This window comes from Rhamphochromis longiceps, linkage group LG3 (genome assembly GCF_057381845.1).
Source record: "Rhamphochromis longiceps isolate RC_006_pf linkage group LG3, R_longiceps_female_GT1.1, whole genome shotgun sequence".
Taxonomy (NCBI): Eukaryota; Metazoa; Chordata; class Actinopteri; order Cichliformes; family Cichlidae; genus Rhamphochromis; species Rhamphochromis longiceps.
In genome coordinates, this window is record NC_140559.1 from 21299030 (window position 1) to 21366609 (window position 67580).

At 41.4% G+C, this 67580-nt stretch overlaps 4 protein-coding genes and 1 pseudogene across 4 annotated transcripts; 2 read left to right on the forward strand and 3 right to left on the reverse strand.

Moving 5' to 3' along the window:
• Positions 1–2092: 2092 nt before the first annotated feature.
• On the reverse strand, positions 2093–3669 carry LOC146673389 (Fc receptor-like protein 5). The gene is made up of 5 exons (XM_085401931.1): positions 3639–3669; positions 3175–3210; positions 2728–2994; positions 2403–2648; positions 2093–2316 (listed from the first exon to the last, which is right to left on the reverse strand). Exons 1-5 carry the CDS (start codon positions 3667–3669, stop codon positions 2093–2095), a joined length of 804 nt encoding a protein of 267 aa, XP_085258057.1.
• An 18710-nt stretch (positions 3670–22379) lies between these two features.
• Positions 22380–31229, reverse strand: LOC146673390 (V-set domain-containing T-cell activation inhibitor 1-like). The gene is made up of 3 exons (XM_085402020.1): positions 31078–31229; positions 23695–24036; positions 22380–23515 (listed from the first exon to the last, which is right to left on the reverse strand). Exons 1-3 carry the CDS (start codon positions 31145–31147, stop codon positions 23388–23390), a joined length of 540 nt encoding a protein of 179 aa, XP_085258146.1. The 5' UTR covers positions 31148–31229; the 3' UTR covers positions 22380–23387.
• A 2933-nt stretch (positions 31230–34162) lies between these two features.
• On the forward strand, positions 34163–35809 carry LOC146673391 (Fc receptor-like protein 5). The gene is made up of 5 exons (XM_085401907.1): positions 34163–34268; positions 34734–34769; positions 34893–35156; positions 35236–35481; positions 35568–35809. The coding sequence occupies exons 1-5, from the start codon at positions 34238–34240 to the stop codon at positions 35807–35809; spliced, it is 819 nt and encodes a 272-aa protein (XP_085258033.1). The 5' UTR covers positions 34163–34237.
• An 8613-nt stretch (positions 35810–44422) lies between these two features.
• On the forward strand, positions 44423–48430 carry LOC146673392 (uncharacterized). Its single transcript, XM_085402032.1, has 4 exons — positions 44423–44440; positions 46884–46917; positions 47675–48016; positions 48255–48430. Exons 1-4 carry the CDS (start codon positions 44423–44425, stop codon positions 48428–48430), a joined length of 570 nt encoding a protein of 189 aa, XP_085258158.1.
• Positions 48431–60429: 11999 nt separating this feature from the next.
• Positions 60430–61201, reverse strand: LOC146673393 (coxsackievirus and adenovirus receptor homolog; annotated as a pseudogene).
• Positions 61202–67580: the final 6379 nt, after the last annotated feature.

Below are 67580 nucleotides of genomic sequence, written 5' to 3' on the forward strand. Positions count from 1 at the left end.
AGCAGCTGGACGTCAGTTGGACTGGTGGACTGAAGAGCAGACATCACGCACTTTTTTAAGATCTGAACACGAACACACAGTTTAAAATAATCATTCTGTATCTCATACTAGGCCTTTGTGCAGCACCTCAGCTCACCCTCTCTGTGAAACAAACAGTTTTAGCCCCTCCCCCTCTAAGACACCTTTCCTCTGATTGGCTCTCCCTCTCCAACACAAGGTTTGAACAGCATTTGAGAGGAGCTCCTGTGGCTAATATGATAATATCAGCCATCTTCTCTTTCTGACATCATAAAACTGCAAGAGTGTAAAACTTTGAACAAACTGAGTGTTTAGGGCAGTCTGCAGCCAGTGTATGGCTCACAGCAATTACTTGGACATACACTGACCTCGATATTTTATTGGGCGTTAGGTTCTATAAGATGATTAACATACGATTGGGCCTGATTATTAAAGACTGTATGTGAGGAGGATTTTGATTTCAGGCCAAGGTAATGCCATCCAAAGTAAGAATCTGGTTAGATAACATATTTCTACGATTTTTTGGGCAGGACAAAACCCTCTGTTTTTAAATCTGAATTAAAAAAACACATGTCAGGAAATTAGGAAAAGCAAAACAGGTCCATTGTAAACCAGCTTTTTCTTTCCTGAATTACAAAAATAAAGAAAAAAAAAATCAGGTTCTTTTTCTGCTCTGCAGATTATTTCACATTTGTTTTAACCTAATTAGTCAAGTACAAATATTACAAACCTAAATGCTGTATATTGGCCATTAGTAAAACTTACTGTCAGAGTTCACAAGTCTGACATTGGTCAGGATATTTTTTGATTAGCTTAGCTTAGCATGGCAGCTGGAAACAAAGTGAGCAGCTAGCTTGTATTTGTGTAAAGTAAAAAATAAAGAGCAGCTGTACCTGGGCCTCCTTGTTCTGATGGTTGATTTTCCATAACTGACGTCTTCAGTTCTCACTGCTGAGTCAGCTAAATCAGTTTCTGTATAATAAAATACATTTAAATTACTGCAGGTACAACAACTGCAACAGTACTGTATTATCACACACAGCTATAGGAACTATTAATTTACTTTCTGCAGCATTATGAAACAATTAAGTGAAGATGTTTACAAACTGCATCAGCTTTTCAGAGTTTCCTCCTCTAAACACCTGCTGTTGACCACAAAGCATTGGGGGGTATTTCTGAGAAAAAGAAGCTGGACGACCACAAAGCTGCCATCTTGTTTCAGTGCAGCCAGAGATACTTCACCACAGAGCACAAAGCAAACACTTTCTCACAGCATGAATAATATTATTAACAAAGCAGCACACACTGCAGTGAGAGGTCTGATCAGACTGACAGCAGGAAGTAGCTGCTGTGGTTTTACACGCAGAACTTTAAAAATGATTCATGCTTTAAAGGACGGGCTGGAAATGAACAGTTAATATTTATGGTTCTTTCTGTAATGATCTGTCTTTTCAGTCTCTCTGTTTATGTCTCATAGTAAAAGTTATTCCTGCTAATTAGGCTAACAGCTAGTGTCAGCACAGACAGACACATCTGAGCTGCTTTTACTGATCATTGGTTAGTTCTAACATTACTGAATGTTGTCTGCACACATTACAGTCTGATCTATATCTTTTATCTATTTATTTATCCGTAGTCTGGGATGTGTGGTGTTCTTGTCACTATTCAGACAACCTCTGAACTCTGAGCTGCACGGTGCTGGGCTGTGAGCTAAGGTCCCACTGAAACAATGCCAGGACCTGATACCAGTGAGAGTTAAGAAACATTCTGGCAGGAACACAAAGGAGCAAAAATCTTAAAGAAAATATGTGAACTCAAATACTACCGTCAGACTGGCAGTGGTTCTTATCTTGACAGCTTTGTACATGACATGAGTGATGATGTCATCCTGTCCAGCATTCAATTGATCTGCTGAAATTTTCCAAAATTAAGAATAATATAAATTAAATATCTAAACAGAGATTATAAGAAATTATTATTATTATTATTATTATATATATATTATAAGAAAGTTGTTGCTGTGATCATCATGAATGTGAACTTTATTCTACTGAACAAACTCAAACATGAAAGATCAGGAAGTCTGAGTCTCACCTTCAGGTTTCCTGTGAACACATCGTCTCACCAGCAGAACCAGTAACACCAGTAGAACCACAACACAGACTGAGCCAACAAATGACAAGACAGAGAGAACAGGAGGAGAGAGTGATGGAGGAAGAGTGATGGAGGTGGAACCAGGAGGAGGTGTGGATGTAGGTGGAGGTGTGGATTTAGGTGGAGGTGTGGTGGTGCGTTTGTCTAAAATAAAGCAAACACAGTGATTAAGTTGTCGTCACATTGTGAATGTTGAAAGCTGCAGAAACACAGACAGGTGAGTGTGTCACCTGTGACAGTGATCCAGCTGGATGGAGACTCTCCATGACCGCTGATGTCACACTTGTAGAGGCCTTCATCAGACCTGGAAACATGCTGGATGGTCATGTGACCTGTAGGCTGCTTCCTGATGAGGGAGCCATCTTTATAGAAAGCAGCTGGGAGGTTGGAGGGAGTGGTCTTTGTTTTACAGAGCAGAGTGACGTCATCTCCCTCCATCACAGGGAAGACAGGACTCTGCAGGATCACTGATCCACCTCAACACAGAGACAAACTACAGCATTTCATCCATTTACACACAGCTTCATCAACACTAACTCCACACACTCAGCTTACCAGTGACTGTCAGGTTAACCATGTTACTGATGGGACCCTCTCTGGACTCACACCAGTAAACTCCACTGTCAGATGGGTAAGCATAGCTGATGTTACAGGAAGAACCAGCTGGTTTTCCAAACCCATCTGTTCCACACTGAGTCCTCTGTTGTTTGCTTGTGTTTCTCCTCAGAGTCCATCCAGCAGAGCTGTCGTCCTCCTCACAGCTCAGAGACACAAAGTCTCCTTTAAAGAACTGAGAGCTGCTGGGACTCACAGTCAGACGAGCTGTGAGGGTTAAAATGAAAAACTGATGATCTGTTTGATGTTGTCAAGAATTATAATACTGTAAGAAATCCTTCATCTAACTAGATTTATATGTGAGCTCCATTGTGAAACATGAACCCAATCAGGTCATATCAGTGAGCATTTCTCAGGTTTAAACTGTGACAGAAGAAGGTTACTGACCTTGGTTTGTTGTGCAGCTCAGCAGTGAGATCAGAACTGAAGAGAAATGACACTCAGGTTGATTTGAGGTGAACATAAAGAACAACTCCACACAAACAGCTGACAAACACACAAACTCATCTCTCTGATATATCTACTCATTTTCAGAACTGTAAAAGTGTGTTTAAAAAATGAAAGAAGCTGGTGGAAAATCCATTCATTCATTTTGTTAGCCACTTATTCCATCAAGGATTAGCTGAAACATGTCTCAGTTGTCATCGAGTGAGGTGCAGGGTATAAATTCAGATCACTAGTTCAAAACAGAACTAAATCAAAGAAATGAGAATTACTCACACTGAACAGATGGTGTTTTGAACTTGAATTCAGCCTGATTTGTTTTTCATGTCTTCTCCTCCATCATCAGTTATCAGGAGAGCAGACAGTCAAAGTACAAGAATTCAAACAAACACAGAGATTCTACTTACAGAGCAGACACAGCACAGATGTTTCCTTCATCGTCCTTCTCACTCATTTGAGCTTTTTTTCATTTCTGTCACTGACACCAAGTAAAGCCCGCCTTCTTCCTCTGAGCACCAGCTTTCTATTGGTTCAAACACAGAAGTGGTAGAATCACTTTTTTCTTTGTAAAAAGACATGTGATAAATTATAAAAATATATATATGTTGGGGGACTAAACTTACTAAGAGCATGACATGTAAAATTATATATATATATATATATATATATATATGTTGGGGGACTAAACTTACTAAGAGCATGACATGTAAAATAATACATATATATATATATATATATATATATATATATATATGTGTGTGTGTGTGTGTGTGTGTGTGTGTGTGTGTGTGTGTAGTCACCGCACCTAGTGCTCCGATTACCACTATTACCTTCACCCTCCATGTCTTTTCAAGCTCTTTTCTGAGCCCTTTGTACTTCTCAAGCTTCTCATGTTGCTTCTTCCTGATGTTGATATCCTTTGGTATTGCTACATCTGTCACAACAGCCGTTTTCTTCTGCTTGTCCACCACTACTATGTCCAGTTGGTTAGCCATCACCATTTTGTCCATCTGGATCTGGATATATATAGACTACTTTGTATATATTATATCTATATGTAAACATTTCAAATCACTCAATCATTATGACATGATCGATCAACAGAATGATTCACATTTTATATTTAGGCCACCTTCTCACATGTGGCCACTAGAGGGAGGTGTTTGGCTTCAAATCTCTCTCACCTGGCGGCCACTAGGAGCACTGTGAGAATCCTTTTTCTTTGGATTTAAAACCATTCTCCACACAGTCCTGAAGGACAAGCTGAAGAATGCAGGAGTGGACCATCACCTCACTACATGGATATTAGACTACCTCACTGACTGACCACAGTATGTGGCTGTGTGTCGGACAGGGTCCTCTGCAGTACGGGGGCTCCACAGGGAACAGTTCTGGCTCTGTTCTTCTTTACCATCTGCACTGCAGACTTCTCCCACTACTCCACCCAGTGCTTCCTGCAAAAATTTTCTGCAGACTCTGCAACAGTCGGCTTCATCACTGATGGGGATAACAATGAGTACAGAAAACTGACCCAAGACTTTGTGGACTGGTGCCAGCAGAACTACCTCCAGATCAACACTAGAATTAGATTTCTGGTAGATTTCTGCAGGCACAAACATCCTCCACTGCAACCACTAAACATTCAAGGTATGGACATTGAACCCTACAGCTACCATGTCCAGACACGACTCTCTAAACTGTTTTTACTGCAGCCCAGCTCTGTCATATGCCACGAAGGGCCCCAAACGCGCAGCTCACTGGAAACAGGAAGTAGTAGGAGAGGCTGCTGGCCCAGTCAGGTCCCAATTTGTAGCTGGCCTCATTCCCTCTTCCACCAATGGTCAGCCTCCACCTGGAAACTTACATAACAGACATCACAGAGTACAAACAATGCCTCCGCATGGTGTGGTGAGTAACAGCACCACACGGCAACAATGACCTGGGTCATAACACTGTGGACAGCTACAGGTACCTTCAACTGCACTGGACTCATAATTCTGAAGCCCTCTACAGAAAAGGGCAGAGCAGGCTGTACCTGCTGCGGAGATTCAGGTCTTTTGGAGGGAAGGACCCACTCCGGAAGACCTTCTATTACTCTGTGGTGGCCTCAGCCATCTTTTAGGGTGTGGTCTGCTGGGTCGGCAGTATTTCTGCCAGGGACAGGAAGAGACTGAACAGGCTGATCGGAGGGCCAGCTAGCTCTAGGATGCCCTCTGGACTCAGTGGAGGTGGTGAGTGACAGGAGAATGGTGGCCAAGCTATCATCCCTGTTGGATAACATCTCCCACCCAATGCAGGAGACTCTGACAGCACTGGGCAGCTCCTTCAGTGGCAGGCTGCAGCACCCAGGACGTGGGACAGAGAGATTTTGCAGGTCTTTCCTTCCAACTGCTGTCAGACTCTACAACATGGTCTCTGCAGATGACCAGACACGTGCAGACAGACACACGTCCCATACACAGTTCTACCTGTCTCCATGATGTGCAGAATACTAAGTGCATAATTTCCCTAAGTAACAAAGTATATTTGTACAGTATTTTATTGTATTTGTATAGTACTTATTCTATTGTATTTAGTATTCTTTCTATTTTTGTATAGTATGTTATTCTGTTTATCTTGTTGTATTCTATTGTTTTTCTCTTTTTTCTCTTATTTCTAGTATCAGCTGATGTTTGCTGGAGCCTCAGCTGTAAAAGCTGCTGGTCATGATATCGGTTTGGATATGTGGTGAGAGGGAAACATGAAGATGAAACCAGGAGATGTTCTGACTGAATCATCAGCGCTGAACAGGTGATGGAGAAACAGGTTTACCTTTAAGGTGACATGAATGAGTTGAAGGGAAGTTATGAACTGTTTCTGAGAGACAAATAACACCAGGATCCTTTTTTACACTGACAGCTGGTAACTGTGCAGGGGTTGGTCTAGCAAAGTTTTGCCAGGGGGCAGGGGGGCACAAAGAAATACGTTCTTATTCTCATTTAAAATGTCTAGCTTTTATTAAATAATTATCTGAAGCTTACAACCAAAGTTTTTATCTGACGTAAAATGTATAGAAATCATACATATACCAACAAGACAGTGTACATCACTGTCACAACAGCGTCTGTTTTCATTCAAAGGCTTTATGGCTTTTCCTATAATACCTGGGGGGCCGGTCTCTAGTCAAAATGCCTGGGCCGATTTTTTGTCCCAGTCCAGCCCTGTTGTCAGGTCAGGCTGTGCTTTTTGAGCCTTCTGAGTCCGGGTGGCCAGTTGGGTTGCTGGCCTCTCCATGTTTGGTCCAGGTGGATAAGGGCGTTGCCTCCATCCCAGTCACCAATGTGGGGACAGCTGAAGCTGTCCTCCACCCACGGACCCATTTAGAAGTGATAAGCCAAGCTACTGTTGTTAGCCTCCCTGCTGGTGTTAGCAAGGAACACTCTTTTCCCATCACAGTTTCCTCCCATACAACCAGCAGCCCTGCTCAAGACATGGTGGATGCGATTGACCAGTTTGCTCTCACTGAGTCAGAGCAACATGAGGTATGGTTACTTTTGCAGAAGTACCGCTCTGTTTTCTCCTGTCATGAGGGAGATTTGGGCTGCACAAGCCTCATCTCGCACGACATACCTCTGCTTGATGACGTACCCGTCCGGCAGAGGTACAGGCGAATTCCTCCTTCTGATTATGAGGCTGTCAGGGCCCATATCAATCAGCTATTGGAGGCCCAGGTAATTAGGGAGAGTAGCAGTCCTTATGCCTCTCCCATGGCATTGGTCCGCAAGAAGGATGGAAGCCTCCGTGTTTTCGTTGACTACCGTTTGCTGAATAGCAAAACAAGGAAGCACGCCTTCCCCTTACCTCGCATCGAGGAAAGTCTGGATGCCCTTGCTGGTGCACGCTGGTTTTCTACCATCGATCTGGCCAGCGGGTACAACCAGGTGCCAGTTTCTGAGCAGGATAAGCCCAAGACCGCTTTTTGCACGCCGTTTGGCCTGTTCGAGTGGAATCGTATGCCGTTCAGGCTGTGCAATGCTCCTGGTACCTTCCAGCACCTAATGCAGAGGATGTTCGGGGATCAGCGGTGCCAGTCGCTACTGCTGTACCTAGACGACACCATTGTGTTCTCCTCGTCTGTCTCTCAGCACCTGCAACGGCTAGAGATGGTGATGGCAAGGCTGCAGCAAGAGGGGCTCAAGGCTAAGCTAGAAAAGTTTGCCTTTTTCCAGCAGAAGGTTAACTACTTGGGCCATGTAATCTCTTGCGAGGGTGTCTCCACCGATCCTGCCAAGGTCGATGCAGTAGCCAAATGGCAGTGTCCTCGTTCCGTGTCAGAGTTGAGATCCTTTTTGGGTTTCGCCAGCTATTACCGGTGCTTTGTGGAGGGGTTTGCCATGTTGGCGGCTCCCCTGCATCAAGTGGTGGCTAAATTGGCTGGCACCACGGCAAAGAAGGGCTCGGGACAGAGTTTGAGTGCTGTTTGGACACCTCAGTGTGAGGAGAACTTTGAGGACGTGAAAGCAAAGCTTGTGTCTGCCCCTGTGTTGGCGTATGCTGACTTTACGCACCCATTTATCTTGGAGATTGTCGCCAGCCACAGTGGTTTGGGTGCAGTTCTCTCACCAGATGCAGAAGGTGTTGTTAGGCCAGTGGCTTATGCTAGTCGAGGTCTTCGGCCCCATGAGCGCAACATGGACAATTACAGCTCCATGAATCTGGAGTTTCTTGCACTCAAGTGGGCCATGGCCGAGAAGTTCCAGGAGTACCTTCTGGGGCAGAAGTGTGTGGTTTACACTGACAACAATCCACTCAGTTACCTCTCTTCAGCTAAGCTGGGTGCCACTGAGCAGAGGTGGGCATCCCAGCTGGCGGCATTCGATTTTGAGATTAAGTATCGCTCAGGCCGCAGTAATAGGAATGCTGATGGTCTCTCCCGACAGTATGAGACAAGCTCCAGCCTGGCCGAGGGCGTGTTGCCTGGGACTCCTGTCCCGATTTCGCTTCAGCACGCTCCGTGTCCAGCAGTTCTGCCCGTCGTTACTCAGTTTGAGATTGGGGCCTTTCCGTCTCATTCTCCGGGGGATATCCGTGCTTTGCACGAGGCTGACCCCCTCCTGAAAGGTTACTTGGTATACTGCAGGAGGCAGTCCCCGCCCTCTCTGGGGGAAAGGAGTCAGATCCCCAAACCAGTCATGGATCTGCTGCGTCAGTGGGATCGTCCGGTGGAGAAGGATGGCATCCTCTATCACCGTATTTTGCGTCCGGGTGGAGGTGAGGAAGCCCTTCAACTTGTTCTTCCAGAGGATCTGAAGCCCGAGACCTTGAGGCAGGTGCATCAGGACCATGGGCACCAAGGTATTGAGCGTACCACTGAATTGGTCAGGCAGTGTTGCTATTGGCCCGGGATGTCCTCTGACATCAAGCAATGGGTTCAGCGTTGTGAACGCTGTCAGGTCGCAAAGGACTCAGAGTTGGGGTCTCATAGTTATATGGGTCACCTGTTGGCGTCTAGGCCAAATGAAATCCTGGCCATAGACTTCACGGTGTTGGAACCTTCCCGTAGTGGAGTTGAAAACGTCTTGGTTATGACTGACGTTTTTAGCAAATACACGGTTGCAATCCCTACCCGGGACCAGCGGGCCTCTACTGTGGCTCAGGCCACAAGTTTGGTGTTCCTAGCTGCCTCCACTCTGACCAGGGTAGAAACTTTGAGAGTTTGGTGATGCAACAGCTATGCGAGTTGTATCGGGTAGCCAAGTCCCGTACAACTCCTTACCATGGTAATGGGCAGTGCGAACGGTTTAACCGAACCCTCCACAACCTCCTACGGACCCTGCCATCATCTCGGAAACGTGACTGGGCTGCGTGCTTACCACACGTGCTCTTTTGCTATAATAGCACATCCCATCAGGCCACTGGAGAGTCGCCGTTTTTTCCTGATGTTCGGCAGGGATCCTAGGCTGCCTATTGATTTCCTTCTAGGCCGGGTTCAGGACCCAGTGCCTGGAGAGGTTCAGGACTGGGTGGCCGAGCATCAGGCCAGGTTAATGGTGGCTTTTGAGGGAGCTCGGGCGCGGTTGTCGCTGACCGCTGACCGTCGCAAGGAGCGGCATGACCAGAGAGTCCACCCTGTGCCTTTAGAGGTCGGTCAGCTGGTGTATCTTCAAGATCACAGCGCCCAGGGCCGGCACAAGATCCAGGACCTATGGAGCTCTGTGGTCTATCAGGTGTTGAGGGCACCTCAAGGGAACGGGGCTGTTTATACCATTGCCCCCGTGGGAGACTTGGAGAAGGTTCGACATGTCCATCGCGACATGTTGAAGGCACAGGTCAGCCTGGGTGCCTCCTACACCTGGTCCACAGGCTCCACCCCCGCCTGTGCCTGCTGACTCAGAGCGGACCTCTCTGAGTGACGATGAGTTGTGGCTCCTTGTCCCTGAGTTACCCTCACAACCTGCACTCAAATGTTCATCACTTGCCACGTCCTGTTGAATCTGCACCAGTCGCTAATGCTCAGCTTGCCCTATTCAGGCCATGGTGTTAGGTTTCATGAGTTATTGCGCTCACTTTCGGCTGCGCAACTAGGTTAATTGGGAACCCACTTACATATTGATTGCAGGGTGGTGTCAGCCCGTATAAAGCTAAGCCGGTGTTTTTCTGGATCATTCCTCCCGTGCATTCGGCGCAAAGCAGCAGTAAATACTGGCACACTGCGACGGACTGATCAGCAAGCGAGTAGATCATATGACAGCTACAGGTATGCTCTCGCTTAACCTCAGATTCCCTCCCAGTACTAGAATGTGTAGTAATATAGTTTTGCGGCCTATTGTAGCACGGCAGTTTCTGTTTTATTCCGGCGTTGCAGAGAGAGGTACTCGAGTTATCTCCACCAGTGAGAGTATAGCGCCTCCGGAACTGGGGTAAGCCGTTAAAACTACTTTTATTAGCATTCACAATTACTGGAGGCTAAGTGTTGTGGCCATTTTTGTTGAATGTTTATAAAATGCAATTTGTATTCATTTTTGTTTTTTCTTTAAAGGTGTAAGAATATTCTGACCTGGTTTTGTTATGTAAATTTGTAATTAATTTTATTGGAGAAGCTTTTGGAAAGTGATTGGTTTATTAGCTTATGGACCCTCCCATTAATCAAGAGATTAAGAGCACCCTGGATGGGTGTGGTAAAGAGGTTTTCGTTTTTTGTTTGCCAAATGTCAGATGGGAAGACGGGAGGGTTAGAAAATGATTTTTTGACCACTTTTGAAGTTGTTAAAGCAAATTAAATTAGCTTTCGTTTAATTTTAAGTTTAAAGAAGTTATTTGGTTGATGTTTGTTTATAATTTTGCACGAAATAAACCACATATGATTTTTAAACAATGGAGTCAGAAGTGCGTTCTAAAACAAACCTCCCGTTGCCACCCACGGCCTTTTCTTGGACTTTTTTGGTGTTTGGAACGTAAAAGGCCGCGACACTAAGGTTATAGTTATCTGTTGTTTAAGGCTTTGATTGCTGCCTTCACATCTCCGTGGCAAACTGCCTGACCTTAATCGGAAGAGTGAAACGCCTTCCCGCCGCTGTTGTGAGGGCTCCTCCTCGGTGGAGCCTGTTGTCTTGTCTTGTTTTGTCTTCTCGTGAAACTGTTTTTATTATCTGTAACCGGAAGGTCGCCGGTTCGATCCCCGGGCTCTCTGTCCTGGTCGTTGTGTCCTTGGGCAAGACACTTTACCCTACTTGCCTACTGGTGTTGGCCAGAGGGGCTGATGGCGCGATATGGCAGCCTCGCCTCTGCCAGTCTGCCCCAGGGCAGCTGTGGCTACAACCGTAGCTTGCCTCCACCAGTGTGTGAATGTGAGAGTGAATGAATAGTGGCATTGTAAAGCGCTTTGGATGCCTTGAAAAGCGCTATATAAATCAAATCCATTATTATTATTATTATTATTATTATTATTATTATTATTATTATTATTATTATTATATTAAGTAGGCTTACCTTTTTTTGGTTCGCTGGGTTTTATTTTATTTTATTCTGGATTGTTGCTTGTACCCACCCCTCTGTGATCGGGCTGAAACGATCCTGTCGTGCTGGGAACCTTAAACTGCCTCAGTTGCCGATCTCAGCCGGTGGGGAGCCAGACCGGCTTGTGATTGAGGCTTGGACAATTACCACCAGCACGAGTTGTAGTTCTACCTGTGGGGCGTAAGCCTTCCAGTGTTGTGTGTGTGTGTGTGTGTGTGTGTGTGTGTGTGTGTGTGTGTGTGTGTGTGTGTGTGTGTGTGTGTGTGTGTGTGTGTGTGGAATTTCTTTTATTAAAGTTGGTTTTAGTTTTTTATGATCTGTAGCGAGCCTGACGCTCAGTGTCCTTTTATTCTTTTAATGTACTTCTCTGTGTCTTATTGCAGTGAACGGAGGACGTGCCAGTGGCCCTGGGACCTCAGGTGGTGGGTCGTTTTCACACTTTCTTTTGTACAGCACTGGGTGGACTGTAGTGATTTTCTTTTTGTGTGATTTTCTTTTGGGTCCACGGCTGCTGGTAAGTCCAAGTTCCATGATTGTTTTATTTTTACTTTAGGACGCTGTCAACAACAACGCTACATTTGGTTTTCTAATACTTTATTTATTTTTACTATAAATAAAACTGTTTTAATATTGGAGCCAACCTGCCTCAGTGTGCATCCTTGAATCTGTGCGGCCTCTTTATTATTCCTTTTATCTATCTTTTATCTATCTTAAATATATATTTTCTGGGGGTGAAATTCCCCTAGGTGGCGTTGTCATTTAAAAAGAGGCCGCACAGATTCAAGGATGCACACTGAGGCAGGTTGGCTCCAATATTAATACAGTTTTATTTATAGTTGTCAATAGAAAATTGTACTTAGTAGTCAGTATAATCTTTTAATTATATAAGTTTGCATATGGTAGTGATAGGATGTGTGATCCTTAGTAGTCTGCAAAGGTTTTGTGTGCATTCCAGAGTGCTCTGGCATTCACACCCACACTCTGGGAGTATGGGAGAGGTCGTACCTTGTCTTATTGTTTTATGGTAGGATAAACGTAGCTATGTCAAGTTTTAGTCTAAGTGCTTAGATGAACTGTTGTTCTTCCAGACCAGCAGATTTAGGGAAGTCGGTTACCAGCAGCCGTGGACCCAAAAGAAAATCACACAAAAAGAAAATCACTACAGTCCACCCAGTGCTGTACAAAAGAAAGTGTGAAAACGACCCACCACCTGAGGTCCCAGGGCCACTGGCATGTCCTCCGTTCACTAAAATAAAACAGAGAAATAAGTTAAAGAACAAAAGGACACTGAGCGTCAGGCTCGCTACAGATCATAAAAAAACTAAAACCAACTTTAATAACTTTAATAAAATTAATTACACACACACACACAACACTGGAAGGCTTACGCCCCACGAGTCAACTAAAACTAGTGCTGGTAGTAATTGTCCAAGCCTCAATCACAAGCCGGTCTGGCTCTCCACCGGCTGAAATCGGCAACTTAGGCAGTTTAAGGTTCCCAGCACGACACTCGGGCACAGGATCAAGACAAGACAGCAGTGGTCTGTCAGTGAGGTAGTCAGAGATCCAAGCGACCAGGCAGGGGTCCACCTGGATCCTGTATAGTTTTTCCTGAAGCAGAAGGGCCGGATGGTATTCAAGGCACTGGAAAAGTCAAGAAACAGGATCCCGACCGTGCCTTTTCCCCTGTCCAGGTGTGAGTGGGCTCTATGTAGGAGGTACAGGATGGCATCATCCACTCCAATATCCGCCTTGTATGCGAACTGTAGTGGGTCCTGGGCATGTTGTACCTGTGGTCGGAGGAGGTTGAGGAAGAGCCGCTCTAGAGTCTTCATAAGATGTGACGTCAGTGCCACCGGTCGGAAGTCATTCAGCTCATTGGGCCGGCTCCTTTTGGGGACCGGGACAATGCAGGATGTCTTCCATAGGGCGGGCACTCTCCCCAGTCGCAGACTGAGATTGAAGACTCGTTGTAGCGGCTCCCCAAATTCAGCAGCACATGCCTTTAGCATCCTCGGACACACCTTGTCTGGGCCTGCTGCCTTTCTGGGGCTTGTTGCTAGCTAGTTAGCGATGCTACACACCTGTTACTCTAATAGTCTGTATTATTGAAGGATTCAGCACTCCTTAGGTTTTGTTATCCAGTTTTAGACAGCGATGAGATCAGCTGCACACTCCACAGAGGCCCAGAGTTACTGTTAATAAAAAAATGTAATGCTGTCCTTTAAGATTTTAACATAAGACTGTGAGTGTAATGGATCTAAACCCATTTAAATCTTCAGAGCACTCTACACCCTGGTAACATGGAGACTTTAAATAAAGACAGCAGCAGGTTTCATAGTAGTGTAATTTTAATTCGTTTTTTTCATTTAATAATAGATTTAGGGGGATCATATTTTAATTTCCAAAAAAGAGGACACTTATCTCAGTCATGAAAAACTTTCTTAAAGAAACATATTTAACATATTAAAATGATGCCTTCTCTGTGCGGTTAATGAATTGTAAAATACAATATGTCTGTCACGGGGTCCTCTCCTAAACTTCTCCCGAACAAATGCAGGCGTAGTCAGAAAGCATTCAGTGTGGATAATTTATTCTGCCGGCCTCCCAGGTGCACAAAAAATTATTTACAAAGAAAATAGGAAACTAACTTAAGTCAACACAAAACAAACATCTATATACAAAACACAGTCTGCATGTTACCCTCTCTGTAACATCTCACTGAAAAAGAACCCAGGTAGGCCCTGACCGCCTTCTTTTATACCCCATAGCCCCTCCCACTAGGTGTAATAGTCATCTCTTTATTATTTCTTTTACCAAACAATCTTTCCCCCTCAGCTTATTTCCAGCTGTATTCCTACAATACATATATGTATATACAGACATTTATGGCCAATTCCAGGCAGCCTACAGTGTTTCACAATAACAAAAAACAAACCAAAAAATAATGCAGTTCACGTGACCTTTCAAGAGCGCGCGAAACCACTATTTAAACCCCGGAACACCATACGATCGGCTTGCATAACCCCCGTATAATCGGCGATCACAGCGAGTCTCCGCGACCGGCTGGTAAGTGGGAAAATATGTTGGCCACCCTCTGCGCTGCTCAAAATATACCTCTCACCCCTTTTTGTTTATCTGCCCGGTCGACGAAAAGACGCGCAGCCATGGTAATTGTAGAAACTAATGGTGGTGGTGCGTGTATGCGCCCAGATCAGCTGTCTGCGGCCCGGGACGGTGTAACTCCGTCACATCGTCATGTAGGCTTTTACAAGTCAACAAGTGCAAAAAAAAAAAAAAAGCTTCAAAGCCTCTGAAATTAAATAATGGTACAGAAATATTACCTCATCTGCATAAGAAAAATTATGAGGGAAATGTCTTTTGCAGTTTGTCTGAAATGATGCACTTGCGCCTTGGGATCTTTTAAACATCATTAGGCACTTTGCTGTGTGCTGTCAGTCCCGTCTGTGAGCGCAGAACAAGCGCTCACAAAGTAGCAGTGCGGGGATGACGTCACACACAAGGGTCCACTGTCGGACTTTTGGAAAACCCGGACATTTTTATCGATCTCGAAAATCCCCCCAGACGGTCCGGACAGAATGTGAAAACTGGAAGTGTCTGGGGAAAAGAGGACGGTTGGTCACCGTAAATAGATTCCACATTATTATCAACAGCTACATTCACCCTGGAGAGAAACTAGTGAGGGAGATGTGGCGCAGGGAAATTATTTTACTGCTATTGTTAAATAATCATCATTACCATTGCATTAATAATATAATCTGCAGCATTGATATTGTATTCAGAGGTTTAAACAGTGTGTGTCGTTCAGAAAGACTAAGTTGCAGTTGACAGGAAGTTGCAGAGAGTTTGCAGAACTGAAACCGAAAGTTATTCTGAGGAGCAGGTTAGACGAGGCTATTTGAATTACTAGGTTATTCAAATTGTCTGTTATACTTTTATATTCTTTTACTAAGCTCTTAGTAGAGGTTCTTGATTAAAACATTTATTCAACATAGTACATGTAGTTTCAGTTAGGTTATTACACATAAGGATGAGCCTCTGGTCTGGTAAAAGGTCAGAAGTGCAACGGGTGAATTGAGAGAGCATTTGAGGACGACACACACACACACACACACAAACCCACACACTCAGTTAGAGAGAATCATTTATAGGTGGAAGTTTAATCATGTTTTGCTTGGGGTTGCAAAAAGAGCAGTTTGTTGCAGAACTGCTGCTGAGGTGTCAAGATGACAAGCGAGCATCCGGCAGTGACAGGAAGTACCTGCCATGAAGACGAAGACAACGTTCTTTTAAACTGTGTTAAAAGTCATTGTGGTTTTGATTTGACGTATGTATATATTCTGTCTGTGACGTATGAAGGGGCGTCATTAATTCAAACCCTGATGCTATAAAAATCTGTGTATGCTTTGATTAAGTCGAAGATCAAGTGCTGTCTGCGTACAGTGGTCTTCCCACGCGTGTATTCATTAAAATCAATTGTTTGACCAAGATCTTCTGGACCTGGTTGTTTGTACTCTCCTTCCTCAATTATGTGAACCTTAACAGAGACCATCAGGACTAAGCTGGGTTTCCTGGGTCCAGAGGTTTGGAGAAACTTCTTCCCTTTCTTTCATCACAGCTGTCCTGTGCCAGATGTTCTGTTGACCCACTGAAAGAGGCATCATTTAAGACACATCAGGAAGACTGAAGCTCATCGCATTGATCAAGTAGGACTCATGAGCTTCACCAGCAGCTCCCTCACAGGAAAATCTTCAGCAATCCTCCGCAGGCCCGCCCCAGGAGATGGATAAACCCAGCGTTTCATGAACACCGTGATGGAGACATTTTGTTTGTGTAATGTTATAAATACTCGGATACTCCCCAGAGGCTCTGGACTTTTACATAAAGATATTATATTCAGTCCTGTAGAAAGTTTATGTTTAATATCACGTTCTCTGGTTACTCTGGTATGATTAACTCTGAATGGCAAATAACACACTATTAGCTGAAAACTGTGAAAGAATTCCAGATCAGAAGTGTTTAGTTCAACATACAAGTGATGACCTTTGACCTTCATCAGGTTTTATTTAATTGTGTCAGAGAAACTCTCATATGCTCTTCATGCAGCTGAGTACATCAAGTGTTTAAAACCGAAGCTGTGCAGGTCTGAGATCAGCAGCTTTGTGAAACACCAAACTGAGGACCTGTTAATGCTGATATATAGTGACACAGTTACAGGGGTGATTAATCCTTTTGCTTTCACTGACAGCACATGTGGTACTTTAACCTGTGTACTGCTTTCACCAGTTCAATTTCCAGTTAACATGTGAACATGTTGGATGATCTGTCTACTGTCACTGGGTGGTGCTGAGGTCTGAATCTGAGGGCAGCTCCTGTAATCACAAAGAGAACAGAATCATCACAAACTGAAATATAAGGTTTATCCTTAGCTAGGTCCGACCTAGCTAAGGACGGTGGTTAAGGATTAGCTTACAAGCACATTTAACTTACCGAAAAAGTGCGGCAGGGCCTCGGGTCCTTCTGTTGGGTTCAGTTCACTGAAGAACACTTCAGGCTGTCAGGTTAAAACAGTCGGTCATGGTTTCGTAACGTAAACACTGGAGCTCCTCTCTGCATCCCTGCTTTATCTGCCATTCCCGAACAGAGATATGCAAGTTTCTGCGGGACTGCAGCTGCCAGTCAAAGCTGTTATAATGACATCACATCCAAATTGCACAGCATTATGGTAGTAATTAGAATCAAACTTATGAGAAAGGAGGCCCCTTGAACATAAAACAGCATAGTGAGAACTATGTTGGCCAGAGGGGCCGATGGCGCGATATGGCAGCCTCACTTCTGTCAGTCTGCCCCAGGGCAGCTGTGGCTACAACTGTAGCTTGTCTTCACCAGTGTGTGAATGTGAGAATGAATGAATAGTGGAATTGTAAAGCGCTTTGGGTGCCTTGAAAAGTGCTATTTAAATGCAATCCATTATTATTATTATCATTGTAAATACTGACGCTGACAACAGCGCCACCTGAAGAAGGCTTCTCTCTGTCTCATAGCTTGTGTTCTGAGACCTGACTTTTGAGACCTGACACCTGGCGACTTTTTGTCTGAGACCAGGGCCCTATTTCAGGAAGTCGGTTTAGAAAACTCAGAGTTAAAAATGATACACGGGGTTGAGTAACCCCGAACTGTCCAACTCGGAATAGTCGGTTTCAGAAAGGCTGATAACAATTAGTTCAATCAACGCGGAGTTGCTTTAACCCCAAGTTAAGCGCGAGCACGAGGATACATAAAGCCCTGATTAGTGGAGCACAGATTAAGCGAGTCACCATGGAGACGGATAATGTTGGCAGCATCACATATGATCTTCACAGTGCAGAGAACACAAATTAGCATCCATTACTATAATGAAATAATTTGTTAGTTTGAAATGCTACAGGGAACTATGTACCTGTACATTAATGCTGTGGAAAGACTTCCTGTTCACATAGTCTCCTTCATTTACTGAAGGAGCAATGATTGGAATGTGAGTGCCATCTATACAGCCAATCACGCCTGGGAACCGTGAGAATAAATGTAAAATTTAAGTAGTAGTCCAAGTATCACCACATCATAAATTAAGTTTTGGTCATCCTGATACCTGCAATTTTGTGGAATCCCTCTTTGATAAATCTTGTGGGTCTATGACCGGGGAACACCACAGACGAGTACAGGAGACGTTTCAGTGCAGCTGTAACATTCCTGACTGCCCGACAGACGGTAGCCTTGGAAACGTGCTCAGCGTCATCAATATTATACAGAAAGCTCCCGTTTGCAAAAAACCGAAGTGCAATACAAATAATATGTACAGAACTGAGAGAATGTCCGTGATGTGTCACATGAGCAATATTAGGCCTGAGGATGTTATTCAAATAAATTATAGATTGTGCTGAAAAACGGTAACGTTCACACAGGAAATCATCAGGAAATGATAAAATGTCCGAACGCGCTCTAATCACTCTCTCCCGGCGGAGAGCTCTGCGGAGAATTTGGGCTTCAACATCTACTGGCTCTTCAAGGAAGGGGCACGCCATGTCCGACACTTCCTACAGTCAGGTTTCCGACAAAGAGGCGGAGAAAGTCAGGGTTAGTTGAAGTAAACCTGCTAGGGGGCAGGTTAGCTTCACGGAGTGTGTCGTCATAGTAACTCACTCAGAATTAATCTAAACTCACTTTGTGAAACCGAAAACCCAGAGTTTTCGTTAACTCAGGGTATACTTACTCAGAGTTTGCACTAAACCGGCTTCCTGAAACAGGGCCCTGAGGATGTCCTAGTCTGAATAGGCACACATGAAGGTCAGACCTCAGAATGAACCCTATTATGTGCTTTTTGACTTGGTCCCAGTAGTGGAGATTTTTTAGTTTGACCTGATTAAGGTTCAGAAAAATGAATCAACACATTCACCGATTCAACATGTTAGAAAACATCTGAATAAAAGTGTAGACAGACCCGACAACATTTTTATGCTCTCCAGCATCTTTATAAATATTTTTGGTGGTTCCTGCTACAAACACGCTCAGTCGGCTGCAGCTCTGGGCCCTATTTTAGGAAGCCGGTTTAGAAAACTCAGAGTGAAAAACAATACTCAGGGTTGAGTAACCCCGAACTGTCCAACTCGGAATATTCGGTTTCAGAAAGGCTGATAACAATTAGTTCAGTCAACGCGGAGTTGCTTTAACCCCAAGTTAAGCGCGCGCACGAGGATACATAAAGCCCTGATTAGTGGAGCACAGATTAAGCGAGTCACCATGGAGACGGAGGGAAAGAAGGCGCGGTCAATGTATTTTACAGCGCTTGAGGCCGAAATTCTGATGGCAGCATATGCCGATAACATGCAAATTCTGCGGAAAAAAAGTAACACAGCCTCAGCTGCAAAAGAAAGGGAGCATGCATGGCAAAACATAGCCGACAGAGTCAATGCGTGAGTGTTAATATAAACATTGATCTAGGGATTTCCACCCATTTAACACGTTATTTTATTATATTTTATTTTATTTGTTATTTTATACATTTGATTTTGTGACGTGATGTGAGCGCAGGTGCAACCCAACAGGCCCCAAACGTTCCTGGCAGCAAGTAAAAATGAAATATAAAAATATAGTCGAAACAGGTAAGGTGTAATTGTATTATGAGCCATAGTGCTTGGTCTGTTTGTCCGATGTAAATCAATTGCAGTTAGAGGCTACATTAATTTCCCCTCTGTAAGCACTTATTGAAATTATCTGAGCACATTACAAGTACATATTTGCTTACTCTGTATGCTCAAATGTGACCCGTTATAGCCAACAGAAAAAAAGCAGAGGCCTGAAAAACAGGTGGGGGTCCTCCACCACCACCACTCACAGAGGCTGAGCAGTTGGCCCTCAGCCAAAACAGTGGGCGCCCTGTGGCCGAAGGCATCTCTGCGGGGACATCCTCTGAGTCAATAACCCCGCAAGACACAAGTGCCTACATAAGGGGTAAATTCAAAATAATACATGATGTGCATACATCCTTTCTTCACAGTCACCTTTGCAGTGCTACTCATTCATTTGATAAACTCTTTACCATAATGGATTATTTTGTAGTGAAGTTATTTTCCTACTGATTTTGCCTTCCCTCAGTCTTGGCTGTGTTTGAGAGCATAATGACAATGAAGTGTAAGGTGATTGGTATGTTTGTTAATTGCCATTTGGTCCCTTGTAAGTTATAAGTGACCTGTATAAACCTCATATTCTATCAGTTGATGGTGGTGGTGTACTGCATCTGGTGCAGCCTCCTGTTGAGCCAGACCAACATGCAGTTGTGAGTAATACTCCACAGATTATATGAGGTTACAGTAGAACAGCAATGTTGTTAATTTCTTTACTACAGGAAAATAATGAAGAAACATTGACAGCTGTTACAGAGGAGGAAGCAACAGAGACACTTTATGAGGTTTACATCGCACAATGGAAAATATAACAATTGAATAAAATGTGGTACTATAATAAAACCATAGACTTTCTATGTCTCTAACAGAGTGATGATGGAAATGCAGAGGAAGAGGGTCCAGCCACTTCTCCAACAAACCTTTCCTCAGTAAGATGTTCAGCACTGATTTACAACCAACCTAAGTAGGCATGTACTATGAATGGCAATGCTATTTTCTGTGTTTCAATAGCTACCTGTAAAGCAGCTGTACAAGACCTATTTGAAAATAAAAAAATGTGACTTGGAAATGGAACACTTCAAGCAGCAAATCCAAAAGACCAAGATTGAGATTTTACTGCTGGAACATCAGTTAAGGGTGGGTGAAGTGGTCAGAGATGGACGAATTATTTCAGTGTTTGAACAACATAATAATATACTTATTAATACTTTGTGTACAAGAAATACAGGCAACCAATAAAGCCAGTTGAACAAAAAATCCGTTTATTCTTCTTTCAACATGTTGAGGTGATGGGTCAAAGGAAATGATTGTGACATATGGTGTCTCTGACTGCGCTTCCATCTTGTATGTCCGTGGGAGGGTCAGGATGTTCATGGTTTGGATCACTGCTGATGTTTGGTTCAGAAGGACAGTGTTCTCCTCTAATTGTGGCAATGTTGTGAAGAATCACACATGCTACAATAATGTCACATGCCCTTTCTGGGGTGACCCTGAGTCTTTGCAGGCACTGGAACCGGGCCTTAAGCATTCCGATAGTCATTTCAACTCTGGCTCTTGTCCTGCAATGAGCCAGATTATATCGCTGCTGTGGGCCCGGTTCAGGGTCAGAGTAAGGGGTAAGCAAATAGGGTAAACATGGATACCCCCTATCACCAAGCAAGTAGCCAGTGAACTCTCCTAAGACAGAAGGATACACTTCAGTTCAAATGTCCCTGTAGCAATTGGTCTTTATATATTTTAAAGTATTCTCAACTCACCATGTCCAGATTTTGTGCTCAGTGTACATTCACAAAAAATTTGTGAGTCATGGACAGAGCCTGGCCACTTGGCTTCCACATTTGTGATAATGTTGGCAGCATCACATATGATCTTCACAGTGCAGAGAACACAAATTAGCATCCATTACTATAATGAAATAATTTGTTAGTTTGAAATGCTACAGGGAACTATGTACCTGCACATTAATGCTGTGGAAAGACTTCCTGTTCACATAGTCTCCTTCATTTACTGAAGGAGCAATGATTGGAATGTGAGTGCCATCTATACAGCCAATCACGCCTGGGAACCCTGAAAATAAATGTGCAATTTAAGTAGTAGTCTAAGTATCACCACATCATACATTAAGTTCTGTTCATCCTGATACCTGCAATTTTGTGGAATCCCTCTTTGATAAATCTTGTGGGTCTGTGACCGGGGAACACCACAAACGAGTGCAGGAGACGTTTCAGTGCAACTGTAACATTCCTGACTGCCCGACAGACGGTAGCCTTGGAAACGTGCTCAGCGTCACCAATATTATACAGAAAGCTCCCGTTTGCAAAAAACCGAAGTGCAATACAAATAATATGTACAGAACTGAGAGAATGTCCGCGATGTGTCACATGAGCAATATTAGGCCTGAGGATGTTATTCAAAAAAAATTATAGATTGTGCTGAAAAACGGTAACGTTCACACAGGAAATCATCAGGAAATGATAAAATGTCCGAACGCGCTCTAATCACTCTCTCCCGGCGGAGAGCTCTGCGGAGGATTTGGGCTTCACGATCTACTGGCTCTTCAAGGACGGGGCACGCCATGTCTGACACTTCCTACTGTCAGGTTTCCGACAAAGGGGCGGAGACAGTCAGGGTTAGTTGTAGTAAACCTGCTAGGGGGCAGGTTAGCTTCACGGCGTGTGTCGTCATAGTGACTCACTCAGGCTTCAGCTGAACTCGCTTTGTGAAACCGAAAACCCAGAGTTTTCGTTAACTCAGGGTATACTTACTCAGAGTTTGCACTAAACCGGCTTCCTGAAACAGGGCCCAGGTCCTGGCACACTTTAACCTGGTGTGGCATGATTGCGGATGCCCTGCAGGTAGGTTTGCTTCCCCTGCAGTGGCACCGCCGACCACACCCCCCACAAAAAGAAAGAGCATTGATCAAAAATAAAGGAAACAAAGACTCCATCAAGAAAACACTGGTTATTAGTGCATGTAAGACTTTATTAACCATCAACAAATAAACTCACATTAAAGTGAAATGAAATAAAGCAACAATATTCCAGCAGCTTATGAAATGTGTAAAGTGAAGTAACAGACTGAAGAGTCCCCTTCATTGAAGGAAGTTAAATCTGATCAGAGGGAGAAAACAGCTGATGTGCAGTGAAATAATTTCATCCTTTGGTTTTATTTAACTATCAGAACATTATTTTTTTTTCCATTCTGTTATAGATGAACAATCAATCCTGAACACTAACAGTTGGATTAGTGATTGTCTGTAATTCACAGTAATTCATCCACAATCACACACAGTGTTTGTCTTGTCAGGTGGTTCCTTCAGTGTAATTAGTCTGTAACAGCTGATCTCTAGGTGAGTTAACCTCACATAACAAGTTTGATCTTATAAACAGCTAAAGCTATCACTGATTCTAAAACTGTAACAAGGAGGACGCCAAACCTATGTCACAGAAATTGTCTTTTTGCCATGAAATTAAGAACAAAATACTGAAAGTGAGCATACACTAAAGATCTTTGAGCCACTAAAACAAAGAATGAAGAAATGCCTTACCAAATATAGACACAATAAAAACAGATTAATTATTGTCTGTGCTTTAAATTTTACTGAAACATTTGAACTTTTAAAAATATATTTTGCTAATAAACTGGAGACAGTAGTGGATTAGAGTGCAAAATTGTTTGACAGTCTGATTTTGCACTTATAGGAAAATAAATAAACATAAATATAATCACAATTGAAATGGCTTAAACAAAAAACAAAAAAACCATCTAGACTGTTTAAAAATAGATGTCTTAGACTGTTGACATGTTAATGACATGTTAAAAATCCATTGTTAACCACCTCTGAATGCTGGATAATTCAGTGAAGATACATGGGATTTTTTGTAACTAGTGATTAGGTTGCATGTTTGTTTTTTTTTAAAACATATTTTTTTATGGCTAATGCATCCAGTCATTTTAGTCTAATCTGGAGTCTCATAAAAATCATAAGACATTGTTTTTACGTTTTCTGTAGATCACAAAAACGGCAACAGCAGCAACAAGAAGCACAGCAGAAACTGTCAGACCAACGATCAGTCCAAAAGATCCATCTTCTTCTCCTCCTGGCTGACCTGCAGGTGAGAAACAGCTGTCAAACTGCTGTCAGACATTATCTACTGCACTCTGATCACATCACTCAGACCAGCTGCTTTCTACAAAGTCTCATCAACAACATCTTTAGAAACAAACATCAACAACCAGGAAGCAGCTTCACCTCTGATCACACACACACTCAACTCTACTCACTCACCTGGAGGAACAACTTTCAGGCTGATGATGCTGATGTGCCCTGTGTTACTGCGGGTTGCTCCTATCTGGATGACACGACACTCGTATGTTCCAGCATCAGAAGTTGTCACATCCTTCAGAATCAAAGACACGTCTCCATCCTTCATCTGTCTGTCCTGCAGATCCACCCGGTTCTTAAAAGATGGATGCTGGTTGGCTGGATCAAACTGCCCATCCCGAAACACAAAGACATATTCATCTCCCAGGTCAGCTCTACTCCACTCTACAACTAAGATGTTGTTGTTTGGAGTTTGACAGGTCAGAATGACATTCTGTCCAGACTTGGCTGTGATGGTTTTGTGGTCTGAAAGAGGAAACGACATACACAGAGATGTGGAAGTACAACTACACTTAATAAATACACATGCACAAAAAGAGACTTTTATTTACACACACAGACACACACACACACAGTTGCCCATGAGTAACTTTGCTAATAATGATGACGCTAATACAAGCAGTAAACAGGAAAATAAAAATAAAAATAAGAGCGCTGTTTTAACAGCACCCTCTTTCATCTGCGAGCAAATGCACCCTCCTCAGAGTGCGCTCAAATGCTTGTTGATGGAGCTGCAAAAGCTGGTGATAGCCTAGCATACATAGCGAATAGTGGACACATACATGCTCATGCAAGTTTGTCGTGTTTGAGTACTGTGCTCGCACTAAACATCTGCACAAGCACCACACCGCTTTGGTTACATCCTTAGGCGAACATTGATGTCTCGCCATGAAGAAACAAATTATTGTAACTCAAAGAAATCCAGTCTGATCAGTACCAGACTTTACAGGCGTGATGACACCCCTACCCTGAACAGTTTGATATGCTCATTGTCAGGAATACTCAGCGCGTCACCTAGTGGCAACAGGAAATGTCACGTCTTTCACTTTGAAATACTGATTTTCACAGGTTCATCATGTCCACCTCAAAAGCGGTAAATATTAATATCAGTCCCTCGTGATGCTTCAGTGACAAAATTGTGAGTTTAAACTGAACAGTGCACCCTGGTGGCAAGGCGGTTCACCATGAAAGATGAAGTGGCTTTTGAGGGGCTTGAAAAGTATAAAAACCCTTGGAATTTGGGCCACACCTCCAATGTAATGAAGGTTGTTTTCTTATGTAACGATTTTCATGGAATACTGCAAAACGGCTCCACAGCGCCCCCTACAAAATTTCAAAACATCAGCCACTGCTCTGTGTTTCATCTACGAGTCTGAAACCTGGTAAGCTTATGTAAGTTATCACAATGTACAAAAAAGTCTCTTAGAGCAATATTCCAAACCCAACAGGAAGTCAGCAATTTTAAAATTAATGTGTAATTTTGTTAACATTTTCCCCTCTTTTCAGGCCCTGTACTTCAACGAACTCCTCCAAGGGATTTCATCAGATCGAGACAATCTCCAGTGTAGGGAATCTAAAGACCTTTGTGATGTTAAATTGCAAAGCTTTTTACATTCAAGAAAAAGGGATGGTCATGGCAGCACGTGGATCACTCGCCAAAAAGTAGTCATCTGCTGTCACTCATAAACACAATGTCCAATCTCTCCCAAACGACGCAGGCATTAGTCGAGAGCTCGGAAATGTTTGATATGCCATTTGTCAGTAATGGTTAGAGCGCCACCTAGTGGGACGACTTTAATCATCATTGAATGAGATTAAATTTTAGCTGGTGGTTCTACGCATGAATTCCATCAATGTGACATCAGATCTGACATGCTGGGTGTAGGTTAGAGCAGGGCGATATGACCAAAAATATTTATCTCGATATACAGTTGAAAATTTGCGATAACGATATAACTGATGATATAATTAACACTAGACAAAATACTTTACAACTCCACAACTTTATTACTGGAAAAAATACCCATCAATGTATTTTTACTTAAATAAGCAGCTGTTTTTTTATGTACATTAAAGTTATACAAAAATTTGCAGTGCAAATGCAAATTCCTTGCTGACAGTTTAACCGAAAGGCATTTCCAGTGGAAATTGGCCGACATATCCTCAGCATAACCATGTATAATATCCACAAAACTTAGAAAGAGGTTATACACAGTGCTTTGAACGACTAGTCATGTCACACATCAAATCCACCCTACCTCCCACCCTGGACCCACACCAGTTCGCATACAGAGCGAAACGATCCACAGAGGATGCAATCTGCTCTGCCCTCCACCCAGCCCTAACTCATCTGGACAAGAAAGACTCATATGTGAGAATGCTGTTCATAGACTTTAGCTCAGCATTCAACACCATAATACCACAACAACTCATCTGTAAACTGGACAGACTGGGCCTCAGCACCTCCCTCTGCAACTGGCTGCTGGATTTCCTCAGCCAGAGGCCTCAAGCGGTGCGTGTGGGCAACAAGGTCTCAAACAGCATCACCCTGAGCACGGGGGCTCCACAAGGCTGTGTGCTCAGTCCTCTGCTCTTCACCCTGTTGACACATGACTGCACACCAACCTACAGCTCCAACCACCTTGTGAAGTTTGCGGACGACACAACGCTGGTGGGGCTCATCACCAAGGGCGATGAGACCCACTACAGGAAAGAGGTTGAGCTCCTGACCACGTGGTGCAGAGACAACAACCTCCTGCTAAATGTCAGTAAGACCAAGGAGATTATTGTCAACTTCCAGAGAGGCCACACCTGTCACCCCCCATTGACCATCGACGGCGCTGCGGTGGAGAGGGTGAGCAGCACCAAGTTCCTGGGGGTGCACATCAGTGAGGACCTCTCTTGGACCACCAGCACAGCATCACTGGCCAAGAAAGCACAACAGCGCCTCTACTTCCTGCGCAAACTCAAGCGGGCAAGTGCTCCACCACCCATCCCGACTACATTCTACAGAGGCACTATTGAAAGTATCCTCTCCAGCTGCATCACTGTGTGGGGCGGTAGCTGCACTGACTATAACAGGAAAGCTCTACAACGCATTGTGAGAACAGCTGAGAGGATAGTTGGTGTACCACTCCCCTCCCTGCAAGACATTTACACCACTCGCCTCACCCGCAAAGCCATCACAATTGTCAACGATGCAACCCACCCCGCGCACTGTCTGTTCAGCCTCCTGCCCTCTGGAAAGAGATACAGAAGTCTCCACTCCCGCACTACCAGGCTCACCAACAGCTTCATCCACCAGGCTGTGAGACTGCTGAACTCTCTTCCCTCCCGACTCCCAGCCAGCAGAATCACCAGATTGGCAGAAGTATAGGAAGACAGATTGGACTCTACTCCCCCTCACCCACGCACACTCTCCAGCAAGGAAACACTCTCTGAACCGGGAACTGAAAACATTCCTGACTTGCATTGCAATTGCACACACCTGCAGCTATATATATTTTTTTGGTATTTCTTTTGGCACTGTTTATATTATTATATTACTATTTATTACTTTATTGTTAGGGCTGTTTTTTTTTGTTGTGCATCTGCACCTTATTGTTGTCAATGTCTACGCATGGGACAGTGTGAAACGTAATTTCAATTCCTTTGTATGGCAAGTACATTTGAAGAAATTGACAAATAAAAGTATTCTATTCTATTCTACACACAATACAGTAATATTATGTTGAAGCACAGTACGTATCGCTCCGCGAGGCTCCTACCTACGATAGCTGTAATGCTCCAACAATCCATCAAGCGGTGCGGCTTCGTAGCTTAGCAAAGTCATACTAAAACATTTGACAGATTTTTGAGCGCCGTGTACATGAAATCGTTTCGAGGTCAGTAAACACAACCAGAATTCATACATAAGGCACACGGGATTATAAGGGGCACTGTCGATTTTCAGAAAAATCAAAGGATTGATTTTAAGTGTGCCGTATTTTCCAAAAAAAAACACGGTAATAACGACGGCCCGCTAGCATGCGCTGCGAAAAATAGTACTTTGTTGTGTATCTGACGGACGAAAGCTAAACAAGTTCCACACCACTGAAGTTTTAGCATTTTTACAAACCAATTCTGGTTCATCCGTTTCATTCAACATCCGCTTTCGCCCTTCTCATTCTCCGCCATGCTTTTTCAGCCATGTGCTTATGAAAACAAAGGCACTGCGCATGCGCGTTTTACTCATATTCTATCGCGATATTTCATTGTCTTATCATTGCCCGACATTATACCGGTATTACCGTAAACGGTATGATATGGCCCAGCCCTAGTGTAGGTGTTGGCCGTGGCTTGACGCAATGGGGTGCGAGGGTCCTCATAACGTTGCTTGCAGCTTTAATTGGACTTACAATTGTCGGTTGGAAAACTTTTACATATCGCCCAATCCTACCTTATAGTACTGTATTACCCCATCAGAGCACTTCACTCTCGCACATCAGGCTTACTTGTTGTTCCTAGAGTATTTAATCCAATCCAGTTTTATTTATAAAGCACTTTAAAATACCCAGCAGAGGACGAAAGTGCTGTACAGAAAATAAGTTAAAAACAATAGCGTAAAAGAAAACAGGAAAAATAAATAAATAAAACACATAATACAAACAAAGTTAAAATAGCCCTACCATAGGAAAAAATAAGATAAAATAGCATATAATCATTGCACCTGGATTTAATGATTGTTAATCTCTGGCTTTCTTCCAAAGCATGTCTTTTATCATGTCTTCATTGTTTTAAACGATAAATGTTGCTCTGATGGATTTCTGAAAGCCTCAAACACTCTTCTGATCATCAAGATCGAGAAATTATGCAGTCAAAGAAAAGTTTTAATACATTTACACTTTACTCTTAATTTAAGGTTAGCAGCCTTTTTGAGCACCAGTCAACATGAGCTTGTACTTGTATAGTATTTACTGTGATGTGCCCTCATGGAAAACTATGACACTGTTTTTGTTTCAGTAATGCTGCCTTGTGTTTATGTTCCATAGTGCACACAACAACGAGACAAGCCCAAGGTATTTCTTTGAGCTGTGTGGCAGCTTCCTGTGACAGTTTAGTAATTAAACAGTGAGCTACTTTATCAGCCTCTAACACGGTGCAGTACTTTTCAAAATTTGCAATAAAACTATTCCTGCTTAAGGTGGAAATAACAAATTGTGTTTCACCAATTGAAACACAACATCAAGTACAACCAGGATACATGGAGGGGCAATGCTCGTGATATACGACCAAAATGTAAACGACTCCACCAAATATCGCTGTAACACTCCTGGATGCACTCCATATAACAGGAAGAGAATGGAAATTACTGATGTGATTGTGTGGTTGAAAAGCAGTGCTTAAGCAGCTATAGTGCAATATTATAGTAACACAGTTACGTGTTCAGTAATACAGGAAAACACCACCTAGACTAGTTTATACATTTGGTTCATCTCTTTAGAAAATAACAATGGAAAATTCCCTTCATTTACTCATAAATGCTGCTGCCTGCATGAATAAAATTGAATTTACTACTTTTTTTTATTTTATCATAAAATAATTATCACATTTTTTGAGAAATATTATGATATAATTTTGAGGCTGTATCATGAATTTACCTTCATACAATAAGTATTTTCATAGTTACAGCCCGTTTAAGTAAACAGAGGGCTGGGCCTGTCCTTATACACAGTGGTTACAGCTGAGTCTCGTCATGCTTAATGGATATATGGATATTTAGTAGATTTATTTAGTAACTTAATAGTAACTAATAATAATAATAAAAAGGAAGTGTTTTACGTTTAGTTTCTATTGAAAACTAAAACCCCTGTTTCAACAAAGACCTCTTCTTTCATTTGTTAAATTGTTAAAGTTGATTTCTTCTATTATACGACACAGCCTGTTTGTATATATTTGTTAGATCTTTTAATGCATGAATTTTTAAAGGAAAGCTTGAATTAAAATGGTAAATGTAATTCAAGGGCCTGTATTTATATAGCACTTTAATAGTCCCTAAGGACCCCAAAGCGCTTTACACATCAAATCACCCACCCATTCACACACTGGTGATGGCAGCTACATTGTAGCCACAGCCACCCTGGGGCGCACTGACAGAGGCGAAAGTCAAAGTCACACTCCATGTTGTTGATGAGTACTGTCCCAGCAAAACCTTGACATTATCCCTTGGTCAAAACTGTTTGCAGTACAGCAGCAAAAAACCTTAACTTAATGCTGAAATTTAAATACAGAAAAGAGGTTTAATCACACTGTCTGTAGTGACATTAATCCAGTCAGGGAATTAAAAAAAACAACAATAACCCCAAAAGCAAACGTAATTTGGGTTACTTTGAGTATTACAGAGGATTTTTTTTAATATACAATGCAACCGTTGCATGGTGAATTTAATGTGTAAGAGTATTACAAAAATCTCCCCTCTGTGTCCTGGTGATAACATTTTAACTCCTGTGATAAAAGGTTTGAGTGTGTAAACCAGGGGTGCCCAATCCCGGTCCTCGAGAGCTACTATCCTGCAGCTTTTAGATGCATCCCTACTCCAACACAGCTGAATCAAATGGTTTGATCTCTTCAGCATGCCATCATGTTTGGCAAAGGCCTGATAACAAGCCATTCATTTGATTCAGGTGTGTGGGAACAAGGATGCATCTAAAAGCTGCAGGACGGTAGCTCTCGAGGACCGGGATTGGGCACCCCTGGTGTAAACAGTTAGCTGCTGAGTCAGAGGTCAAGGGTTCAGCCATCAGTTATTCACTATTCACATGTTTTATGGCATTAGTTGTTGACTTTGATATAAAACTTCATGAAGTCAAGGACTGCAAAATGCATATCTGACTTCAGCCCAGTGTGTACTCGCTGTGTTGTTTTGTGTAGGTCAGAACAGACAACATTCAATACAAATCCTAAAGGCTGGCAATATAAGAATGAACATTATAAATGAAAACAAAACTATAGCAAACCTAAACTACATCATCTGCCTGACTGTTATCTTGATCAGTTGGTCTGATGGTCACGTTAACTATGAAGATTTATATTAACTCATCTCCTTTCATAAACGGTGGTTCAGAGAAGAAGATAATAAAGTCATGTAAAGTAAAGTAACGAAGCTTTTGTTTTCAGTATTCAGAGAATGCAGCCAGCTCGACTTTGATCACGGCTGCAGATAGTTCACATTCTGGTCTGTCATTACGACGGTGTAGAAGAGACAAAGACGAGCTCATTAACATAAAAAAACACTTATTATATTTTCACTTTATAAGAGAAAGTTTGGCTTTGTTATGCACAGAAACGGCGTCAGCATTAGTCCGTCTGCAGTTCTGCGTTTCCAGGCGTACCGAGAATAGTTTCGATCAGAGAGATTAGCGCTAGTGTTTCAAACATGTTCTGTATGGATAGTATTTAAATAATGTATTGTTAAATAACTCTGGCTCATACCTCCCTATGTGAAAGAGGAATGTTTTTGTTTCTCACCTGCAGACACAAACACGACGACACAGAAAGCACCAAACCAGAAGAAGGGCGTAGATGTTGGAGCAGCCATTTCCGTATATCCGTGTACTCCATGCCCGGAAAACCTGAGCTGTCTTGCGGACGCGCATGTGTGTAACCAAGAACTGAGAAAACTCCCCCCTATAGAACATGGCCTTTACTAAAACTTTGATGATGATGATGACGACGTTTTTACTACAACATGCTGATTTCATCGAGCTGTCAAATATGACACTGAGGTTTCTAAGGCTCAATTTAACAGAAGGCTCTAAGCTGATATGCCTATCTTCTGGAATCATATGGTCAGGAGCAACAATTAAAGTTTATCTTTAATCAGAGTTTAGCTGGAGGAAGTTGTTGTTTAAAAAATGCTTGATTTCTTTCAGGCAATTACTTAAACCGGACAATTTATAAAAATTAGAGACTGAAAAAACAGTATATCTGAATGCCATCAGCATGGAGATGATAGGAGATATTATTGTTGCGCCTAATAATTTGGCCTAGGGGGAATATATAGAGTACAAAGAGAATTGGACCCAGGACAGATCCCCGAGGATCTGCCCCACATGGCAGAACAATTGATGACTTGATTTATACGAACAGAAAATGTCCTTTAGGTAAATAGGACATGAACCATTTTCAAACAACACCCGTAATCCCGAAATATCCTTAAGCTTGTTTATTATGATACTGTGATCTCCAGTATCAAAAGCAGTGGTGAGATCCAACAGAACTAGAACTGTGTACTCTCTGGAGTGTGCTGCCATCAAAATGTCACTAAATACTTTAAGTAAAGCCCTTTTAGTAGAGTGCCAATTGTGAAATCCAGACTGGAAAACATCCATGACATCATTTTCTCCAGGAAATAGTTCAGTTGTTCTGCTACTGTTTCTTTCCAAGATCTTTGATATAAAAAGCAATTTGGAAATTGGCCTGTAACTGTTTGAAAAGGATGGATCCAGATTAGGTTTCTTTAATATTGGCTCAAACACAGCTTGTTTAAAGAAACTGGGAACTGAGCCAGTAAGAAGAGAAATATTTATCATTTCCAAAATACAGGGACCAATAGTCAAACACACTAATGAAAAATGGGGCAGGAAGGACATCAAGATGTCCTGTAATGTAATAGGAGTAAAGGCGGACCAAGTATCAGAGGTAAGCAAATTGTAAGCTTGATACTGAGAAGATGGAGAGATATTTGACCTGCTGGCAGTGAGCTTATTTGTGAAATAATTCAAAAACTCGTTACAATCAGACATTGAGTGAACTGGTGCATGAGGAACAGCGGGAGAAACACTCTTAATTGTGCTAAACAACAGTTTAGGATTTTTCTTTTATGAAGCTATAAGGTGTGAAAAATACTCTGTTCTGACATTTTTCCACATGTCATTTAGTAAGAAAATAGATTCTTTAAGATGTAACCTGTGAACCTCAAGCTTGGAAGCCTTCCACAAACGTCCTAGCTCCGAAAATTGCGAATAAAAAGGCTGCTAAAAGTTAAAAGACTCCATGATAGTGAAGAATTCAGTAGCTATGTTACAGGATGCATCATCAATATGAATCTCCCAGCATTACATCTTCTCCAATGTATTAATGGATGTCAGAAGGTCGTTAAATTCAATTAGACAGACCCCAGGAAGTCCAGAAGTTTGGTTAATTAAAATTCAATAAAGGGTTCGCAATTTAATCACCTTAATTTCACCTTAATCATCTGCAGCTCAAGCGAAGAAAAGGAGTCAGAGTTCACCAGCCTGCATTTGAATCAGAATCCTCCGTCACTGCACGAAAGACGTGGAGTTCCGATGTCGGCGCTTCCAGCCGAGTAGATTTCCTTCAAGTGAATCCATGCTTTGCTGCCACGTCTAAGTTTAACACATAAAGTTTAAAGATTCCTTCACGAAGTGATCGTTTAAAATAAACGATTTGAACGAGCGTTAAGCAGGGAAAACCAAATTGATGACGCTCGGTTGGCGCACTCAACAGCTGAGTGCTGTGGCACTTGAATTAAACACCTGTGCACACCTGCGTGCCTGCCGCGATGGGCGGTGACTCCAAGGCTAGGCGAAGCTAACATCCATGGTTGTCTATCGCTACTGCCAGCCAGGGGCGGACAGGTGACTTACGAAAGGTGCGCATGCTGCCATCAAGCCTTGAATAGGGCTGCAGACTGAGGAGTAGCGTCCCCAGGTGACACTAAATGGACTAGTCACAGGAATCTCTCCACAGCAAGAAGCTAACTTTCGGTACTTCCCCGTCTCACCTTGACACCAGCCCTGGTTCCCCGCCTTCATTTCTTCGGGTTGAATCCCACCGTTATGTACAGTAGCGTGCACTCAGGTGAGGAAAATATAAAAGGAGGAGGAAAAGTTTTCCTGTAACTGTCCCATCTGTAGCTCTCCATTGAATCTTTAATGTGCAACAGCGTGCCCTGATCGTAAATTCTAGCAGCAGAAACAAAGTTTAGACACAAAACAGTAAAAATAATATATGGTATAGTTTTACACTGGCGACAATAGCCGCCAGTGTAAAACTATACCAGCGAGCTGCACAAGCGGCGGAGCCAAACACGGTTCCCATCTTGTCCGACATCTGTAGCTGCTAGAAGTTATTTATCAGATCTCTGGCAGTGTCTCTGTTCACCCTCACACAGATGTCTGTCCTGAATCCAATCTACAGCCCTGTTCGTGTGTCCTCTTTTTCAAACTCTTGAGATTATTCTGTGAGACGCAGTAAAACTTGTTACAGCATGTAAAGATGTGCCATCCTCTGATGTGCCTGTGTAACCTAAACATGCTGAAACTAACAGGCATGTTATTGATAAACACATCTTAAATGCTGGAGTAATTGTGCGAAGTCAAACATTCCCCTCTTATGGCATTTGAATCAATGTTCCACTCTGTCCTCAGTGTGTCTCTGCACAGCTGAAAGACTTTTTTTTTTTTTTAAAGACATACCGTATATGAGAGACCTCTACAGTTATGTGAATTTATAATGTACCACTTGTGTCTTTCCACAAAGAAAAAAGTGAGTCCCCCAAAACTGTGTTTGAACCAATAGAAAGCTGGTGCTCAGAGGAAGAGGGCGGGCTTTGCTTGGTGTCAGTGACAGAAATGAAAAGAAGCTCAAATGAGTGAGAAGGACGATGAAGGAAACATCTGTGCTGTGTCTGCTCTGTAAGTAGAATCTCTGTGTTTGTTTGAATTCTTGTACTTTGACTGTCTGCTCTCCTGATAACTGATGATGGAGGAGAAGACATGAAAAACAAATCAGGCTGAATTCAAGTTCAAACACCACGAGGACCAACTGCAGGTCTGAACTGACTCTTTATCTTTGCTCAGGAGTCGAGGAAACACAGCAGGCAGTGAAAAGATCAAATCATTCACTCATTATATCAACACAGCTGCACAGTGGACACATGACTTTACTGGGTTATTTAAGAGTAGTTGATATGTGCACATGATCATTTAAGGGCCGCATTTTGGATAAAAACTTGTTTGAAAACTTACTGTTCTGCCAACTGTTTTTTTTTTTTTTTCACCTGAAAATAAGCAGATATATCACAGAGACGACTTTGTGTGTTTGTGTGGAGTTGTTCTTTATGTTCACCTCAAATCAACCTGAGTTTCATTTCTCTTTAGTTCTGATCTCACTGCTGAGCTGCACAACAAACCAAGGTCAGTAACCTTCTTCTGTCACAGTTTAAACCTGAGAAATGTTCACTGATATGACCTGATTGGGTTCATGTTTCACACTGTAAAGTCTAACAGATCATCAGTTTTTCATTGTAACCCTCACAGCTCGTCTGACTGTGAGTCCCAGCAGCTCTCAGTTCTTTGAAGGAGACTTTGTGTCTCTGAGCTGTGAGGAGGACGACAGCTCTGCTGGATGGACTCTGAGGAGAAACACAAGCAAACGGCAGAGGACTCAGTGTGGAGATGGGTGGGGAAAACCAGCTGGTTCTTCCTGTAACATCAGTTACATTTACACATCTGACAGTGGAGTTTACTGGTGTGAGTCCAGAGAGGGTCCCATCAGTAACATGGTTAACCTGACAGTCACTGGTAAGCTGAGTGTGTGGAGTTAGTGTTGATGAAGCTGTGTGTAAATGGATGAAATGCTGTAGTTTGTCTCTGTGTTGAGGTGGATCAGTGATCCTGCAGAGTCCTGTCCTCCCTGTGATGGAGGGAGATGACGTCACTCTGCTCTGTAAAACAAAGACCACTCCCTCCAACCTCCCAGCTGCTTTCTATAAAGATGGCTCCCTCATCAGGAAGCAGCCTACAGGTCACATGACCATCCAGCATGTTTCCAGGTCTGATGAAGGCCTCTACAAGTGTGACATCAGCGGTCATGGAGAGTCTCCATCCAGCTGGATCACTGTCACAGGTGACACACTCACCTGTCTGTGTTTCTGCAGCTTTCAACATTCACAATGTGACGACAACTTAATGACTGTGTTTGCTTTATTTTAGAGAAACACACCACCACACCTCCACCTACATCCACACCTCCACCTACATCCACACCTCCACCTACATCCACACCTCCTCCTGGTTCCACCTCCATCACTCTTCCTCCATCACTCTCTCCTCCTGTTCTCTCTGTCTTGTCATTTGTTGGCTCAGTCTGTGTTGTGGTTCTACTGGTGTTACTGGTTCTGCTGGTGAGACGATGTGTTCACAGGAAACCTGAAGGTGAGACTCAGACTTCCTGATCTTTCATGTCTGAGTTTGTTCAGTAGAATAAAGTTCACATTCATGATGATCACAGCAACAACTTTCTTATAATATATATATATATATAATAATAATAATAATAATAATAATAATAATAATAATAATAATAATAATAATAATAATAATTTCTTATAATCTCTGTTTAGATATTTAATTTATATTATTCTTAATTTTGGAAAATTTCAGCAGATCAATTGAATGCTGGACAGGATGACATCATCACTCATGTCATGTACAAAGCTGTCAAGATAAGAACCACTGCCAGTCTGACGGTAGTATTTGAGTTCACATATTTTCTTTAAGATTTTTGCTCCTTTGTGTTCCTGCCAGAATGTTTCTTAACTCTCACTGGTATCAGGTCCTGGCATTGTTTCAGTGGGACCTTAGCTCACAGCCCAGCACCGTGCAGCTCAGAGTTCAGAGGTTGTCTGAATAGTGACAAGAACACCACACATCCCAGACTACGGATAAATAAATAGATAAAAGATATAGATCAGACTGTAATGTGTGCAGACAACATTCAGTAATGTTAGAACTAACCAATGATCAGTAAAAGCAGCTCAGATGTGTCTGTCTGTGCTGACACTAGCTGTTAGCCTAATTAGCAGGAATAACTTTTACTATGAGACATAAACAGAGAGACTGAAAAGACAGATCATTACAGAAAGAACCATAAATATTAACTGTTCATTTCCAGCCCGTCCTTTAAAGCATGAATCATTTTTAAAGTTCTGCGTGTAAAACCACAGCAGCTACTTCCTGCTGTCAGTCTGATCAGACCTCTCACTGCAGTGTGTGCTGCTTTGTTAATAATATTATTCATGCTGTGAGAAAGTGTTTGCTTTGTGCTCTGTGGTGAAGTATCTCTGGCTGCACTGAAACAAGATGGCAGCTTTGTGGTCGTCCAGCTTCTTTTTCTCAGAAATACCCCCCAATGCTTTGTGGTCAACAGCAGGTGTTTAGAGGAGGAAACTCTGAAAAGCTGATGCAGTTTGTAAACATCATCACTTAATTGTTTCATAATGCTGCAGAAAGTAAATTAATAGTTCCTATAGCTGTGTGTGATAATACAGTACTGTTGCAGTTGTTGTACCTGCAGTAATTTAAATGTATTTTATTATACAGAAACTGATTTAGCTGACTCAGCAGTGAGAACTGAAGACGTCAGTTATGGAAAATCAACCATCAGAACAAGGAGGCCCAGGTACAGCTGCTCTTTATTTTTTACTTTACACAAATACAAGCTAGCTGCTCACTTTGTTTCCAGCTGCCATGCTAAGCTAAGCTAATCAAAAAATATCCTGACCAATGTCAGACTTGTGAACTCTGACAGTAAGTTTTACTAATGGCCAATATACAGCATTTAGGTTTGTAATATTTGTACTTGACTAATTAGGTTAAAACAAATGTGAAATAATCTGCAGAGCAGAAAAAGAACCTGATTTTTTTTTTCTTTATTTTTGTAATTCAGGAAAGAAAAAGCTGGTTTACAATGGACCTGTTTTGCTTTTCCTAATTTCCTGACATGTGTTTTTTTAATTCAGATTTAAAAACAGAGGGTTTTGTCCTGCCCAAAAAATCGTAGAAATATGTTATCTAACCAGATTCTTACTCTGGATGGCATTACCTTGGCCTGAAATCAAAATCCTCCTCACATACAGTCTTTAATAATCAGGCCCAATCGTATGTTAATCATCTTATAGAACCTAACGCCCAATAAAATATCGAGGTCAGTGTATGTCCAAGTAATTGCTGTGAGCCATACACTGGCTGCAGACTGCCCTAAACACTCAGTTTGTTCAAAGTTTTACACTCTTGCAGTTTTATGATGTCAGAAAGAGAAGATGGCTGATATTATCATATTAGCCACAGGAGCTCCTCTCAAATGCTGTTCAAACCTTGTGTTGGAGAGGGAGAGCCAATCAGAGGAAAGGTGTCTTAGAGGGGGAGGGGCTAAAACTGTTTGTTTCACAGAGAGGGTGAGCTGAGGTGCTGCACAAAGGCCTAGTATGACATACAGAATGATTATTTTAAACTGTGTGTTCGTGTTCAGATCTTAAAAAAGTGCGTGATGTCTGCTCTTCAGTCCACCAGTCCAACTGACGTCCAGCTGCTGGTCTCTAACTGGTCCCCCAAACACTTTAGACCAGAGGACGTCAACACTGATCTTTATGTTTCTTTTTCTTTCTCACTAAATCAGAAAAAAATAACATCCTGCTTTAATTTGACTTTTTTAAAAGTGACAATGACTTTTCTTGCAAATTCAGCTCTGGTGAAATAAATATGTAATTTATTTATGTCCTCAATAACTTTACTGTTATTTGTATGTTCTGTGTTTGTTGAATAAACCCTTGTTGTCATGTGCGTTTCACATGTGGTTCTGTGGGTTTCACTAAAGTATCAGGTAGAAAATCTGAGTTGTTATTGTTTAGTTGTGGCTAACCGATACATTCCTCTCCTCAGTGCTGAAAGCAAAGAAAATAATGAAAATAATGAAACTGCAACTTCAGACTAAAAACAGCAGAAAAATCTTTCAGTGATTAAACTGCACACAAAAGCTTCACTACAAGATGTTTGTATTTGAGACTGAAGACGGTTGTTTTTTGTTTTTTAAGCCAAAAATGTAGAAAATTATGAAACTTACATTTTACAATTATGGTTCATGATATTATGTAAGTATAGAAGTGAATAAACCTGGTGCTGTCAGTAATAAATATTGTTTGACTGACTGATTTTTAATGTATTGTTCCTTTCACTGGGAAACATTCAGTGTCAAAATATATAGTTTAAGATAAAAACGGAGATTATTTATTGTATTTAGTGTCTGATAAACTAAAGACTCATGAACATGTGACTTAGACTGCACTTCTTTCCTGATCACGTCTCCTGGACCAGCTCAGATATCCTCCTCTGACTGAAGCTTGAAATGAACGATTGGACTTTAATGTCTTCTGCCATCTACTGGTGAAGTTGGGTGTTACAGCACAGCAGATGCTTTTATACGACAACAGTTTAATTCTGCAAAGCTGCTCAGACTTCTTTACCTTCCTCTTGTGTTAGGGTCAGCACCGACACATTTTAAATTTTAAATGCATAAAAAAAATCACATTTGTTTATTGTATCAAGGCTTTTTGACTTTGTCAGGAACTTATATTTCTACAAAATAAAACAAAAACAAAATCTTTTCACTAAATTATAAAATGCTCTAGTTGAAATTATGACATTTGTGTTGTTAGGGTCAGTTTGGATCCAGTTATAATATTATGTGTACAAAGCAATAATTAGAGCCAAAACTGAAATCATAAGTGCACTGTCAGCTGACACGCTGACAGCCAGCTCCTCTCCTAATCATATGAGCTTTCTTATTTTGCGTGGTTAGGGTTAGTATACCTGCATGAAAACAAAACTAACAAAGGCGGGCATGTCAAGGCATGTGATGTGAATTCACTCATTTGAGTAACCATTTGACTTCCAGAGTGCACATTTACATTTTGCAGCATACAAAAATGAGAAGAAGATTTACAGTGAGCCAAGTTCTAGATCCTATTTTTGCTGAAAATGAAGGAGAGGACACAGAGCAGCATAGCGATTCCGATGGGCAGGTTTCTAAGGAGGAAGACACAGACCCATCTGATCAGAGGAGGAGGTCGCTGGTGCTGAAGCTGCTCCTGCTGAAAGATTCAAGTCCAAAACTGGTAAGATCTCATGATGTACATGGCAGGGCAGCTGCTGCAAATGTCATCAAAATGACCCCTGGAATACAAGGTTTACTCTGACCAGAGTCAGTGACATGAAGACATGTTTTGAGCTATTTATGCCATTGTCACTAAAAAGGATCATCATTACTATGATGAACCTTAAAGGAAAAAAAAGTCCATGTAGAAAGATAGTTATGAGGAATACCTGGATGCTTTCATTGGTGTTCTTCTTCTTGCTGAGTGTACAGATGCTGCAATGAGGCCACTGATAGTCTATGGGACCCATCGTTAAGCAGGAATATTTTCCAGAGAACAATGTCACTTCACACATTTCAAATGATATCAAGAGTCCTCGGATTTAACGACAGAGAGGCCAGAGCGAGATCTAACAAGCTTGCTCCAATCAGGGATGTCTAGGAGAGATGGGTGCAGCTCCTTCCGCTGATGTTCATCCCAGGACCAGAGGTGACAGTGGATGAACGTCTCGTTGCTTTTCGAGGAAAATGTCCCTTCCGGCAATACACACCCAGTAAGCCAGGGAAATACACCATAAAAATCTGGGATGCCTGTGATGCAAAAACCAACTATGCCTGGAATCTACAGATTTACACAGGCAAAGCTACGAGTGGCATCCCTGAGAAGAACCAATGAAAATGTGTGGTCCTCGATATGACCACTGGACTGTAGGGTCACAGTATTAGTTGTGACACTTACCGGATATGACCTCGGACTTTTCAAGAGGAAACTTCACAAAGACACAGCTGTATCATCAGGAAGTGACAAAAAGCCCACAATTACCGATGACTATAACCAAAACAAAGGAGGAGTGGACTTTTTCCAGATTATATTAAAGATCTACCGCTGAAAACAAAAAAATAAATTATAAAAATACTTTTTTTTGCCTTTTCTTGATGTAATGACATCACCATAGATATCATTTTAGTTATTAATCTTAAAATGAAAAAAATCAATCAAACAAATTTATTTAAGAGATGTGTCCTATACCCCTCAGTATTAGTTGGGTAACACAAAAACCTTTTATTTATTAATATGATTCTCTTGAGGTTAATTTTACCATTTTTTTAAATTGAAATCGAGGGGTAAAGTGACAAAAAAGACCCAGAGGCCCACACCAAAAGTATTAAAACCAAAATTTTCATAGATAAGAAGCCTAACAAGGTAACCATGAGATGAGAAACAAATTGGATGATAGCTTATTGTTTTTAGTGTATTTTATAGCTGATTTAATAGCTGGCACGTTAACATAAGAGATGATAACAGAAAGCTAACACAAGAGGAAGGTTTAGCAGCGATTACAGCACACATTACCCTGCATCATTTTCTCCATCACAGCACCCGGGAACCATCCTCTTCTTTCAAACACGTAACAGTAATTCATGTGTTTTGGTTTCTGTTACTTGCACAGCTACTTTGTTAGGTTATTGTCATTCCAAGAATACTTCAGTTGTGTTTTATGAGATTTGGGTTTATTCTACCTCTATTGTGTTTTATTTAACTTACAGTGTGTTTTGTGTGCTTTTGCAGTGGTTTTTTTCCTTCTATTTGCTGTTTTAGTTGGCATCTCGGGTTCACTGTAGATTTACCCTCTGCAGTTTGTTTGCTGTACACAGTCTTAGAACAGAAACAAAAACAGAAAAAATAATAGTAGAGATTAGCTCTACAAATGCACAAAGAAGACGATAGATGATGACACTGACCTTTACCTGGTTCCAGCACTTGGTCTGCTCTGGCGCAGCCAGTTCCTGGCTGAGCCTTTGGGCTCTTTTCTAGGTGGGGGGTGTGATTGTCCCTGCGGTGGTCCTCATTGGGCTCTCGGTGGGGCCTGGATCTCCTCCATGCCAGCTTTAAGTCCTGGGGGCAGGGCTATGGCTCCCTACACCCACTATTAAATGGTAAATGGCCTGTAATTTGTATAGCGCTTTACTAGTTCCTAAGGACCCCAAAGCGCTTTACATATCCAGTCATCCACCCATTCACACACACATCCACACACTGGTGATGGCAAGCTACAGTGTAGCCACAGCCACCCTGGGGCGCACTGACAGAGACGAGGCTGCCGGACACTGGCGCCACCGGGCCCTCTGACCACCACCAGTAGGCAACGGGTGAAGTGTCTTGCCCAAGGACACAACGACCGAGACCGTCCAAACCGGGGCTCTAACCAGCAACCTTCCGATTACAAGGCAAACTCCCAACTCTTGAGCCACGATCACCCGATCGCCTTCATGTAACTAACTTAAATAGTTACATGAAGAAACCTTGTGAACACAAGCACACTCACCCACACTAGTGTATAAAGAGGTGCTCACAAATGCACACTATTTTGGTTGGCCACTGCCTCTAAACATATGATGCATTATTGATACTGTATGCTGCTCAGTAACATTTTATGTTTATTATTTACTGTTACTTTTGCATATGTTGGTTGTTGCTGTGGTTTCTCTATTGTGTTGTTTTCAGCAGGTGTTGAAGCAGACTTGCAGTGTCTTTTCTCTCTATTCCTCTTCTCCTCTATTTCCCCTCTCCTTGTGTTAACTTCTTTCTTAACTTCTCTTTCCTTTTTTCCTCTTTCTTGTCCCCAGCCCTGTCTGCTCTGATTGTAATAAGTGAAAATAAATAAATCCTAATAAAAATCTAATAAGCTGTGAGAATCAAGTGGACCAGTATAGTGAGCGCTGTAATGATCCACTTGGGAGAGTAAATCTGTTGGTCATTTTTCTGGTCCTACAGACAATAATTGTGATTGCTACACTGCTGGATAAGACAGGTGGGAAAGAAAGGGGGGGAAAAAAAAGAAAATTACATGTCATTAAATGTGATACTGAAAATAATTTGAAGGACCTAAAGCTACCATGTAACCAGCAACTTGCTGGTGCTCAGTTGCTGCACATTAACTTTTCTGGTGTTGTTCTCAAAATAGTTTTGGCTGCTGGCTCTTCATATTAAATATATTCACCTATTCAGTGTATATTACAGCCCTAACCATAGGTCTACTATGAAATGAGAGTAATGGGTTATGGAGCTGTGTTGTGCTTAATGTTATTTTTATATGTGTTTCTTCACTTATTCTTTTAGTTTCCTGCCTGGGGAATACGTTTTATATGTGAGTCTCTTTTGAATGTATTTCTAAATAACTCGTGAATAAACCCAGTTGTAACGTTACACGAGTGCATTCTGACTCGAATTAGAATGTGTTAGTTTTGTGAATGGAGAGAAATATAAATGTTGTTACACTTGATTTTAATCTGTTGCTAAGTCTCTTCTGCTTTGCTGGAAATGCAGCTACTGTAACACAGCACACACACCACGAATAACTCTTCAGTTAATTATTTTTGCTTTGATCTTTTTACAAACTGAGGTCATTTCCACTTCTCTGTTATTAGGCTGTGGGAAAAGAATCTTCAGTGTTTAAATGGATCTACCTGCTCCTCCATGAACAATCAGTCAGCTATGAAACTTCAAGGGGCAGAAAGTAAAAAGAGCAAAAATGTCTTTGCATATTAAATTAAAAACTTAAATGGACATTTACACAGATGGATCAACAGACATGATAGATGTATGGTCATGTTAAAACATCATTTGCATTACTGAATAACAGAATCAAAAGAGTTGCAGATCATTTGGCAGTTCACACAGAGAAATTGCAGTGATATTAATGACCGTCCCACAAACAGGGAACTCAGAGGATAGAAAAGGTTCAGTGCTCACTAGTTTACATAACTTAATTTAACTTAATAGGTTAAACATTTGACCAGTTGAACAGATTTACTCAATGAACTCTTACGCAGTATTCTTTCCTGGTAAATAAGGAGAAGGTATTTAATATTATTTGGGTAGCTCTACATGTTGGTATCAGGAGAAAGGACATGGTGCTAAACAACCATTTAAACAGGACAGGGTGGAGGCGGACATGGCAAGGTGGACCCTGGCTAATAGGCCAACAGACAGCTTAAAGCTTTGTTTGACAGAGCAGATAGAGCGTAAGACACCCCTGAAGACTCTAACTCCCAGAAAGCTTAAAACATAGGTGTCAAACTCTGGCCCGCGGGCCAAATTTGGCCCGCAGCCTCATTACATTTGGCCCGCGAAGCCATACCAAATTACTATTAGAGCTGGCCTACTGGTATTATACAGCTAATATATATATATTGTTTAGTATTAAGCTTTGCTTGTTCCATATTCAGTTTTTCAGCAAAACTTATTTGAGTCCATAAGAAAAGATTCATTCTTATATCTGAAAGAAGATTTTTTTTTTCAATAAATATTAGTGTTAGCCTGCGACTTTGTTCCATTTTGAATTTTGGCCCACTGTGTATTTGAGTTTGACACCCCTGGCTTAAAAGTTAACCAAACACGTCTAGACTTACCCAACCCAATGAAGCCTACTCAGTCTCAATATCCCAATGAACACACATATATTTTATTTTTACTCAGTAGACTTTATTTGATCAACAGGTGTTTTGCTCATAATTATTCATAGTTTGGTATGATAAACAGACTTGTTCGAAATTGCGTAATGCCTGGGTGCGTCACTGTTTTAGAGAACAGACCTGCCAGATGTGACGATGGCATAAATTTGCCAGTAGATGTCAGCGTGGAGATGTTTGTTGTCGTTTTGAAACTTGCATTGTTTTGATACAATTCCAGTACAATTGCCTCAAACGTGTTTCAAAAAACCTCAATATTTTTTTCAATCATAAAAATGTAGCAGCAGGGTGTTTTCAAGTCGTGCATGGATTCTTTATGAGACGGCAACTGTTGTCTGTTTGTATTCTGTAAGGAACGCGGAAGTGCCAACATCGGTAACATCGGACTTCAGGTGAAGACTTCTACATTCTACCTCACAACCAGAAAATACCAGAAGACGCCAGAATGTTCTGGAAAACAAAGGTTTTATAAACCACGCCTGTGCAATAATTTCTGCATTTTTATGTAACTTTTACCTGACCATAAAGTTGTAAGCGAAACGATTAAACGTAGCCGTTCTTTTAGTTTCGCCTATCGCTTTAAATTGAATCAAATTATTTACTGTTATTAGCGAAACCGATCATTTTAGTTTAGTTTCGCCAGATTTTTAATTTAATTTTTAGTTTTAACCAAGCGAAAATGGCTGGAATATTTCTACTATCAGTGCTGCTTTTTATCATGCAGATGACATCGTCCTCTGCGGGTAAGTTTGTTTAAAGTTTAAAGTAGGGTTCGACCGTAGGTAAACCCACGGTCATTTATACGCACACACGTATAAATGACCGTGGGTTTAAGTCGGTGGGTTTCTACTTTCGTTATCCGTAAAGGAAAAACTCAGAGATCGACTACCTAAACTAAAATCAGTCGTTATTAGGAGGTTGGATGTTTGAAACAACACACCGCTGGGCTTTCAGGGCATCATACAGAGCCCCAAGTCAGACAGATAAACAACTTTTATAATATGTGAATACACTGTACTATTGTCATCGGTTGTCTCTTGGGGTATTTAGTCTCTGATCTGTATGGTGTTCGTGTGGCACTCTGGGTATTTTAGGCATTAAAAAACTGTTTCAGAATGCGCCATTCCATACCAAACTGACTTATGATATTAATAAGTTTACTGTTTAACTTAAATTCTAAAAGACCGCAGCTGCTGTTTGTGATGTCGAGCTTCCGAAGCACAGAGGTGTTTAGAGAGAGCATACAGTCAAATGATCTCAAGAGGAGAGAGCCACGCTGCTTTCAGGGAGTTTTCAGCTCAGAATTGTACCGTGAAAATGAAGGAAAGAAAATACATTTAGTAGGTTTTAGTTAAATATTTACTTTTGAAGTATCTGAAAAATAAAAACAAGCTTCTAGTTTTGTTTGACAATGTGTCGAAATAAACCTGAGGACACAAACTCCCAGGAAGATTAAAAGTCAACCAGGCTCATTGAAAAAAATTTTCTTTGCATTTTATTGTACAGACTGGTTCATTGTGCATTACGCTGAATTACTAAATACCTGAATCACAAATGTTACACAATAGCTAGCTAGCTCAGGCCCACTGATGCTACAAACACAGCTTGCTGTCTTTAACAGTCTCAGTGTTTGTCTTTTTGTGGTTGTATAACTCCTGTAGCAGAATATGTATTGTTGTTTCTTTACAACCTGGTGTAGTTTCTGTTTCCACAGTCATATTTGTTTAGTTCAGTATCTGTGGTTTCACGACTGCTTTCACTGATCTGGTGCAGATTGTGGTGCCAAACTATGTGGAGCCAAAGAAAAGTCTTATAATGAAGATGAATAAGTCTATCAACATCACCAATCTGTAAATAATGATACTAATGCAATTTTTTAAATTAAGGAACTAAAAATTAACGATGATTGTTAGCCAGCCCCCCCCCCCCCCCCCCCCCCCCAAAAAAAAACAAAACAAAAAAAAAACAAACAAACAAAAGAAAAAACACCCAGGAAATATTATTTGCTTATTTTGGATTTGATGGCTCAATATATATCATACATTGGGACAGGGTTACATGTACCACTGTGTAGCATTTCCGCTTCTTTTAATAACAGTTTATCTAATATACAGTTTATGTCTGGGAAGTGGTGAGACTAGTTGCTGGACTTTTTGGGGAGGGATGTTGTCCTGTTCTTCCCCAGGTCTCCTTTGTCATATTTGCTGTTTAATGGTGTGCTAAACAATGTCAACTGGTGAAACATCTGGCCTGCTGGCAGGTCAGTTCATCACCCACATGGCTTTTACTACAATGTCAATCTTTTGCTATAGATACAGTCTAGCATTGTCTTGCAAGGTTTTTCCTCAAAATTATGTCCTCTGGAGCATGTGTTGCTCTAAAACCTGTATATACCATGCAGCATTGGTGATGACTTTACAGATGTGGAGATTGCCAATTCTAAAGGCATTAATACACCCCCATACCCTCAGGCTTTTGAACTGAGACCTGAAATGAAGCTGGATGGTTCCTCTATTCTTTAGTCCCTTTTCCACAATTTGTAGATGCAGTTCTTTTGAAGACTAGTGAACCTCTGCCCATCTGTATGTGTGAGAATCTCTAAGATCTCTAAATGGTAAAAAGTCTCAGTTTAACCAGTTTTATATGCTTTCTTGCTTCTGTTATGAAAAACATAGGGGTTTAATTATAAATTATTACATTCTTTTTATTTATATTTTCCACAGCTTCCCAGCTTTGTTGAAATGGGCTTGTGTCTTTAGTCTGTTTTTCAGCCAGAGTAGCTTTAAAGTTCTGCAGCTACAAATAATAGAGTTATTAGTTAATTTGTTTTACATCAATGTTCATTTCTGCATTCATGTCTTTGTTTGTATCTGTATGTTTTTTGTATCTTTGTTTTAAAAAATCAGAGCCAAGAGGGGGAGCAACTGATGTTTATTCAAGGTAAACAAGGTGCTGGATGTTGCCTTAGTACAGTCCCTGTCACCCATACATGTTCCCCAGGTGGAGGTAACATGAGCTTGTTTGCACGCTGAAGCTTGTTGGCGCATTTGTGGTCACTCCCCTCTCACTGGCCCATGTGATAACACCTGCTCTTGCATAATGTGCTGCTTCATGCACACTGTGGGATCATGATCACATGCCTTAACCTGTAGGTAGCAGTAGAGACTGACACATTACCCCCTGAGAATTGTGACCTACTGCTCTTAAAACCTTATGCATGCCTATTTACAACTCTACTAAGTCTCCCACAGGTCCATGTGAGCTCAGGACTTTTATCTCCACAAGATCATATTTCTGACCTGCTAACACTTTGGTGTCCTCCTTTGAATCTTACACATGCAAGTCAGCTGTCGGTTTGCTCTTCCTTAAAGTAGGGAAATGCATCCTCTTTATCACCTTCCATCTTCTTCAAGAGATAGTCTTAAAGAAGCTGAGTGAGTGAAGGTTTTCTCTTTCTGAAAACTGTGGTGTGAGCTTTACTAGCTGGTTTGTCATTCTCATGAAGGCACATAGCTCACTATCTAACATTTTTGTTTAAAAAATGTTCGAATTCTACAAGATTTTTCTGCCAATGATAATAAGGGGGGATCTGATCATTTTTATCAATGTTATTGGTTGATCCTCACTCAGATTAGCTGCTATATATGTGAACATTTGTACTTTTAACCTCTCTGCTCTGTGTTGTTTCCTCTTTCAGACCAGAGAAACATGACAGCTGAGTCTGGACAGAAGAATGCCACTCTGCCATGTCGAGCTCCTAACACCAACACCATTGTTATTGTAGAGTGGAGCAGAGCTGATTTGGGAGAAAAATATGTGCTTTTGTACCGGGATGGGCAGTTTCTCTCAGATGACCAGCATCAATCTTTTAAGAACCGGGTGGATCTGCAGGACAGACAGATGAAGGATGGAGACGTGTCTTTGATTCTGAAGAATGTGACTACTTCTGATAATGGGACATACATGTGTTGCATCATCATGGCAGGAACAACCTCGTGTGACCCCATCAGCATCATCTACCTTCATGTTGATCCTCCAGGTGAGTGAGTAGAGTTGAGTGTGTGTGTGATCAGAGGTGAAGCTGCTTCCTGGTTGTTGATGTTTGTTTCTAAAGATGTTGTTGATGAGACTTTGTAGAAAGCAGCTGGTCTGAGTGATGTGATCAGAGTGCAGTAGATAATGTCTGACAGCAGTTTGAAGAGGAAATGGATTCTGTTCTGTTCTTCACTCATCACCTACCTGACAGCTGACACCTCACACCTGTTTCTCACCTGCAGGTCAGACAGGAGGACACACAGAGGATGAAGGGAAGAAGGATGAAGGGAAGAAGGATGGAGGGATGGAGGATTTCTTTTACCAACTGATACTTGGCTTGATGGTTTCTGCCATATATACTGCTACTATTGTTCATGTGATCTGCACAATACGTAGACAGCAGCAGGACCACTACTAACCTCATGCTGAACAACAACATTCAGAAATGTTGGAATTTTTTTTCAAGCAGTACTCTGCTGCAGCTTTTCCAAACTCCTAGGCCATTTGTATGCTCACTGGGTCGCTTATGTAGCAGGTGTGTGAGGATTTTCACATCAAATCATGTGTTGTGAGACTCAGTTTTTGTGGCACGTTGGCCGGTCATGCATGTCTTGATTTTTATAACTAGGTGCATTGCACCCCACAGCCGAGTTTCTAGGCAAGAGTTTATGATCGTGTAGGGTTTTGGGGTTGATAATCTTGCACAGAAGCTCAGAGATATACAGACAGACAAACAGAGGTGTTTGACAACTTTGTAGAATTTGTAGAAAAAACTTTGTGGTGACACCTATTGTTTAGAAGAATACTGCAGCAGCAAATCTCCACTCTGCTTCCAAAATAATAAACTTAAAACACACCACTGGGGCTCTCCATTATTTGTGCTGGGTCTCACAAGCTAGAAAGTGGTGGAAGAAAGCAGCAAACAGACAACCAACCATAACCTCACAATCGATTAGCCTTTATAATGTGTATCATGATTAAGACCAACTGTAGAGTGGGAAAACAAGCAGTAGCAATGAGCAACTCCTGGAGAGAGAGCACAGGAAAAGAAAGCAGCACTGCTGGTAGAGCTGGGCGATAGAATGATAACGATATGTATCGCGATATAACTTTTACTCGATAGAGAAATCAAGCTATCGCGATAGACCTCGCCGCTCTTGTCCTCTAAAAAAAAAAAAAAGGTCAGCCAATCCAAATCAAGTAGCGCAGAGCCGAACCAATCACAGCCGCAGCGTCACGTCGCACAAGTGCCAAGCCGCACGTGTGTTTGTTTGGGAAGCAGCCAGCGGGTAATGGAGCCAGCGCATAATGGAGGAAATGAGTGTGCCGACTAGAAAAATCAACCGAGCGTGACCGAAGGTTACCGAAGAGAAAACAGATGATGGTTCCAATGCCGGAGAGATTGTCGAACGGAAGAGCCATAGAAGTTCCGTAGTGTGAAGGTATTTCGGCTATTTCAAGTCTGACAAAAAACAGAGTAGCGTTCACTGTAAATTGTGCCGAAAGCAAGTCTGGAAATACAATAAACTGGTGCATGCGTCACACTGTGCGCCACGTTATTGTTTCGGTGAAATGAATTTCTACAATACTGTTAATTCTACTCTCTGCAGTGTTTAAATGCTTACATATACACACAGTTACTGTCCCTCCACACATACGACTCGGTTCTGCTTCTATGCCCCAGCTTTGTTTACTTTTTCCCACCGAGGCTTCTAGACTTCTGATTGGCCAACATTTCTGCATGGTGAGGAATCTAGCGCCACCTGCTGCTTTGGCATGTTCATAGCAGCGTTTTCCTTCATTTCTGCCTTTATGTGTGGACGGGATTATTTTTTAAAACGAAAACGGAAAATCTCCGTTTTCAAAAATACCCGTGTACGTGTGGACGTAGCCTCAGTCTCTGACTGGAAGCGCTAATGCGTCATTCGGCTTTTGTCAGACTAAAGTAACTGTTAAAACTGTTTGAAAAGCTAAGCTATACAACAAGGACAGATTGAGAATTTCCTTTTAGTTCTCAGTTTATTTGATATTGACAAAAGTTAGTCAGTTTTGTCTGTTCTTCTGTAAAACAAACTAAGATTTATTTTTAGAATTAATATTTTGTTTCTAAGTGGAATTGACAATTTAGTAGTCTGTTTCGTTTGTTCTATTTTGAAACTTAAACGCTTTAGCGGCTGCCTTTTGTGTAGTTTGCAATATTTGCCTTTATTTATCTGGAAAAGTCTCATGTTCCTTAAGTACATCTACCCTGTTGAACTTATTATGGGAAATAAATATTTAAATAAAAACAAGCTGCTGATTATTTCACATTTTATTTGTGAGCAACGGCACATTTAAATCTTACAAATATAGTTATTTGGCTTATATCGTGATAGATATCGTTATCGCCTGAAATGAAAAAAACATATCGTGATATGAAAAAATCTCATATCGCCCAGCTCTAACTGCTGGTATACACCCACACAGCCCTGTAGCATTTACCATCAGGGTAAACAAACTCAGAGTTGTAAGCTAAACCTACTTCCTGGTGGAACAGCAGCCTGATTCTATTTATTGTGAATACATCACAAACTGTCTGTCCAAAGCATGCTTTCTGTTCAACTTGGGTTCAAGTACTGTACAGCTAAAATATATTTTTTAGAAAGTAATGTAGTATATAGGAGAACAGGAAACTGGATTCCATCATCTTCATAGGCCATTCAAAGATTCAGAGTATGCAGGGAAGGATCAAGGCTGAAAAACTGGACCGAATGATTCTGGCATTCAGGCCCCCAGGCAACGCTGCATTAAAAACAATCCTGATTGCAGGCTTGAAATCACAGAATGTTAGCAAAGATACTGAATGTATAATTTATTTAATAACAGTCCTATCTGAGAAAAGGGGCCACAGTGTTTACTAATGAAGATTTGCACTGATAAAAAAAATATGAAGAAATATGAGCTGCTATTTTAACTAGAGCATAGTGGCAGGGAATCCTGTTCTTTTAAGCAATGTTGGTTAATAAAGAGTTTTAATTAAAGGATTTAAAGGATTGCAAGTCCTGCCATTTAATTTGCTGTTTTCTTTTCTGCAGCTCTATATTCAGTTATTTTGTCCAATAAACTTTGTTCTATGAAATTGTCTTGCAACGCCTCTGCTTGTTAATAACAATCCTGTTTGCCTTTTCCCAAAGTGTGGGGCCCACCCCCTAGGGGGGGCCGCAGAGCCATTGCAGGGAGGCGTGGTATGAAAAGGGGAAAAAAACAAAAACAATGCTTGGACCCTGCTAGCATGGGGCGCCCACACAAACGCAAAGCAGGAGATGAAGCATCGCTGAACATGTTTCCAAACCAACTTCATTCTAAGCCAAAGACTAGAAAATATGGTGAAGCATATCTGCCCTTTGGCTTCACCTGCACAAGTGCCGAGGTAGGTCTCCCCTGCAGAATTGGTTTTCCCTTCGTCGGGAGCAGCGCTGGGCTGTTTAAATCACGGACAAACAGTATCCCATATTCTTGATTTTTAGTTCACAAACATTTCTTGCAATGACTAACTACTCCTGACATTTTGGAGATGTTAGCTCTTTATACAGTAAAGTTACAGTGGGATACAAATAATATCAGGCTGATCCTGCCACGATTTGTTCCCCCCTGTCTAAATCACGGACAAACAGTATCCCACAGCTGTTTATGTTTTTAAACCCATTTTGCACAGAGAGGCATTTTTTTGAAAAATGTATTGATAGCAATGTTGAATATTAGTACACAGGAAAAAAACAACTACATGTACCGTGACGGTTGATCTGATATCCTCGTGTTGGTGTTGTTCCCAGACCATCATGAAAATGTTGTTCCAGGATCAACATTGCAAGTGACCAATCAGAATGTTGTGACGTCATTTTGCGACTTCGGGAAAAACCGGCGTAAAACAAAAAACTGTACTTAAGCTGCGTGAAACCGCCTCTGTCCGCCGATCAACGGACCCTGACCCTAACCCTAACCCTAACCCTTTAATAAACAGTAAGCAGAATTGATATTGTCCTTGCAACATTGGAATTTCATAAATGCACGAATGGCTTGGCGCGCAAAAGAATAACATCACAACAATGTGATTGGTCACTTGCAATGTTGAACCTGGAACAACATTTTCATGATGGTCTGGGAACAACACCAACACGAGGATATCAGATCATCCGTACCGTGACACCTCTGCCTTTCTAAATGAAGGGACAGTAACTGCATGTGTGTATGAAAGCGTGTAAAACCTGAAGATAGCCAGATTAACAGTATTTTGTCTCTATCTGCCATTTTGCAATTCATCTCATGTAAACCTATGTAGACGGTGTTTCAGAGAAACTCAGGATTTTTTTCTTCAAACATGACACCCCAGTGTACTTCAGACCCAGCAACACACTCAGACAGAAACTGGTTCATCCGAAAGACAAAACTCCTAAACACAAACTTAACAATGTGGTGTATGCTGTACAGTGCAGTGAGGAATGCCCAGACCTCTACATCGGAGAGACCAAACAGCCACTTCACAAGCGCATGGCACAACACAGAAGAGCCACCTCCACAGGACAAGACTCAGCAGTTCATCTGCATCTAAAGGATAAAGAACACTCTTTTGAGGATGCCAACGTTCACATTTTGGACAGAGAGGACAGATGGTTTGAAAGAGGCGTGAAAGAAGCCAGAATCCAGTTTTGAGTTCCCTCCCCAGACGCCTTAACGCCCATTCAACATCCTGGGCCATCTGACCTCAGGAAATCACATGATAGGGTGGGGCCAGGTTTCATAATGAGCTCACCCGAAACCCTGGCTGATTGTGACCCACACCCACTTTCACACCTTGGCTCATGTGATTAGGTAGAGGATCATCAGGGAGTCCTTTGTCCCTCTTCGGTGGGAAACTCCCACTGGGTTTAAATCTGGGACTCTCCACCAATTGACCCTAGAACTGAAGAAGCTTCTCGGATGAGAGGTGGAACGTCTTCAAGCAACTCAAAGAAGTCCAGACGCTTTTCTTTCCAAGCTCCTTAGTCTACAATGACCTGGATAACAAATGGTATCTAAAAAGTTACACTAAGTACTAGTAGGGATGGGTATCGTTTAGATTTTATCCGATGCCAGTACCAAACCGCTTAAACAGTACTCAAACCGGTGCTTAAAGAATGGAGAACACAAAATTGGTCCAAAAACCTCTCATGTTCAGCTGTTTTTTTGTCAAAAGATAACAATGTTAGCCTTTTCTGCAGCTATGGGGCATATATGGTATCACTCTTGGCTGGAAGCAGTGCTTAAACAATGGAAAAAACACAAACTTTGTCCAAAAACCTCTCATGTTTAGCTGTTTTCCACTTTTTGTTTGGTCATTTTAGCCTTTTTGGCCAGGGTGAAGGGAGTATCTGCCATCAAACAAGAAGACAGCCGCATGTAGCTATGATGATGTTTGCTAGTTCACCTTACATGCATTAATGTAATAACGTGGTTAGCCTACTCAATGTAAATTACACACGAACAACATTAAGCTACTCACGCAGAGAAGAACGGCTGCTGCTGCCATCATCATCCGTCATCATTTCTGCTACACTGGCAGGGCTAGGGGCCAGGACTCTCCTCTTCGGGTTTTTGGGGGATGTTGCTAACTCCGGTCCGATAACAGGCACCACACCCACAGTAGATGTGCACGGTGTGAGGTCTCGCAGCAAGCTATCAAATACAGTGCATTTCTCGGCTTTAAAAAAAACGCTATACGTCGCCAGGTGTTTCATCGGATTTGAGGTGTTACCTTCTTTGACAGTATCACAGTATCAGCTTAAAGCACTTGTTGCAGGCTGCTGAGTTTGCATCTCTTGCTGTGAAGTACAGCCAGACTTTTGACCGTTTTGCCTTGGGCGTTTTTAATCTGTAGCTCTGCTCTAAAAGAACATACGTACCTGGGCCCGCCTACTATCCTCGGAAACATAAAATGATTGGCTAGAATCTAAAGTGTATCAGAGCTCAGGAAAAAAAAGCACCGAAATGTGCGCTGCTTTTTGGTCTGGTTAGTACCGTTTATGTCAGAACCTACCGGTACCCATCCCTAGGTACTAGATACATGTTCTGATGAGTTTTGGCAAACAACCATTTGACTAACATGTGTGTCTCACCTGATCTTGTTCTATCTCCCTTCTGTCCTGATTCTCCATCTCCCTCTCTGCTCCTCTCTCTCCCTCTTTGTGCTGACAATCAAGCCAAACACCAACATCATCAAATATACAGTTGAAACCAGATATTTACACACTCTTCAGATAAAAACACAAACACATTTTATATTGTAACATCAAATCAGACAAAATGTTTATTTTTTTAGATTGATAAATATAAAAAACATATTTGTTAACTTTAAGAATAAGAGATAAACTGTCTGTATTTCTTAATTGTAAATGACACCAAATTGTATTCAAAATTGAGCCGCACTTATGGAGCTCCACAGTTCTTTTCCTGGTGTTTTGGTTGACATCTCTTGATTTTCCCATGTCAAAGAAACAGGCTCTGTGTTTTGCCTTATATGCATCCACAGGTGTGCCACCAGTTTACTCACATGGACTCTACTAACCTATCAGAAGCTTCTTCAGCTCAGAATGGAATCGTCTGCAGTTTTCTTATTAATTAACATTAAACATAGTGTATATGTACTCCTAAATTTGATGAAAGTGATTAAAATAGACAGCTCCATCTTTTTATTCTGACATTTGACTAATTCAAAAGATATTTCAACATTTATTTATCTAAAACAAAAGTTTACTCTAAATTGACGTTTAACAGTAAAAAAAGTTTTTATGTTTTCTCCCTAAAGTGTATGTAAACATAAATAAATAATAAATAATTTTTTTTATTTATATAGCACCTTTCAAGACAGAATCACAAAGTGCTGCACATAAGATTACAAGTCATAAAAAGATTTAAAAAGAGAAAATAAAACAGGCAAAAAATTAACCAAAAGCAGTTTTAAAAAGGTAAGTTTTGAGTTGTTTTTTAAAAACAGCTACTGAGTCCGCAGTTCTTAATCTGGTTTCTGGTTTCAACTGTGAATATACTGCTGTGTATTGAAATTCCTCTTGTTTTGCATAGATATACTGAACAACATTCAAAGCATAATATATAAAATAACATCTACCTGAGTTTTGTCTTTGAAAGAAGCTCCTTATGTCCATTGTTGTGTACATCAGTACACAATTGAAACCGATTTAGAGAGTTTGTTTAGCCGTGGAGGGTAAAAACTGAAAATATGAAATGTAAGTTAAGACTCTCTAAAAAATCAGCATTGCTGTTCGGCTTTTTATTCATCCATTTGTCGCTCGAAGGGCAAATAACACAACCAAGTGATCAGTTTGATATCAATCTTTTGTGATACATCGTCATATTTACATTATCTGTACGGATGATTTGCTTTGGTACCTGGTCAAACTTGAGCTCTTCTCTTTCTGCAGCAAACTCACAGGCAGCAGCTTCTCCCCCCTCACTCACATGGGTGCTGTGGTCAGTCGCCTAGTGCCTGAGCTTGGATCATACCAAAATTAGGGGGAATTTACGACAGTGCGCTCTGTGTGTTGTTATTTTTTTATACAGTTGTCAGTCAGGCATCTAACTAACCCACTCCAAAAGACCTCGGGCTTCTGAAAAAATGACCCGGGCTTAAGCCCAGTAAGCCACCCCCCTGCTCCGCTGATGGTTGACTCCAAATCTCCCAAACACTATGTCGATTTGAGAATGCAAGACCGAGACAGCGAGACCAAGACCGAGACCAAAGTCCATCGAGACCAAGACCGGTCTCGAGACATCCAACTCTAATGCTTACATATATGTGTAAAAAGAAAATGTACGAGCTGTGATAACTGTTTCTGATAGAATGAGAGTAGACTGATATATTAAATATTAGCTTATTGGGTGAGAAAATCAGACCATGTCATAACTGCTTTAAGTCATACAGAATAGATATCAGAGCCTTAAGCAGGCTGACTTCTGCTAAATGGGTCAAACTGGACTCAAAGCTTCATAGAACTGAAACAAACATTTATTTAAAAGAACAATATTTGTCTCTTATATATAATACATCTATACATGTACTGTCAAAGATACTTGTGTTATGTGACGGCTGTGTGCAGGCAGGAGAAGGACCCAAAGTGCAGACTCCGGAGACAGAAAGTAACTCAAAACAGCTTTAATGCTGAACTCAAAAGGGTAACAAAAACTAAGACTATTAAATACACCTAAGCAGACAAAACACACAGCAAGATAAAGGTAGATCACAACAATGACAAACTGAAACACAGGGCTTAAATACACAGAGGGAGCAATCAGGGAATGGACAACAGGAGGGAAACACAGCTGGGGCAAATCAGAACTAACGAGACAAGGAAGCGTAATCTGAACACACTGAGATAAGACAGAGACCTTCAAAGTAAAACAGGAAACACATAACACAGACTGAACAAAGACACAGACTCACATGCAGGCACTACAACAGAGGGAACATAGACGTGGGACCAGGGCAGACACAGACACTGACTGGACACGGGGATATAGCGGACAGGGGAGACAGCAACTGGATTACACAGAGACAAACCATAAGACATGACTCTAACAAAAACCCAAAGACTAGAAATTATAAATATTATAATAAACTCAAAAACCCTGGGTCAACGACCCAGGCATCCTAACAACTTGACTTTGAGTGAAGATTTAAGGTGATAGGAAATATAAATAACTGCAACTTGAATCTTCACTGAAGCTCAGTATTTGTATAAATGTAAGAAACTGCACTTTGAGTACATTTGCCTTCTCTCTTATAAAATGAACCCAACACTTCTAATATTGGCATACTGCATAACAGACCCAATGTGCAAAACAATGAGTTCCCCTAACGATAAACTGCTATGTTCTGAGTTATTCCTGCAAACTTTGCTATTTTCATGACAAATTCTTCACTTTTTTCTCAATACTTTGCAACTTTATTTGTCAAAAATTACGATTTTTTTTCTTGGATGTTTATACTCCCCAATCCCTGCCCTGCTGTTTTTTTTCTTCTACCTTCATTAGCCCCAATAAGCCATAGTAATTTTCACCTCCACCTTTTTGCTACTTCTACACTAGGTGCATGAATGCAGAATGAGCCATCTAGGCCATAATAATAATAATAATAATAATAATGGATTGGATTTATATAGCGCTTTTCAAGGCACCCAAAGCGCTTTACAATGCCACTATTCATTCACTCTCACATTCACACACTGGTGGAGGCAAGCTACGGTTGTAGCCACAGCTGCCCTGGGGCAGACTGACAGAAGCGAGGCTGCCATATCGCACCATCGGCCCCTCTGGCCAACACCAGTAGGCAAGTAGGGTAAAGTGTCTTGCCCAAGGACACAACGACCAGGACAGAGAGCCCAGGGATCGAACCGGCGACCTTCCGGTTACAGATGCGATTCCCAACCCCCTGAGCCACGGTCACCCCAAACCCCTACTTTTCCAACCCGTTTGGTTAAGAAATAATGCAAAGTCAGGACACTATAAAAGTTGGCAAAAACACCACCAGAACACCATATTGTACACCAATGAGTAGTGTTTTGAATGCCTCCTTATGAATGGTGGAAAAAACTGAACTGAACTCAGCCTTTCTCGGAATGCATAGTTGGATTAGTATATAAGTGAAGATTAGTACAGAGTAGATAAAGTTGGCAAATTTAGGCAATCACTTTGCAAATTGAATCCGGAATGAATTGGTGTGTTCTGCACTTCTTCTTTGATTTGGTGATTGGATTTTAAATTAGGTGGATGAGAAAACCATCGGGAGTGCCCTGCATAATTTCAGAAAATGGCATCACAACCGTCACGGAGCGCTGGAAAATGCCAGTTAAGTGACAGGCCATTGCTCATTGTTGTTTTTTGTTTTGTTTTTTTTTGTTTTTAGCCATTGCTCATTGAACATGACAGTGAATGGCATCCTGACTTAGTAAACTGTATTTTTTACATAGTTTCTCAACCAGTTGGGTTGAAAAAGTGGAGGTTTATGGCCAGACTACCAGTCCAGCCCTACAAATATCTTGCGTTCTCCACAATGATCACTGTAACGAACAGCTCTGCCTCTGAAACCGTGTTGTTTCCTCTGTATCTCTTCTGAGATTATTATGCACAAGTGAAACAACTAAGATTCTCTGTTGCCACGAGTCTAATAAAAAGAAAACCCACTTATTATACTGTTAAATTTTACTTTATGAGAAATGAACAAAAAGTAGCAATTTCACATTAAAGTAATTAAAAAATGTATTGAAAAACAAATCTGAAATGAATAAACGATGAATTTAGGACAACATAAAAATAACACAATATCTTTTTGGCTAAGCTGTCTTTCACAAGTGGTCACCACAGTGAAGCTACTGAAAAAAGGACAATCATGATCTTAATTTCTAGACTATTTTAAAGTAATGACTCAAGAGCCACAGTCATGAGTAGATCAGATTATGTTTAGAACTCTGTGTTAACTCAATACAAATGGATGGATGCAATTCTTTTGCTTTATGGACACAGAAAAAAGCCAAAGAAGTGGGTCTGTTGTTTGGTTTCTTTGTACAATATCCAGTTAAATTAGATTTCCCCTTTAACAAATGCACCAGTTTCAGGGAGATGAAAAGGCAGCCATCTACTTCAAAGTAGCTGTCCTTTATTGGTTTCAGGGTGAGGGGAAAGAGAAGAGAAAAAGGACAGCAGAGAGAGACTACCAACAAACAAACTGCATATTGACATGTGGACATTGAAAAGAGAGGACTGAAGGAAAAATCCTCAGAAAAAAACCCGCAACAGATTCTACAGTTTCAGGTAAAAGAAAGACAAGGAGATTTATCTATACAGAAAAACAAACTGACTATTGTCATTTACTTTACTAATAGATGTTAGATTTGAAATAAACATATTATTATTACATTCAGTAACAGCAAAGTTGTAGAGTTCATGGAATATATTTTTGACACAAATATGTCAGATCTTTGTCAGAACTGAAAATCATTTGTTTAAAATGTAGCAGCTGACTGTCGAGTTTTAAAAACCAATGAAATGTTAGGACAATAGGACATTATGTTGTGGTAAAAAGTGTGGGCTAACGATTATAATCCACCACAGCCTACAATTTTGTTTCTTTCTTACTCTTTTACAGTGCTTTTCTGTTTGCCTAATAATTCCTAGACAGAAGAGGAACATATTCAATGTATGTTTGGCTAAAGCTTATTAGAAGACCCTTTATCTATTCTACAAAAACTCAGAGAACTCCATCAAAAAAGGGGTCAGCTTGACCTTCACCCGATTTTCACCAAAATTAAATCAGCTTGAGCTGGTATCTACCATCATTCAAAATTTGAACATATCTTGAAAAGTGTGGACACTAGAAAGCTAACAAACATTAGATACTCCATCACTTTGGGTGATGGACATATAACATTTTAAAAACCTTGACTTGTCCTAAGAAGTACTTCAGTACAACCTATCCAGAATTCTGGCTCCCACATTACAATCAGCCAGTTGATTACAGATACGCCTGATCTCAACTTGTTATGTGTATAAAGTACAGATGCCCACACAATCAATTTCGTCCACTCCAACCTCTCAACCTACATGGGCAAGACCAAAGAGCTGTCAAAGGACATCAGGATCAAGATTGTAGACCTGAACAAGGCTTACATATGGCCTACAAGACGGTCTGCAAGAAGCTTCATGACAAGGTGAAAACTGCTGGTGCCACTATTCAGAAATATAATAAATATGAAATGACCGTCAATCTCCTTTGGTCTGAAGCTCCATGCAAGATCTTGCCTCATGGGTTGAAGTTGATCATGAGGTGGTGGACAAGCCTTGTAGAACACCATTTGTAACACAATTTCTCCTCTGCTCTTAAAGTCACACATACAGGCACATCTTACATTTGCCAGGGAATATCTAAATGATTAAGGGAAGGATCATGAGAAAGTGCCATGGTCTGATGAAACCAAAATCAAACTCTTTACATCACCTCAACCTTTTTTCTTTTTTTTTTTTGCTAAGGAGCTTGTTAGTAAAAAAAAAACTTCACTGTCCATTGAGGAGCTAGTGGACAGGATACTGTAAAACAACCTTCCCTCAGCCAAAACACAATAGCTGGGTCGTGGATGGGTCCATCCAAAACATAGTACCAAGGCAACAAAGAAGTGTCTAAACAAGAAGAACATTAAGATCACTAAGCCAGTCTAGCCAGTCTCCAGACCACAGTCCTATAGAAAATCTGTAGGAAGAACTGCAGCTTTGAGTTGTCAAGTGGAAGCCAAGAGACCTAAAGAATTTAAAGAGTTTCTGTATAAAGGATTGGGGCAAAATCCCTCTGCAATCTTCTTTTTCTCTGAGATGCTTTAAACATGATTCAGTGAGATATTAGTATGAACCCTGATTTTGTTTTTTACATTTTCTGTAGCAAACAACAACAACAACAACAACAACAACAACAACAACAACAACAGCAAGTACACCAGAAACTGAGAGAACAGTGATTAGTCCAACAGATCCATCCTCCTTCCCTCCAGCCTCCTTCCCTCCATCCTCTGTGTCTCCTCCTGTCTGACCTGCAGGTGAGAAACAGGTGTGAGGTGTCAGCTGTCAGGTAGGTGATGAGTGAAGAACAGAACAGAATCCATTTCCTCTTCAAACTGCTGTCAGACATTATCTACTGCACTCTGATCACATCACTCAGACCAACTGCTTTCTACAAAGTCTCATCAACAACATCTTTAGAAACAAACATCAACAACCAGGAAGCAGCTTCACCTCTGATCACACACACACTCAACTCTACTCACTCACCTGGAGGATCAACAATCAGGTCGATGCTGTTGATGAACTTCATACTGTCTGCCTTGTTCTTGACACGACACTCATATGTTCCAGTGTCATTAATCGTCACATCCTTCAGAATCAAAGACACGTCTCCATCCTTCATCTGTCTGTCCTGCAGATCCACCTGGTTCTTAAAAGATGGATGCTGGTCTGGAACAAATTGCCCATCCCCGTACACAAAAACATATTTCTTTCCCAGGTCAGCTCTGCTCCACTCTAAAATAATAATGGTGTTGTTGTTTGGAGCTCGACATATCAGAGTGGCGTTCTGTCCAGACTCTGCTGTGATGGTTTTCTGGTCTGAAAGAGGAAACAACACAGAGCAGAGAGATTAAAAGTACAAATGTTCACATATATAGCAGCTGATCTGAGTGAGGATCAGAAAGAGACTGCTGAGCTCTCCTGAACTGGACCAAATGAAGCCCATTATTTGGCAGACTGGCCATCACCCAGTTTATTTGGAGGGAAAATCTTGCAAGACAATGCTAAACTGTATCTATAGTAAAATACCCACTTTGTAGTAAAAGCCATGCGGGTGCTGAACTGACCTGCCTGCAGTCCAGATGTTTTACCAGTTGCTATCGTTTAGTACACCATTAAACAGCAAATATGACAAAGGAGACCTGGAGAAGAACAGGGCAGCTTCGTTCCCCAAAAAATCCAGAAACTAGTCTGGAGGTACATCTTTCGCCATCTTACAATGCTGGGATTGCAGCCATTCCCCAACTCTCTGTGAATGGTACTCATGGCCATTCGAGAATCTGTGTCTTTGATTAGTAGTCGTTGATCAATGGTCATAAGAATTTGCATACTAACAATCATGGAACTAACCCCCCCCAGCACATTATTCATTCAGTGGTGCTAGTTTCCTTTGCTGTGCAAATGTAGTGTTTATAAGGTTGGGGAAACCTGCAGTCAGCTGAGACTGGAAAAGTCACTGGGATGAGTCACAAAACGTTTCTCCCACTGAAAATGTCCGGATGAACAGAAAACACAGGCAGCACAAACGACAATTTTAGTAGCACAAACCAGCACAAACGTAGCACAGTTGAATGACACCAGTTTTGTTTGATTCCATTAATGTGGGGGGGCTGGTTGACCTCTGATGACCTCTAGAAATTTTTTTGAATATCTTTAAAATGATAGCAGCACAAACAAAGAATTTGCACCACAAGCGTAGCACAAACGTTTGATACCACTTTTGTTGGATTTGAAGAAGGTGGAGGGGCAAATTCACTCACATCACTCATGCTGATGCTGCTGATCAGTTGGGTCAGTGTTCTTCTGTTTTGTTCTTCCCATGAAGACACGACAATCGTATTTTCCAATATCAGCCGTTGGGTACATTCTTCAGAATCAAAAACATTTCTCCATTTTTTTATCTGTCTGTCGTGCAGATCCACCCGGTTCTTAAAAGATTCATGTCGGGGTATGATGTGCCGTGTGAGGTACGATTATTGTATTTTGGAATATGGGAAAATGTAAGAAAGGAGGACCATTACTTGTTTAAAATTATGTTGCTGTCAAGCAAAAAGGTAATAATAAAAAACTGGCTGAAAAGTGACCCTTTAAAATTGGAAGAATGGACTGATGTAATCGAGGAAATATATATAATGGAGAAAATGACCTACACTTTGAGACTGAAATCTGATAAATACCGAAAACAGTGGACAAGATGGATAGCCTAGAAGACTCACTCACCCCACAAGGCAGGGATCTCTCCTCGTTGGAGTCCCCCCCCCCCTTTTTTTTTTCTACTTCTTAATTCAAACTGCTTTTGGTTTTTGATCCTTTAAGGCATAGGCGGATGGCCCTGAGAGAATGGGGTCTAGCTATTCCCCGCTCTGGGTTCAAATACAGTATGTTATGATTATGGATGGAACTGGACCTGTCGGGGAGAGGACCAGACTTTGGGCCCTGTCTGGCAGTCTTCATAGGCATGTAAGGGGTTGGATGGATGGTGTTTTTGGGATTGGATCAATAAGACAGTACTTTGGGCATTCCCTGGCTGATAGGAGTCCCCCCTCTCTATACATATGTGTATAATTATTCTTTGCTTTCTTCACCCGACAGATTAGGTGTGCTTTATTCCTTTTAGTTTGTCTTTTTTGCGTTCCTTTTTCATATTTTTATTTGTATCTACCATAAATTTGGAAAATGGTAGAGTTAAAGAATGTGCAAGTTAAAGAAAAAAGATTCATGTTGCTGTTGAGGAACAAACTGCCTATCCCGATACAAAAAGACATATTCTTTATTCCGCACAGCTCTGCTCCACTCTACTACAACATACAGTGGGGCAAAAAAGTATTTAGTCAGCCACTGATTGTGCAAGTTCCCCCACCTAAAATGATGACAGAGGTCAGTAATTTGTACACTTCAACTGTGAGAGACAGAATGTGAAAAAAAAATCCATGAATCCACATGGTAGGATTTGTAAAGAATTTATTCGTAAATCAGGGTGGAAAATAAGTATTTGGTCAATAACAAAAATACAACTCAATACTTTGTAACATAACCTTTGTTGGCAATAACAGAGGTCAAACGTTTACTATAGGTCTTTACCAGGTTTGCACACACAGTAGCTGGTATTTTGGCCCATTCCTCCATGCAGATCTTCTCGAGAGCAGTGATGTTTTGGGGCTGTCGCAGAGAGTAGGAGCCATATGAGTTGTTCCCTTCTGACTAAGTGGGTTGGTTTAAATGGACTCACTGTATTGGTGCACGGGTGTGGGGTGTGTCTCATGGGTGTGGTAGATGATAAATGTGGTTGCACTCACCTGTTCACAGCACCTAATGTTGATGAGCAGAAAGGTAGGGTGAGCATGAGGCAAAACTTTCTGTTGACCGCAGCTTGAGCGCAGCTTGAGCGCAGCTTGAATGATTTGATGTATTTTAACTGTAACTTGATGGTTTTGTATATTTGTGCACTAATTGATACCATAGACCAAGTTGTAATTTGATTTAGTAGTTAGTGCAGTTATTATTGAGTTGCAGTTATTTGTTTGTGCAGTCTGTGCATTTGTTAATCCCATGTCCTCGATTTGTATAGTGGACAGTTGCATGTGGAATAAAAGGAGCAAATGATACAGAAGTGTATTTTATGCGTTTATTGTTGCGCGTCATCTGTGTCCTCATGTTTAGCCTGCCGCGGCCATTGGTTGGTTGAGCCGCAACACCGAGCAACACGGACTTTCAACTCCCGCCACAGATTTTCTATGGGGTTGAGGTCTGGAGACTGGCTAGGCCACTCCAGGACTTTCAAATGCTTCTTACGGAGCCACTCCTTTGTTGCCCGGGCGGTGTGTTTTGGATCATTGTCATGTTGGAAGACCCAGCCTCGTTTCATCTTCAAAGTTCTCACTGATGGAAGGAGGTTTTGGCTCAAAATCTCACGATACATGGCCCCATTCATTCTGTCCTTAACACGGATCAGTCGTCCTGTCCCCTTGGCAGAAAAACAGCCCCATAGCATGATGTTTCCACCCCCATGCTTCACAGTAGGTATGGTGTTCTTGGGATGCAACTCAGTATTCTTCTTCCTCCAAACACGACGAGTTGAGTTTATACCAAAAAGTTCTACTTTGGTTTCATCTGACCACATGACATTCTCCCAATCCTCTGCTGTATCATCCATGTGCTCTCTGGCAAACTTCAGACGAGCCTGGATATGCACTGGCTTCAGCAGCGGAACACGTCTGGCACTGCAGGATTTGATTCCCTGCCGTTGTAGTGTGTTACTGATGGTGACCTTTGTTACTTTGGTCCCAGCTCTCTGCAGGTCATTCACCAGGTCCCCCCGTGTGGTTCTGGGATCTTTGCTCACCGTTCTCATGATCATTTTGACCCCACAGGATGAGATCTTGCGTGGAGCCCCAGATCGAGGGAGATTATCAGTGGTCTTGTATGTCTTCCATTTTCTGATGATTGCTCCCACAGTTGATTTTTTCACACCAAGCTGCTTGCCTATTGTAGATTCACTCTTCCCAGTCTGGTGCAGGTCTACAATACTTTTCCTGGTGTCCTTCGAAAGCTCTTTGGTCTTGGCCATGGCGGAGTTTGGAGTCTGACTGTTTGAGGCTGTGGACAGGTGTCTTTTATACAGATGATGAGTTCAAACAGGTGCCATTCATACAGGTAACGAGTGGGGACAGAAAAGCTTCTTACAGAAGACGTTACAGGTCTGTGAGAGCCAGAGATTTTCCTTGTTTGAGGTGACCAAATACTTATTTTCCACCCTGATTTACGAATAAATTCTTTACAAATCCTACCGTGTGAATTCGTGGATTTTTTTTTCACATTCTGTCTCTCACAGTTGAAGTGTACCTCTGGTGCAAATTACTGACCTCTGTCATCATTTTAAGTGGGGGAACTTGCACAATCGGTGGCTGACTAAATACTTTTTTGCCCCACTGTATGTTGTTTGGAGCTCGACATATCAGAATGCGTTCTGTTCACACTCAGATATATATATATATATATATATATATATATATATATATATATATATATATATATATATATATATATATATATATATATATATATATATATATATATATATATTTTTTTTTTTTTTTTTTTTTTTTTTTTTTTTTTTCCAGATTCAATCTGAGCAATTCAAATTTAACTTATTCAAATTCAGTTTTTGCAAGTTTGACTCTCATCATCCCACTGGAGCACAAACTGGGTGTCATCAGGACGCTACAACACAGAGTGAACACCATTCCCACTGACACAGCAGCCAGGGAAGCAGAAGAACAGCACAACAAGAAGGCACTGAGTAAATGTGGTTATCCTAGCTGGACTTTTGTCAAAGCTGGAAAGGTGCCTAAAGAAATCTCAATTCGATCCAGGAGAGAAGGACAACCGCCTGCTCAGCGAAAACCTGTAGTGATCCCATATGTGTCAGGAGTATCGGAACAATTGAGACAATATTTTTCTAAACACAAAATTGGTCCACCCCAATGATCAGAGTAAACAGAGTAACATAGTGTACGCTGTTAAGTGCCAGGAGGATTGCCAGGATTTATACATCAGGGAAACCAAACAATCTCTGGGTAAGATGATGGCACAACACAGAAGAGCTACCTCGTCAGGCCAGGACTCTGAAGTCTATTTACGCTTACAGCCCAGTGGACTCTCTTTAGATTAATCATTAACCTGCAGTAGGTTTCTGCTCCGACTCTGACACCTTGAACAAACCTAGAGAACAAACATAATGTGGGCGTAGGCTTCAGCACTGTGAACATTAAACACTTCACACCATAAAAGAGTCTCAAGTTCTAACGTACCGGACAAAGATCAGCTTCCATATTCTGATATGACTTTAGATTAATAACTAACCTGTAGCCGGTTTCTGCGCCAACTCCAACTCCCTGTATAAATTCTGGTGGCTGTGACAGCTGCTAGTAGAAGAGTTTGTTTTTAGGAGGTGGAGATGTTCTTAGAAGGAGTGCGTAATCAGCTCTTTGTGTAGACGCTAAAAGCTTTGAGCTTAAAACTCTCTGCTCATCACTAATGTTCAGGCTTCATGTGGACATGAATCAAAGTGAAAGCAGAGAAACTGGAATGAATCAGGTGTTGTAGAAGATGGGGAAACAGGTTGGAGAGAGGATGCTGGTCCTTCTTTGAGCCTGACATCAAACATATCATGTTGTTCACGTGCTGTCAGTGTGACACAAATAAACCATAGGAACAAAGATGCTCAAAAGTTATTTGCAAAGAAAGTAAGAAAATGAGTGAAATCAGTCCAAAGTAACAGAGCGAAGAGCAGCAGATGAAGCACAAAGAGCTCCTCCCTCATAGAGGCAGACTTGTCTCAGTGTGTGGGCTCATGTTTCATTTGTAAAGCTTCAATAAACTGGAGGAGAAAAAGGTGTGCTCCCTATGGAGCACAACTTATGGTCCATTCATTGTTTTGACACAAAGAGAGAAAATGTAAGGGAACAGTCACAGCACTTTGAATAGCTTGACTTAACAAAAAAATCAGCTGGTAAAACATATATGAAAATGCTTGTTGTACAGTTGAGTTGGCGTAATAGAAAAAGAAGCAGGAGGTTTAGCTGGCAGAGGTTTTTAAATAAGAATCATTGAATTGAAACAAAGAGCTTGATTAGTGTGAAAGGTAACTCTAATCCCATTAGAGCTGTCATAAAGATGGAGTTTCTCCAAGCATTAGGAACTAATGTCTGAACAAAAATTATCCATGATTGATTCTATATTAGTGTTTCTGTATACAAGATCTTAGTGTCCAACACAAAAGGCGGAAGCTGGACACTCACACCATGTGAATGCCGCTGTTACACTGTCAACACACCACTGGCATGTTTTAGTCACTTCACCACAACTCATATCGGGACAGACTGTCAGAGGTTCACTGCCAAAATTACAGCATGAAAAAAACAGACATAGAAAAAATACAAGAAAATAAGCAAGTCTGTGCAATATTTGTGTAAGACACATTTGTAGCATATGAACACACACTGTGAGAAACTAACCAAGTTTATTTCATATTAAAATGACAAACACAAATAAAAGAACTGATCCATAAAAGCCGATATTCATTATTTAGCTCATCGATTCAGCACAGTGGACAAACTCTTTAACCAAACAATGTGATACAGAACATATGCGATGCTTTGCTGTTTATTAGACAAGCCACAGGCAATACGATCTCTCAATACAATCATATT

Coding starts and splice junctions, on each gene's coding strand:
- LOC146673389 (XM_085401931.1), bottom strand. CDS start 3,669: ATGAAGGAAACATCTGTGCTGTGTCTGCTCT. Junction 2,995..3,174: donor GAGCTGCACAACAAACCAAG/GTCAGTAACCTT, acceptor TAACCCTCACAG/CTCGTCTGACTGTGAGTCCC. Junction 2,317..2,402: donor CAGCTGGATCACTGTCACAG/GTGACACACTCA, acceptor GCTTTATTTTAG/ACAAACGCACCACCACACCT.
- LOC146673392 (XM_085402032.1), top strand. Junction 46,918..47,674: donor GCAACTGATGTTTATTCAAG/GTAAACAAGGTG, acceptor TTCCTCTTTCAG/ACCAGAGAAACATGACAGCT. Junction 48,017..48,254: donor CCTTCATGTTGATCCTCCAG/GTGAGTGAGTAG, acceptor TCTCACCTGCAG/GTCAGACAGGAGGACACACA.
- LOC146673391 (XM_085401907.1), top strand. CDS start 34,238: ATGAAGGAAACATCTGTGCTGTGTCTGCTCT. Junction 34,269..34,733: donor ATCTGTGCTGTGTCTGCTCT/GTAAGTAGAATC, acceptor ATTTCTCTTTAG/TTCTGATCTCACTGCTGAGC. Junction 35,157..35,235: donor GGTTAACCTGACAGTCACTG/GTAAGCTGAGTG, acceptor CTCTGTGTTGAG/GTGGATCAGTGATCCTGCAG.
- LOC146673390 (XM_085402020.1), bottom strand. CDS start 31,147: ATGGCTGCTCCAACATCTACGCCCTTCTTCTGGTTTGGTGCTTTCTGT. Junction 24,037..31,077: donor CGTCGTGTTTGTGTCTGCAG/GTGAGAAACAAA, acceptor TTCCTCTTTCAG/ACCACAAAACCATCACAGCC. Junction 23,516..23,694: donor CCTGAAAGTTGTTCCTCCAG/GTGAGTGAGTAG, acceptor TCTCACCTGCAG/GTCAGCCAGGAGGAGAAGAA.